The 61,639-nt window shown below is 54.7% G+C and overlaps 1 protein-coding gene across 1 annotated transcript; it reads right to left on the bottom strand.

The window, feature by feature from the left end:
* Window positions 1-10,398: 10,398 nt before the first annotated feature.
* Window positions 10,399-48,142, bottom strand: BEAN1 (brain expressed associated with NEDD4 1; the record flags this gene model as incomplete). Its single annotated transcript, XM_084256540.1, has 8 exons — window positions 10,399-10,732; window positions 12,365-12,515; window positions 14,954-15,196; window positions 32,174-32,358; window positions 39,181-39,356; window positions 39,441-39,445; window positions 40,644-41,063; window positions 48,106-48,142. 8 exons carry the CDS (start codon window positions 48,140-48,142, stop codon window positions 10,399-10,401), a joined length of 1,551 nt encoding a protein of 516 aa, XP_084112666.1.
* Between the last annotated feature and the right edge of the window lie 13,497 nt (window positions 48,143-61,639).

Below are 61,639 nucleotides of genomic sequence, written 5' to 3'. Positions count from 1 at the left end.
TCAGACTTGGCGCCTGGAGCCAGATGGACAGAGGAGCCCCCATGCCCGGAGGGTGACGGGCGTGACCTGACCTGAGCTCCCAAGTGTGGTTTTGTTCTGTCGGCCGGAGGCTGGCTGGGCGGTAAGGGAGGCTCGCGGTGGCCCCGGAAGGGGTGAGGGTGGACACACAGCTGGTCGGCCACACAGCTGGCCTCTCTGAATCTGCCCGTGACAGGCGGCTGGGGGCTGCTGAGGGCCCTGCCCTCCCTCACGCAGCAGCAGCCCCGGGTCACACACGCTGCGGCGCTGGGGTGCACGGCGCTGGGGTGCACGGCGCTGGGGAGCACGGCGCAGGAAGCCCCCGAGGCCACACCAGGGGGCGCTGCGCTCCTCCCCTCACACCGCCGGGCTGCCTGTGCCCGTCTCCGCCACGCTCACTTTGTGGTCCGGGAAATGAGACGCGGAGAGGCGGCGAGAGGGGTCCCAGGCCACAGTCAGTGACTCCCGGTCACTAGGGTGACCCCTGTGTCTGCCCAGCGCGTCTGGCTACTGTCCTCTGCGCCGCGGCCCCAGATCTGCCGCTTCTCCCAGGGCTGCCCTTCCTGGCGGAGAAGCAGGCTGCCTCGTCCGGGGGTCTGCCCCGTGCCGGCCAGGGAGGGCGGCCTCAGCTGCTGCCCAGGTGGCAACCGGAGGCTCCAGCCTCCCCGGGGGGACGTAGAGCGCGCTGGGCGGCTCTCGTAGGTGAGAGGGGGCCTGGGCAGCCTTCCAGAGCCGAGTGACCCTACTCTCCTGGCTGCTGCCCTCCGCAGCGGGCTCCCGCCCCTCGAGCGGCTTCGACTGTCCATTCTTCTCACCCCCACAGCCCGGGAAGCCCCCAGGACGGCCTTCTAGAGCCGGGGGTCTCAGGACGTGGGAGAAGTGCTCGCAGAGCTCCTCCATCTCAGAGGAGGCCCCCCCAGGAGCAGTGTCTGTGGCAGCGGGGGCCAGCTCCAGCTGTCCTTCTGCCTTGGCAGCCGCGGCTGGCCCTGCCCGCTGGGGAGCCGGTGCCAGGCGGAGCTGGCTGGGGCCGGTGACTCCTCTGTTCTCAGGAGCCACATCGGGGGCCAGCGGCTGCTCACTGCCGGGGCCGGGGAGGGTGGCCGCCTCCCCAGAAGATGGGCTGGGGGCCAGGGCCGGGCCCAGGCGTTGCTTTCCCCTCGAGCTGCTCCTGAGAAGGTCCTTGGAGAACAAGGGTGTCCGGTGCAGGAGAAGGTCACTGTAGCGCGTCAGGAACTCCTCACTGTCTGAGCGTGTGCTGGCACGGCGCTGGGGTGCCAGGGGGGCCAGAGGGTCGTGGGGGGCTGTTGGGACCTCAGGCAGGGTCAGGGCTGTAGGCAAAGGGCTCTGAGGGTCAGGGCCCTTGGCGGGGACCCTCTCAAACCCTGTCCCTTCTGAGGGGCCTGGCCCTGCCTGGACCCCCTTGAGGCCGTTGGCCTCCACCTGCCTTCTCTCTGAGTGGTGCCGGCAGCAGGGCCTGGCCAGTTCCTCCCTGCTTGGCCTGACGGGCTGGCTGCCCTCGGTCCTGAGCGCTGCCTCGCACGCGACTCTCGCCAGGAAGAGGTCGAACACCACCTGCTTGACGTCTTCCTCGCCGATGGCCTGGACCAGGGAGAACTCGGCCTCCGAGGTGGCCACGTAGCCCAGCCTGCCCAGAAGGACGTGCAGTGAGCGCTCGGACAGCACGGGCCGCACCCTGTAGACGAAGCTGCCAGTGTACATCTGCAATAAACGGGGTGCTCGTTAGAGGTGACGTGAGGGCAGTTTCCCAGAGGAATCAGACGGCATCGGCGAGGGGGAGACAGAGATTTCATTGTCACACCAGCGGGCTCAGTGGGGTCGCTCCCCAAAGGGCTGAGCACCCAAGAACAAAAATGGCAAGTTTTATAGTTTGCCTGAGGAGACCGCCGGCCCAGCCATCGTAAGCATTCGTTGCTCGGGAAGGGGCTCAAGGAGTCATGGCTCCCCCTGTACCCCTGTGCACAAGCAGCGCCGCCCACCCCATGCTTCCCCGCGCCAGCCAGCAGCTAGACTCCCCCCCGCAGCAGGCCAGGGACACTTCCTGCTCCAGTAGGGCTGGTCTCAGCAGAGCGGCCGAGAGGGTCCAGCAGGACCCAGGGCTGATGCCCAGGAGCCTCCTGGCGGCCGGGGCCTTTGGCCACATGGAACCCCCTGTCCCATTTTACAGACGGGCACACCGAGGCCTGAGACGGGGCCGGACAGAGAATGGCTGAGCAGGGTGAGGCCCAGGCGTCCCTGCTCCCCACCCAGCCGTCCTGGCCTGGAACCAGAAGAGGTGGAAATTTCTGAGTGACTTTCCCAAACCTGATCCCTTCCTGGCTCCTTCTTTGTAGAGAGGCGGGCGGCCTAGTGGCCAGGAGTGGCACTACCTGAGTGTCAAGTCCCGCCCTCGCAGCTTAGGAGCGGTTGCCCAAAAACAAGTTGCATTAACTTCTCAGCCCTTCAAGTTTCTCCAACTGCAGAAGGGACCAGAGTCCCCGGGCACATCGTCTCCCCAGAGGCAGAGCCCGGGGCCCTACCTGAGACCCCCGAGGCGGTGCCTACCTTCAGGGACCTGATTTCCTTCCTCCAGGGAAACAGAAGCAGGTTGGCAGAGATCAGCTCCAGGAACTCTAGCGCCTGCACCAGTTCTTGGCAGACATGCTGGGTGCTGGACGCCCCCTGGGAATGAGCGGCCCCCAGGTCAGGGGCCACATCCTCAGGCAGGTGGAGCTGGGAAGTGTGCCCTGTGCTCAGGAGCCGCTGGGCCCTGTGGGTGAGGGCGGCTTGCCTGCAGACCCCGAGCCGGCCCTCCCCTGCGCCCTCCCGGTAGTAGCTGATGAGGTCGCCCAGGAGGGTGTCGGGAGCAGCCTCCCCCGGGCCTGGGGGTGCAGGCTGGCTCATGGCAGCTCCACAGGGCCAGATGCAGAGGAGAGAGTCCTGTGGCCTCCCCCAGAGGCTGGGCGCTCTGCGGGAATGGACGCACCTGCCTCTGGCCCGCCCCCGGGGCTCAGCCAGGAAGTCGAGGAGGAAGTCGAGCTGGCAGAAGAGAAAGCCGCGCAGCAGCCAGGCCCTGCCGCTGCTGGGGTGCCCGCCCGAGGGCTGCGAGCCGGCGTGGCTGGGCCTGTGGCCAGTGCCCGTCCCACCTCCTGCCCGGCCGGCAGAGCCAGGGCCGGCTCGTCCGTGCCTCGCCCCAGAACAGGCGGGAAAGCCAGGCCCTCGGGCCACCTTACCCTTCAGGGGACTCTGAATGGCACCCCAGGCTCTTCCCTCTCCTGCTCCCCGTTCTCGGTGAGAGCCTGCTCTGTGGGTGCGGGGCGGGCTGGGAGTTCCAGGCAGTTTTCACCCCAGGGGCAGCCACCCCCCTCCCCGCCCCCACAACCCAGAAGGCCTGGCGCATGGAAACCCCGGCTTCCTGCCTGCCAGACAGTTCAGAGGCATCGTCTTCACGGTCTTCGGTGGGGGGGGCTCCCCAGTGGGATTCATCTCCAGTTGCCCCCAGCAATCACCTGCTCGTGAGTGTTCCCTTGGCTGGGGCGTCCTGGGCTCCTGAGCCTGCGTGTCCTGGGGTCCCCTCCCCAAGAAACCGTTGCTGCCCAGGCCCTCCGCTCAGCCCCTGATGGAAGCAGCAGCCCCAGTGCTCCCCCCACCCCTCCCTGCGCCCATTTGCCACCCCTTCCTCCCTTCGTGCTCCCCTCGCTCCCTCCTCCCCTCCCTCCTCCCCCTCCCTCCTCCCCTTCCCCTCTCCCCCCTCCCCCCTCCTCTCCCCTCCCCCCTCCTCCCTCTCCCCCCTCCTCCCCCCTCCACTCTCCCCCCTCTTCCCTGCTCCCCTTCTCCCTCCTTCCTTTGTCCACATCTTAATTAGGGGCTGATTCACTCCTCTCAGCCGGTGACTCACTCCCAGCGGGTCAGGTTCCCGGCGTGAGCCCTCGCAGGAGCCTTGCTCGGGCCTCTTAATTAGTCTAATGGGAATAAAAATTTCCTGGGGCCAAACGGATTTGGGACCCGCTTGGCCCGTTGCCCCAGGACACCCCACAGAGTGGCCCAGCGGGGTGTGCGTTGCTAGGAGGGCCCTGAGTGCACGGCTCCCCGCCTCGTAGGCCCCGGCCCCTTCCCATGCCCCTGGCGGGGTCTGGGCAAGCACAGTCCTCCAGCCGCGGGCCTGGGGCCTTCACAGACAAACCAGAGAAGCTCCTGCCTTCGGGTGCCTCAGGAGCTGGGGCGGGGGGGTTGGTGCCGCCAGAGCACCTGTGACCTTGTGGCGCCTCAGCCCAGCAGGACCCGGGTCCTGACCACCCGTCTGTCCGCGAGTCTCTGGCCTCCTGGGCCTCCAGGGACCGGGAAGGACGCCTGCCGGGGCCTGGCTCGGAGACGCCCCAGGCCGAGGCGTGGACACCCGGCGTCTTTGCTCCCAGCCCCAGCTCCCCTGCACCCCGAAACCTTTCCTGAGCGCCGGCAGGGAGGTGCTGTCCCTCAGGCTGGGAAGTTTCCCCTGGAACGAACAGGGGCTGCTCTGCTCTAGGCCCTTCGGATGAGCCTCTCCAGAGCCAACGCCGGGAATGTTCCCCTCTCGCAGCGAGCTCGTCTGATCCCCGACCTCAGAGAGCGCGGGCCCCCGTCCAGGGTCCCGTCTGGTGGCCCTGGGGCCTCCCCCGGCCTCCCCCACCCGGGTGGGAGACCTAGGTCGGGGCTGGCCGGCCGCGTGGGCCGGCGTGGGGGAGCGCGGGGAGGCGCCCCCAGAGAGCCGGATGGCCTCGGGCCCCGCGAGACCAAACCCTCCCTTCGTCCGCGTGGCCCATGGGGAGCCGGAGGCAGAGAAAGCAGGAGGTGGCCACCCGAGTGCCCGCGTCTCGGCACGCGCCGCGGCCAATGCCCACACGGCGCGCAGAGCCATTCCAGGGCGGGGCGCCCCCGCCAGCCTCACCGCGCGGCCTTTCAGGGGGTCCGTGGCGAGCCCAGGAGAGTCCGGTCCCCCCTGCCAGCTTCGGGGGGCGCCTGCTCTCCCCGCGGCCCTTCCTCAGAGCCAGCAGGGCTGCGCCTGGAAATGTCTCCCCTCGTCTCTCCGCCTCCGCAGGCCGCAGCGCCTCTCGCTTCTGTTCTCTGGCCGCATCAGGCCAGGAAAACGGCCTCGTCTCCAGAGCCTTCATGTATGTACGTATGTATGTATTTTTTTTAAGATTTATTGATTTATTTATATAAGAACCGGGGTGCAGTCCAGAGGCGCTGGAGGGTGAGAGCATTCACCAGAGCCAGAGCGGGGAGCAGAGCAGGCAGAAGGACCGAAGTACACTGCTGAGGGGAGCAGCGGGCGGCAGGAGAGGTCTGCGCGCCATGTGGGACCCTCGCCGGCCGGCTGGGATCGAACCTGCGCTGCGGAGGCTGCGGGCAGCTTCACAGTGCGGCGCTCAACTGCCTGCGCCACCAGGGGAGGCCCCTTCATTTTTTAATTAATTAATTAATTTTTTATTTTATATATTTCACATCATTCTTCCTTTTCGCACCGGGCATGCTTTTTCCCCTCCCAGGGGTCTAGTTCCCGGACAGCTCCCGCCACCCACGCACCCCTGCACACCACCATAGTCCCCTGTGCTCTTCCCGCCCCTGTTTTGACCCCTCTCCCTGCCCCAAGATCCTTGATTTAATCACATCTTCCAAGTCCCTTTGTCATTTAAGGTGACGAGGCCACAGTCCTGGGATTAGGGCGTGGGCATCTCTGGGGGGGAGGGCAGATGTGGGGGTGGGGGATGCAGGGTTCCAGGCCACGGAGTCGTCTTGGCGGGAGCCCACCGTGTCAAGGGCGGGCAGGGGGGCTGAGACTGTGTCTCTCAGCTTGACCCCAGGCGGGTTTGCTCCCTGAGGAGCGCGCTGCGTCCTTTTTCCTACTGACAGTTGCCAGTTGGGCACGCGCGACGCCCCCTCCCCCCGCCCCCGTGTGCTCCCTTTATTGCTTCCGGTTCCTTGTGGATTTAACCACTTCTCCCTTTCTGGACATCCCAGGCCTCGGCTGGTGACCCGTGGCCCACCCCTCTCTCCAGCGCGGGCCAGGGTCGTGCGGGTGACCTACGGACCGGCACCTGGCGTCATGCCCCCTGGCGCTGGGCTCCCTCCTGCTCCTCCAGGCCAGCTCCTCCCGCTGCACCGCCACAGCCTCCTGGGACGTGGCATTTGGTGTTAATTGCATCACTCACACTTTCTGGCCTTCAGCGGGATGACTGACGTAGAACCCGCTTTCTCTGCCTGCCGGCGTGACTAGCTTCAGGGACAATGTGGGGTGCAGGGGGGGGCACGTGGCCCAGGCCCAGCTGATCAGAGACCCCACTTTCCAGCGACTGCCACGCCGCCAGTGTCTGGGATTCGCTCTGCGGGAGGGAGGGGGTCTTTTTTCACTGTGGGTCATGAAGCAGCCAGCAGCGGTGGGCGCCAGCGACCAGGCCAGCGCGTCTGCGGAAGTGTGAGGCGCTTGTGGGCAGCAAAGCCGAGAGGACAGTTCTCCGCGCTCAGCCTCGCTGGGCCTGGCCGTGCCTGTCGCGTGGACGGTGAAATTACGAGGGCCAAGAAATACCCTGGCTGCTTAGGTTGGGCTTCTGCCGCTTGCCTTTGAGTCATGGGGGTGCGTGACGGGCCCAGAGCATCAGCAGGTAGAGGGTCCCCCTTTGAAGAGCTGCCCCCTCCCACCCCAGAGTCAACTTTGGGGAGGGTCCTGGCCCAGGCAGCCCCAGCCCTCGGGAGCCGGCCAGGTGCGGCTAGGTCGCTGAGGCCGGGTCGCTGAGGCCTGGCTGAGGCTGTGATAACAGGGCCTGGGTCCGGGAAGCCCCGGGGAGGTGCTGAGTGGACGCAGCTGGGCAGTAACCCCAGGTGCAAAGGCAGGTCCTGGCTTCCCCGCCCCCAGCTCGTAAGCATCAGGCCCTGCCCAGCAGCCGGCCCTGATCAGAGTTACCTGCGCTGGGAGGGCAGCGTGAGGTCAAGCAGAGCAGGACCCAGGACGCGAGCCCCTGTTGGAGGGAGAAGCCGCCTGTCCTTCTGTCACTCAGACCCAGGGCTGCTTGGCATGAGGTGGGCACCCAGCGGCAGCACCTACATGTGAGTGAGTGGCCTTGGCGCATGTGTGTGAGACCCCTGAACCTGGGAGCTGTGAGGGCGGGCCCTGGATGTGCAAGTGTGTGTGAAAGCACAGGTGGTGCAGCCGAGGGGCTCCAGGACTCGGGGTGAGAGCCCCCGGGTGTGTGTGTGTGGTGGGCATGGCTGGTGGGAGCCGCAGGTGTGTGAGGGGCTGTTCTGGGCAGCTGGGCTTTGTTGCAAGTGCCCCCCCCCATGATTGTTGCTGCCCCCGGGTGTGGGTGCCGCCCGGAGGCCTCAGAGGCACTGCGTCCAGCACGCTGCTCAGGGGCAGCCCACGCCGACTATCTTGGCATCCAGAGACTCTGCCATGTGAAGACTCTGCAGCCAGCAGTGCCCGCTCAGCTTACTCCCTCTCTGGGGCAGGGATGAACTCTGAAGGGCAGCTGCAAACAGCGATGGCTGATAGTCCATGGGCTGGTGACGTCGCCCCTGCCTGTCCAGGCGCACAGGCTGAGGCCCTGCTCAGCTGGGGTGGCAGCGCCTGCCCGAGGGCACCCTGTGTGGGCTTCCTCCCCCCATCTCCCTGCCCTCTCCCTACGGTGGCCCCTGCACCCACATCCTGCCCAGGGGACTAGGCCTGTCCCCCATTCCTGCTTTCTCATGGGTGTGGTGTCACCGCTATCTGGGGGCCTGCTGGCCGGGGTGGGGTGGGGGTTGCAGCTGGTTTGGGTTTGGGTCAGCGCATGGCTGGTCACTATCGCTTTGAAGGCTGCTGCCTTCATTCCTGGAGGGAGGGACCCCAGGACACACAGGTCATAATCGAGCCCCACACAGAAGTGCTCAGAGGGACGGGGGGGGGGGGGGATTATTCTGCGCGCAGAGGTGCAGGTATGACACTGAGACGCTCACGGCAGAGGTGATTCCTGAATGTGGACTAACTGAACGGGTTAAACCGCGTGGAACACCCACATACCAAGGGTGACGACAAACCCAGGACCCAAATGGCAATTCCTGTGTAGGGGCACCCGTGGGGAGTGGGCTGGAGTGGGAGAAACGCCGGGGGTTGGAACTCCAGGGGTCAACGCCTCGCTGTGCGCAGTGGCGGCTGGTGGCCAGCAGGTGGCAGTGTGGGCTTGGCGTGGGGCGCGGGCGCAGGAACCCGCCGGACCTGGCACTGGGCTGGCCCTCTCAGGACGGCGCCCACCGCAGGCTAGGTGCCCCCCGCTGAGGTCTAGGGGGAGAGAGGGGCAGTGAGGAGGGGAGCCAGCTTGTGTCAGCTCAGGGATCAACGTGCAAAGCTGAGCTTTTCTGCAAAGCACTGGAAAGTAGGGGATTTCTCCAGGGGACAAAAGAGCTCGCTTCAGTCTAATGGCACAGCTCCCCGCTTCCCGGGGGGGGGGGGGGGGGGCAGTCATCAGCCCTGCCTGCCGCTGAGGCACGGCGGCAGCCCCAGGTCCCGGAGGTTATGGCCGTCTCGGTGACCTGCCCTGCTCAGATCTCAGAGAAACGATACCTGTTTCACGAGGTTGAAAATATGTAACTCGCGAGCACTGAACACCCCCAAATCCCCGTCGGCTGGAAGACCACGACAGGCTGCGGGGTCTTTCCATCTTCAGAGCAGCACCGACTCCTGCTTTCAGAGCCTGCCCTCTGCTTTTCCTCCATCTTCCAGATGACCCCTCTGGGGCCCACAGACTTGTGACAACGCTGTTTCTTGCAACATATTTATTGATAGGATATATATTTATTTGTAACACAGAAAAGATACATTGTTGCTTATTTAGCGCCTAGTCCAGGAACAAGAAAAGCTGCTTAGCGCCAGTCACTGAGACACTGACAAGGAAGCAGGGATGGTTACCTTCCCCCCACTACTGTCCACAGCTGCAGGTGCGGTTCTGCAAAGGCTCATTCCTGGAATGCATTAAAGGCTATACAGTACAACAGACAGATATTTTTTGCCTAGAAAACAGTACACCACAAAGGTGGACAGAACTGCTTGTAAACACGGTCCCTTCCTCGGTGGGGCCGGGGCGCTAAGACCCCACCAGACCTCTGGACGGAGCCCTTTCAGTTCTGCACCAGAAGAAATTCTATTTCTACAGAAAATAAAATTCACAATTGCCATCTTTGCCGCCCCTCTTATTAAGACAGGGATTGCTGAAATGTCATAGCCCTTCATTGGAGGAATTGAAATGTGGGGGAGAGGATGCACGGGGGGATGCTGTTGTTAGGGGGGCAGGGCGGACGTGAGGACTCCGCTCCCTGCCTCTGGCAGGCGGGTCCTTCGGGAATTGGACCCATCACCTGCACGGTTTCAGATGGAAATTCTGGGGTTCGCAGAGGGCTGAGCCTCCCTACAGCCAGGTAACGCCACAACTCCCCCTCTGTGGCGCGGCCGAGAGGCGTCAGCTGGTCCTCTTGCAGTGGCATGGTGGGGCTCGCACCTCCTTTGTCTCGCAAATACCCCCAGGGCAGGGACAGAACCTCAGGTCCCAGTTCCCAACTCTGTGCTGCCCCCCAGGAGGACAGCACCGGCTTCTGGGTTCTGACTCCAGCCAGCTCAGCTCAGGCCAAGGTGGTCTACTGGGCACACGCTTAACAAGGCCTCAGCTGTGCCCGGGCGCCCTCACTGCCTTGAAGCCCTTCAGTCCCTGGACAGACCTGGGGACACCTGTGACCCACCGCTACCGCCACCACACCGCAGGCCCACCTGTGGCTTGGGGTGGGGGCCTCTGAGATAACTCCGCTAGCACCACCAGACTGAGAGCACTGGGGGGAGAAGGGAGCTGTGAGGCCCAGGCGGCGCCTGAGCCCCCAGACCCGTGTCCCTCTCCGAAAGTGGCAGGGCGGTGATGTTGTAGCTCTTCTGCCCTGCAGGGGGCGCAGCGCAGGGCTGCAGGAGGCCCCCCCTGGGGTGGGGGTGGGGGGGGCGGCTGCCCTGGGATGCTCGAGCAGTTTCTGGAGGCAGAATCAGAGTGTGGTGAGGGCTGAGGGCGGGGACCCACAGGCCGGGAGAAGGAAGAGCCAGCCCAAGTTCCTTCCCCCCTCCTCCCCCGGCGCCGCCCGCAGAGTGTGACCCACAGGCCGGGGGAGCCCGGAGCGCCGCGCTGTGATGGAACCTTGCAGAGGGGTTTGTATGGGGTGGGCCTGGGCGTGCACGCTCGTCCACACGTGTGGGGCATGTCTGGGCGCGTGTGCACACGGGGGAGTGGTGTGTGTCGGGTGTGAGTGTATGCGTATGAGTCGAGTGTGCGTGTGTGTGCACACCCGTGTGCCCGAAGGAGGTGGCCCAGCCCCGAGGGCCGGGCAGGGCCTGGCTGGGGCTCACGCCATCCTCTCCAGGCCAGAGATGGGGGCCCGGGTGGGGACGGGTGAGCCCTGGCCGCTCCTGGGCCCTGGTCCTGGCAGCGGCAGCCGGCCCGCCGGGGGGCCGGCCCCACACACAGCCTCATAAGGGGGAAGGGTGTCCATGGAGATGGTGCGGAGACCACTGTGGCCCTGGATCCTCCGCACCTGCTGGTATCGTCCGGGACTGTAGCCGCCGCCCGCATCTGGGTCGCCATCCAGAGAGGGGTAGGAGCCGGTCAGCGAGTAGGGTGGGGGCGCATCAGTGGGGATGTAGAGCTGCGTGGCCCCGGGCCCCATGCACTCCTCATAGCTACAAGAGAAGAGGCTCCCTCAGGGCGCTGTGGACCTTGGCCTTAGGGGTGCACATGGGGGCATCTCCCCACGGGTGGAGGCCTGTCTGCTGTGACAAGCTGCCCTGGTATGGGCTGGCCCTGGTGAAATCCCTCCTCCCCCCAGGGCCTGGATTCTGGTCCCAAGTCGCCCCACTGTCCACTGTGACCACGAGCGAGCAAGTCGCTGGACTCTGGGTCTCATGTGGCTCAAGATGGCAGCCGTGGCAGTAGACGGGTCCCCCCCAGCCGGGCACCAAGCCCACGCGGTACTGGCAGCAGCGCCCTCAGGTTGCCAGATACCCCTCGGTCCAAAGGAGTCCCCGGAGCCCCTCTAAACACACAGACAATGAGTAGAGGCCTCCTGTGCCCCCGGGGGACAGTGGACTGCACTGGCCCTTCCAGCGCCCGGGGACAAGATGATGGAGAGGACAGGGCTGCTTGCCAGGCCCGAGGGCCTGCTGGTGGAGAAGTGCTGAGTGCTCTGCATGAGGGTAGCTGGCAGGAGAGGACCTGTGGCCGCCCCGGAGAAGAGCTTCCCCACGGGGCAGGGCTTCCTGATGCACCTGAGTGCAACCGGGACGCAATAACTCCTGTGCCAGTGGGTGTGATTTGGCTTTGGGGTGCATATTACTGAGCTGGGACCTGGACCCTCCACCCCAAGAGCAGGACTGAATATCCAGCAGACCCCCTCTCTGACCCTCTCTGTCTGCTGCCACTGTCCCCGGAACCTCAGAAGCAGCCCCTTCATTGAGGACACCGGCCCCATCCCTAAGGCACGTGTACCTTGGTCGCTGCAGTCAAGGCCACCAAGATCCCAGACCGTGGTGCGCGTGCGCGTGCGCGTGCGCGGCAGCCTGCCTTCCCAGCCATGTCCTCCCGGCCCCTGCCCTGCTGCCTGCCCCCACCGTGCCCCGCTGCCTGCCCCACTCTGTCCAGGTCCCAACCCCAGCCAGTTGGCTGGTGCCCAGTTTTGATGGGGGCGCTCAGCCGGGGCACCCCAACACCCCTGTTGTCTGCAGGCACATTCCTTGGGGAGGCGCTGCTCCCTGGGGTGAGTGGGTCGGGTCACCTGAGCTCAGAGCCACGGCCCCAGCTGCTACGGCCAGGCTTTGCTAGTGACCTGCCAACATGGTGGACGGTGCGCTGGCCCAGGGTGATACAAGAAGGCACTTCCAGAGCAGGTGCCCTGGGCCCACAGATCCCGGCGTCGGGGCTCACTGCCCCTTGCCACCCTGCACGTGGGCTCTTCTTCCCTAGGAGGAGGTGGGTCCCCTGGCCCATCTGGTCCAACTCCCCAGGAGGATCAGAAAACCCCACAGACCTCAAGACTGCTCCCCTGGCGCACCCCCAAAGTGCCATCTCCTCAGAGCCCCTGCAACATCAGCCTGAAGGAGCTGAGCCTGCCCTTCCTTTCCCGGGGTCTCGTGGCTGACGTCTGCTGGGCCGTACCCCCCACCCCACCGTGCTGCTCCAGCGGGGTGAGGAAAGGCCGAGCCCACTGAGCGGGTGTCTGCAGGCTCCTCCCTAGGGGAGGTGCTGCTCTTTCCCAGGGGAGGACATGGTGCTCCGACCCTGCCCTCCCGTGCCCGCCTCCCCACGTGGCCTCTTACCCTGGAGGAGAATCTGGGTACAGCTCCTGGAGCACCGTGGCGTCCACATCCCCTTCGGAGCTGAGGTCCGGGGCGGGGGGCCAGTCCTCGGCGGCGCTGCAGGCGTAGCGCATCCTGCGGCTCGAGCGGCTGTAAGTGTGCCCGTCGGACACTGCGGGGGACGGACGCTCAGCCTGGGCCTGGCCAGCGGCCAGGCAGGGTCCTCATGCGGCCACCCATGGGGCACAACTCCTCCACTTTCACAGAGGCTCGTGACTTACAGGAGGCCACACAGCAAGGCATTGCCAGGGCCGGGGGCTCCTCCGCCTGGAATTCCACCCCCAGGCCCCGGTGGGCCTCCCAGCAGCTGGGGGACAGCTGAGACGGCAGATCTCCCCACCACTGAGCTCAGGGCTCCTCCCCAGAGTCGGGGCTCACCGTCAGGGGGGCGCGTCGGGCCAGGGTGGGGTGAGTCTACATCCGGGTTCTACAGCCCTGACCCCTGTGCCTGGTGAAGTGTGCATGGGAGTCCCTGCACGGTGTCTGCAGTGCCAACGCCTGCTCTTCCACCCCCCTAACCGCCTCGTCCCGCTCTTGACACAGCGGGCAGTGGCAACGCCCAAGTACGGGACTGGGGGTTTCGTCCCGGGGTTGCAGCTGCCGACGAGGAGAAAGCTCGCAGAAGATCCCGAACGCCTCACAGCGTCTGGATGCTGGGCCCACGACCCTATTTTCTTCTATATATTTTCTGTATTTGTAAGGTTTTCCACAGGGAACACATATTACTTTTCTCCTAAGAAGAAGGAACCCAGTAACCTGCGGTAGAAGGGAGCTGAGATGAGATTTGTTTTCCCTCAGGGCACCCCTGAAGGTTGGTTTGCAGGACGCGCTGGGAAGAACCGGGAGGATGGAAGCACTGTGATGAGGAAGCCCTGAGGTAAGGGGAGCAGGTGGGGCTGCTGGGGTCGAGCCCCTGCCAGGGTGGCCAGGGGAGGGTTGTACTGCCCTGCAGGAGGCTGAGGCGCCAAACATCGGGAAGCTTCACAAAGGCTGGTTCCAGCACCCGTGGCTGGCTCCGGGGGGCAGGCCTGAGAGCCGACAGGGCGGGACCACGCTGCTGCCCCGTCTCTTGGGGTTGCTTTTCTTGCTTCTCCCAGCAGCCGAGCACTTAGGGAAACCGGGGCTGCCCTTGGGGCTCACTCATGTAGCTCAGACCCTCATCTGGACAAGTCCAAGGTCAGTCCCAGCCGTCCGGCTGGGCTGAGCTCCCGAGGAGCAGCGGGCTCGAAGCCCCTGTTTCTGCAGTTGGGCTAACTCCGTCCTGACCCCCTCTCCTTGCTGCTTCCCTGTGGGCGCAGGCCTGCAGCGCCGCCCTCGGGAGGCCTCCTCCCGCCTTCACGGAGGGTGCACGCTCTCGAGCTCCTTTGCCCAAATTAAGAAATACCTTAGCTCAGTTTTTAGCCCAAATCCAAGGTTAATGTCCCTTGACTGGCACCTACTTGCTCCACCCTCATCATCTGATTCACCCTCATAACTGGCGACGGAATCTGTGGGGCCCCTGGCCTCGCACGAAGCCCCTGAGAGCTGAAATCCCCCCAGCAAGTGAGAGGAGACCAGATCTGTCTTCTAAAGCGCAGGATCTTTTCATCCTGCGGGAACAGGATCCCATCCATGCCCTCGGCTGCCCACTCGCTCACTCCCTCTCTCTCTCTCACTCTGGGCCTGGCTAGATGGCAGAGGGTCCTGTGGGCAGGCCCCGGAGAGTCCACTCTGTCCTGAGGGCAGTGGGGAGCACCGAGGGATGCTGAGCAAGGGGGGAAGTGCTCACAGTGCGGTCGCTTTGGCTCCCACACGGAGATGCCTCGGGAGGGACAGGCGGCGGCGGCTGGCAGGGAGGGCAGCTGGCATTTGTGGGGTGGCCCAGGAGCAGGGTTTATTGGGGGAGCGCGGTGGAGACGGTCACGAAAATAGTTGATTTTATTGAGCATTTACTCTTTAGCTAGGTACTGTGCAAATCTAGTCCTCACTCTAACTTCTGGGGGGGCCCTATGTACCCCATTGTGTCGATGACTCCCTTGAGGTATGAAGAGGGTAAGCAACTCCCCTGAGCTCCTACAAGAAGAAGTGGAAGGCTCAGGCTACTCTGGACACCCTGGGCCTGAGGTGCTTGTGGACCCGGCGGGCAGCTGTCTAGGGGCCATCTGGACGCAGAGGGGAGGGGAGGGGAGGGCTGGAAGGGGCTGCTGGCTGGTGTGCGACGCTTCCAGCGAAGAGGTGGAGCAGGAGTGGGTGTAGAGAGAGGACCCAGGACCCAGGGTGGGGCTCTGAGAGAGGACATTCCGCCCCTCTGAGAGCAGCAACAGACACGCAGGCCATGCCCTTCCTCTGACCTTCCGCCACACTGCACAAAGGCAACTGGGCCTCTCATGCCACCGAGAACATTCTGGTGTGCACCTGTGAGCTCTGCCTGATCACCCAGGCTCTCTAGGAGGCCTTCCCCGGACCTCCTGCACCCCCACCCCCGCCCCCGGCAGGCTGCCGCCTCCCTGCCACCTTCCCGGTGGAGCTGCAGTCGGGGGAGGTCCCCCCGCGGGGCGGGCAGCCGCTCACCGTAGTCATGCTCGTACTCCTCGGGGTGGCGCTGGTGATGGTGGTGCCGGCGGCGGTGGCGGTGGCGCTGGAGCCGGGCCTGCCGGTCCCGGCGGATGCTGCCCACGATGATGGTGATGCAGGAGAGGATGATGACCACGCCGACGGCGGCGCTAGCCACCAGCACTGGAGACACGAGCAAATGGCTGTGCTCTTGGCTCTCCGAGAACGTCGGGTAGAAGTAGGTTGTACGGTTGTATCGAGCTATGGTGGACAGAGAGGACACTCAGCGGGGCTCCGACCCTGCGTGCACCTTCGCCCTCTATCCCTGCTGGCCCGTCTGGCGGCTTAGCCCAGGGCAGCGCGGGACAGGCCTGTGGACACTCCCCCCGCCAGCACCTTGCCCCACGGCCCGCGGAAGCTTCTAGCAACGGGAGTGGACCTTCCCGCCTGTCCCCTGGGGCCTCTCGCCTGCGAGGTCAGCTAACTCAGGGAAAAGGGGGGAAGCTCAGAGAGGGCAATGGACTTGCCCAAGGCCACACGGCAAATTACTGGCGGAGCCGGGGCTTGAACCTAAGATGCAGTGCCGGATGGGGACTCTCCCCCCGAACGTGAGGGTAAAAGGTCAGTGTGACTTCGCCAAGGTCTTGGGAATGGGCAGGGGATGCACCGGAGGTCACAGTCTGAAGACCAACTCTGCTGGCCTCCAACAACGAACTCCTGCCTTGGGGGGTGAAACCCACTCAAAGGACTCCAGTGCAGAGAAATCAGGCAGGCCTGGGCTCTGGGCAGCATCTGACCCAGACAGACGTTCTAGGGAAGGGAGGCTGCATCACATCAGGGAAGGCTTTCCAGGAGAGGGGCAGCTAGGAGGCATTCTGGGCAAGGGAAGAGCAAGGACAAAGGTGCACAGGACTTGGAGGGGACCTCTCAGAAGGGCGTGGGGTGGCTGCAACATAGGGAGGATGGAAGAAACTCCTGTAGACTGACAGCTGGGTCCTGAGTCTCAGATTTGGCAAGTGACTGGCTACAGCTGCCCAGTTACTCTGTGGCCAAGCCAAGTTTCACAGTCCAGTGCCCACCCCGCAGTGTCCCCACCCTGGGCGTGAGCCTTCTGAGGCAGCTAGCTCCATCTCTGCACAGCCGCGGGAAACCAGTCTCAGATGCTCGCTGAGCCACAGGGTCAGGAGCAAGCACTCCTGGGCCCTGTTCTGAAAGGGGCCTCTGCCCTCCCAGAGCCCGTGTTCACGCCTGTTTTGCATCGGTTGCTTATGATCACACATGGTTTCCAGATATGAACGCCCCTTCTGTCCTCAAGTTCAGGACTGGACTGGGTACACCAAAGGTGCCCAAGGCATATACTCTGTGGCACCCAACTCGAGACCAGCTAAGTGGCAGGGAGGCCCTGCGTTGCCTCAGGGGAGTGCGGTCTCTGTGTTAGATGGGAATCACACTGAACACAGGTGTGGCTCACTTAAAGCAAAAAGAATTTGGATGGCCACCTGCCTGGGTACCTGTAGCAGGGTTTTTCCCACAGGGGAGGGCCTGGATTTCTGCAAGTCAGTGGCTTGACACTCCATCCCTTTCCAGTACTGCCTCCAGAAACCTGACCCACCCTCAGCTCAGGGCCAGGACAGGTGATGAGCACGAACTTAGGGCCTCAGTCTGAGCTATGACCTGGTCTACCAGTTCTGGCCCATGCTGCCAGCACTTACACCCTCATGAGCTTGATGGGGCTGGCCTGGAGGGCTAGGATGTCAGCCTAGCCTGAAGCTCCTTCAGTCTGCTGAAGCTCCTTGTAAGCTGCCTCCCTCAGGGGCACCCACGGGAGTGGGGGGGGGGAGCTCCTCGTGACCAGGATGGGTGTGTGCTTCCTGCCTCTAATGTGAGAATGCAGAGTAAATGGATTTTTGGGACGCTTTGGGGGCCAAACACAGGTCACTGTTTTCAGTCCCCCTCCTGTGAGTAGGCTCTGTGCTAGGGGTTCACTTCATCCTCGAGTCTATGCTTATAATTCTCCTCATTTTATAGGTGAGAACACTGAGGCTCAAAGATATTAAATGACTCATCTGCAATTACACAGCCGGTATATGACTAAGTCGACCCTCTCTGGTCTTGGTCTTTCCACTAAAGCAGGGAGAGCTGGAAAATAAGCTCTCAAAGGTCTAACAGTAACAGCACAAAAATGGGAAAGAGGGAGTAGTTATAAGCAATTTAGTTTTCACTGGAATGAATGTATGTAAATATGAAGGGGATTGTGATATGTTAGATGTATATAAAAAAGGCCTAGAACAATCTCTAAGGAAATAACTCAGTGAAAAAATCATTAAAGGAATTAAAATACTATAGAGAAAACAGTCACTATAATGTAGTCAGTATATTCACCATATTCACTATAATATAGTATAGAAGACAAAAAGTAAAATAGCAGACACAAATCCACATACGTCAAGGATAACACCAGAGGCACACTGATAAGGCAATCCAGTCAAAAGGCAGAGATTGTCCAACTGGATAAAATATCAGATCCAACTATGTATTGTGTATAGGAGCCTCAATGGGAACCGAAGACACAATAGGTTAAATGTAAAAGGATACAAAGAAGATATAGCTGCAAACAGCAACCAGAAGAAAGATGGAGTGACTATATTCGTATTACAATTCTAAGAATAGACTTTAAAACAAAAAATATACTAGAGGTAAGAGGGGTATCTTATGATGATGAAAGGGTCAGTCCATCAGGAGGTGCTAACAGTTATAAACATACATGCAACTAAGAACAGCGTCCCAAAATATGGTCCCAAAGGGTGACCAATTGAAGGGTGGCATAGACAATACAGTAACAGATGGGGACTTCAGTACTCCATTTTCAATAAGGCATAGAATTTGGTCTCGTCTGCTTTATGACTGATTTATAAGTGCTTCTGATGAAGTGCCAGCTTCTCCTTTTGATTACTTTGGCTGTCAGCTGCCCTAAGCTGAGCTTTCCATTTTTCTTCAAGACCCACAGATGAAAGTGAGGCTCCCCTCCATCTCTTTCTCCCCAGAACAAGGCATCAATTTAAATTACCTTGTCTATCTGCAACTTGGGATAAATCTGGCGAATATCTAGTATGCCTGCCACCATTTCCCTAGGTCTATGCTGGTGGTTAACATACTGACAAAGGCTCTCCATCCTGAGTGGCCCAGAGAAAGCCTCAGTCTCCTTTTCAACACAGCACTCCACATGGTGATTCCACCTGGTTGTGAAGTAAAGCTTTTGACTGCAGCTCATCTAGTGTGGCCACCACCCACATGCTGCCACTCCTGAGCCAATGCTCAGGGCTTTGGTTTAGACTAGAGCTGAGCTGGTGGTCACTCTGCCACCAGAGCCTCTGAAATAAAGTAAAGGCTAGTCAGATTTAGTTTTGCCAGGGGCCTCCCTGGTGTCACAGGGAGCGCTGGGTTGCGAAGCTGCCCGCAGCCTCTGCAGTGCTGGTTTGATCCCCGGCTGCCAGGTGAGGGTCCTGCATGGCGCGCAGACCTCTCCTGCCGCCCGCTGCTCCCCTCAGCAGTGTACTTCGTCACTCTGCCTGTTCTACTCTCTGCTCTGGCGAGTTCTCTCACCCTCCCGCACCTCTGATTGTACCCAGTGCTTGTATAAATAAATAAATAAATCTTTAAAAAAGAGAAAGATTTAGTTTTGCCAGATTTATCCTAAGTTGAAGATAGGACAATTTAAATTGTTGTCTTTTTCTGGGGAGAAAGAGCTGGAGGGGAGTCTCACTTTTATCTATGGGTCTTGAGAAATGGATACCCAGGTGGCCTCCCGCCTTTGAAGGCAAGGGCAGGACGTGGGAGTGTCAAAGACATCAGCCCTCTTGGGGGCCATACTGCTGTGTAGGGGGTTGCAACTGCTGCCAGGGTCTGTTCAGTATGTACCAGCTGCCACCATGGTTTGGGACACGCTGGTCACCCGACAATTCAAGGCACATGCGCCAAAGGCCAGGCTGCAGGTGTCAGGATGAAACCTTGGCTGAGTGTGTGACGCCCGCCCCCACTCAGCCCAGGTACCAGGCCTGTGGGGTCGCCTTGAAGACGCTCCTCTCTCCACCCGCCTCACCTTCCTGCCAGCGCCAGGCTCATTACCAGCTCGGCGGCACCCGTGCCTGCAAATGGAGCCAGTTGGCGCAGGCGGAAGCCTGCACGGCTGCCGGGAAATTAATCTTCTAGTCACCGCGACCGGCAAAGGCAGGCGCCGCTTTAAATTACGAGGGAAACGCTTCCAATTTCCAAAGGCAGGGCCTGTTTTATCAATAAGATAAATGGGACTGCAGAGAAGTAACATGCCGGCCGCCCCCTTGGCCCCCCCAGCGCCCTGTCCCCTGCACCACTGCGACAAGGACAGAGGAGCCCAAGCAGCTTCTGCAAAGGATCAAACAAATGTGACTCTGCCCTCAGAAGTCGCCCTCCGTCCACACACCAGCGTCACAGCTGCGACCCTCTCCTGAAGCCCCGTGCGGCGCGCACTGGGCTTGGCACTTTCCGCGTACCCGATGATCTCATTTAATTCTGAGGATGGCTGTGAGGGGATCCACAAGTAACAGGTGGGGAAACTATGCCTCAGCGAGATTAAGGTGCTCCCCACGGTCACGGAGCCCACAGAGTGGGACCCAGGTCCCCGGGCAGCTGAACCCCGTGCTTTCCTGGCAAGATGGCCTTCTGTGGGAACCAGGCAGCGTTCCCGGGGCTCATGTTTCTTGGATCTTGCTGAAGTTCAGCTCTCTTGCCCCTGAAACAATGTCGTGCTCCTCTGGGTTCCCGTCTATGCAGGGCACGCAGGCCCTGGCCCGGGCTTGTTCAGGGTGGAGAGGCATCAGCGGGGCCCCCGTTCTGCGTCGCTGCTGTCATCTGTTCTAGGGATGTTGTTGGGGGTGTGGGCAGGGAAGGGGCGCTGGGGCGGCTTCTCTGAAGAACAGTGATAACAGGAAGGCGGCGCTCTGAGCATCTGCCTGCATCAGGCTCTACCCCCTCCACATGCACCGTGACCTCACCCGCAGCCTGAGGGGTGTGTATTGTCCTGTCCCCATTTTACAGATGGGGAGGTTGAGGCACGGAGCTAGTTGGAGCTGTGGAGCCAGAACTTAGATCTAGTTCTATGCACTTCCCGAGCCTGCACTGCCCACTCTGCGTCCATGTGGCCTGAGGGCCCCTGGAGCACAGGACCTGCGTCCCTTCATCACTGGGTCTTCCCAAGACCCGCAGAGTCATGCGACCGGTACAGAAGAAATCGGGGATTGGCTGTGTGCCAGAGAACACCACACGCTGTTTCTCCCCCTCACCCACTGGCCCTTCCTGCCCCCCATCACTCACCCAAGCCCCAGCCCAACCCCAGGCCTTGCGGGTGGCTCTAAGCATTGGCCACTGAGGAAAAAGGCGCTTCTCTTCAGGAGAGAAAATTAGATCCTAATTGCGGTGTGTGGGTTTGGGGTGAGCTCAATGAAGAGTCAGTGTGGCCAATCCCACCAGTGAAGAACCCCAGTGAAGCGAGGGTGCATTTGAGGAACCATGAGTGGTGGTGGTCCCCTCCTGGGTGGGGGCTGAATTTGGAGGGGCTGGCAGGGGCCAGACCAGGAGGGGTCCTGAAGGTCAAACCCAGAGACTGTCCTTTATCCTAAGGACAAAGAGGTGACAGGGACAAAAACCTCTGACATGGGTGTGATCAGAGGCTTTAGGGGAACCCTCTGGGGTGCAGGGTGGGCGGCAGATGCTTGCTACCACTTCCTGGCTGAATGTGGCCTGCAGGCTGCTCTTCCGGGTCCATGTCTGGTACAGAGACGTGCTCTTCACAGCCCGAAGCTACTGGGAAGCACAACAGGGCCCTGGAGGTGCTGAGCCAACATCTTTTGTATTGATTGGTTGATGGTTGATTGACTGAGCCAACATCCCGAGAGCTGCAGCCCCGCCTGCCCCCGTCAGAGATGCTGGCTAGAGGGAGGGAGGGCATGGACGCACATCTGACTGATGACGACTGTCACAAGTAATCCCAAAGGCATTTGTCATGGGCCCACTTCCTGGCAAGTCAGGGCTCAGCGCTGCTCTTCTTCCTCCGCTGCTAAAAACCACCAGGGCCAGGCCCGGGCCCCTCGGAGGAGGGCAAGGAACAGGGTGTGGGCACCGTTTTCGCCTGGCCTCCCACTAAGGATGTGGGTGGGTCTGGGGCAGGGGACACGCAGGACAGATTCACTGGGGTTGGCACTGCTGAGTGTCTTCCCCTGCTTTTTTGGGCAACCCCGCAGCCCACTTACTGAGAGCCAGCCCTGGTCACCCGGAGACTGAGCTGAAGAGCTCTCTTTCGGCAGGGGAGGAACCGCCACACAGGGGGGACTGGGTCTTGAGGGGTGAACCAGCAGAACAAGCTCAGCGGAGGAAGGAAGGAGTATGGGGGGAGCCCTGAGGGGTATAGTCCCAGCAGAGCTCAGGAAAGGGCACAGTGCTCCTGGGGTGTCACCCTGAGGTGACCTGAGTGAGATCACCTTGATGGCCGCTGAACACTCTATTTGTAAGGAAAAGGCTACCTGGTGTTCAGGATTCTTCCTAAAGTGGGGGTGCATTTCTATAAGTAGTGCTGACTATTTGTAGCATGAGGGGGGCCGATCATGGCAGAAAAGGGGATTGAAACATGAAATCTACTTTTTTGTTAATCCTCCACAAATTCACTCAACCAAGCCAGTCACCTACCCTCCCAGACATGTATCTAGGCATGTGCTCATAAACCACCTGGCCATTCATTCATCCATCTGTCCACCCACCCATCCACAGACATCCATCTATCCATCTGCCATCCATCCATCATTCATTTGCCCATCATCCATCCATCCACCCATCCATCTATCTGTCCATCCATCATCTGTCCATCCATCATCCATCCATCATCCATTCATCCATCCATCCACCTATCCATCCATGCATCCATCTCCTCCACTTGTCCATCCATCATCTGTCCACCCACCCATCCATAGACATCCATCTATTCATCTGCCATCCATCCATCATTCATTTGCCCATCATCCATCCATCCATCTCCTCCATTTGTCCATCCATCATCTGTCCATCCATCATCCATCCATCCACCTATCCATCATCCATCCATGCATCCATCTCCTCCACTTGTTCATCCATCATCTGTCCACCCACCCACCCATATACATCCATTATCCATTTGTCATCCATCCATCCATCCATCCATCCATCCATCCATCCATCCATCCATCCATCTCCTCCATTTGTCCATCCATCATCTATCTGTCCATCCACCATCCATCCATCTGTCCATCTATCCATCCATCATCTGTCTAGACACCCACCCACCCACTTGCCAGTACTCCCCAGTGCTTATTCTATGCCTGGACACATACTTGACCCTGGGGCTAAAATAGACTAAAACTGGACTAAATAAAACTCCGATTGGAAAGCAGGGGGTCCCACACAACCCCCATTGTTGAGAGGGGGAGTCTCAGTATGTCATGGAGCTCCCTGACCTCACTTTATGCAGGTAGCTCTGCCTCCACCTGCCTCACATGTCAGACTTATTAGGAGAGCAATTCACTGCCAAGTAGATTTTCAACCACTGCATTAAAATATAACTGGAAAAATATAAGTGACCACCCACAAGCCATTCATGTGTCTATAAATATCAAATGAAAGTTGATTTATTTAGTCCACTTTTAAGATACATTCTTCCACCTAAATAAATTCACTAAAATTAGCTCACATGCTCCTCTCCCTATCCAGATTCCATAACTTTTGCCACCTTTTCATCATTCTCTGAGGCTTTATCTCTGGCTTGATGAACAATTTATGTATTGGCTGGAAAACTTACAGGAACAGTCCCTACTATTTGTGATTTCTGCCGAGGAAATAGCAAACTGGCTGACACCACAGAACCGAGCGTGGCTGAAGGAGACTTTCCCCCTGAATCCACACAAACGTTTCCTCTTGTTGGAATCATCACTGGCCCCAAACTCCTCATTTTTCCTTTTCTTTCATCACTTCCTAGTGTGGACTCTTGGGCTGTTTTCTAGAGAACACAGGTTTTTACAGCACCAGCAGTCTTTGGGCCTGCTCCCCGAGTAGACTGGAGGTACCCTGAGAAGCAGGTGCAGGGAGGCTGGCTTGGCCCACCCATGAGCGAGGGGACTAGACCCCACCCTGGCTTGCGTCATGACTCAAAATCATGGCACGAAAAAAAATGTCCATCTAGTACAACATAGAAATTGCAGGAAGCTCCTGAATAATTGATGTCCAAAATGTTAACTTTACGAGCGCAGCAAATGACCATCAGCCACTGCATCACATGCCTGACCCGCCTGGAGCTGTGTGCTGAGCCTCCTTCCTACATACTGTCTGCTTTGAGCTTTGCTTTGGCCTCAGCCTCCCAGTCCACACTAAGTGGCTTCAGAGCAGCTTGATCACGGGTGTGTGGCTGCAGGTGCTGGCCACACGCTCTCCCAGTGTCCCCTGGGGGAGGCTCCAGAAATTTCCCCCAGCTCTACACGTGGTGAACATGTTGCTTTCCTCGGGGATTTCCTTTCTTCTCATAGACCATGAAAATCATGGAACTAGCTGTTAGGGATTGCGTATTTGTGTCTCCCCAGCTTCATGTTACACCCTAGCCCCCGATAGGCTGCTGTTAATAAATGGGCTGGAGGGACGTAATGAAGTGTAGGAGAGGCTATGAGGCTGGACCCACCATGGCTAAAAGAAGAGTTTGCTTCCTCTGTGCTCTCTGCCATGTAAGGTAATGGCAAGAAGGTGGCCTCCCACAGCCACCCATGAAGGGGTCCCTTGCACCGGTTCCCCTGTGGGAGCAGAACATTCCAGCCCTGGTTCATCTGCCTTCATGGCGAGGTGGGTCAGGAGGGGGGTGACCATTAATCATGTACCCAGGCCTGTAGCCAGAGACCTACAAACGGCAGAGCTCTGGGGGTTCCAATTCTGGAATGTGTCACAGGGGCTGGGAATTTGTCCCCTGCGCCCAGAATCAACAAGGGCATCCGGAAAGCCAGCACCCAGCAGTGTATTGCAAACAATACGGCACAAGGAGAGAGGGCTGGTTTCAGGAATGTGAGAATGAATGACCTTAGCAGGTTACTCTACGAGGTGGGACAAGACAGACTTGTAGATGAGACAAAGCTAGATCTTCCTTGGCCACAACTGCCCATCAGCATCACATCGAACCACTGTGCTTTGTGGTTCCCAGCACATGGATTCCTGAAAATGCTATGGGGTATTTGGGGACAGGCCCTTTATCCTGCCCCAAGATGACTCTGTAGCCCTGAGCTGTCCTGGGCACCAAACTCGCCCCAGTTGCAGGCCTTTTATCCCCAACATTCCTTATCCCGAGGAGGAACACGGCCCGGGGTCCTCTGGAAGACAGCCACTCCCCAGCCACCTTCCTGGAGGGAGCTCAGGGCTCCTGAGCCAAGCAGGGGTGACCTGTATCTTGTCCCAGGCTCTGGCTAAGTAGGACATGGACAGTCCTGGACTCAAATCCCCGCTCTGCCTCTGGCAGGCACTGTCCTCTGAGCGGTTCCTCTCCCAAGGTGCCATCATTTCATCTGTGCACTGGGAACAGCAAACTCTACCAGCTAATCAAAGTGCGCTGCCTAGCAAGGCACCTGGCACACAGTAGGTGCTCAACATACAACAATCAAACCTCAACCTCTTACAGCTCCCCCCTAGACAGAGTTCTGAATGTGAGAGGCAGACATCCTGCGACCTTAGGTTTCCTAAACGGACCCAAAGGGACTAACCATACAAAGAAAAAAAGAATAAGTTGGACTCTGTTTACAACAAGGTCTCCAGCAGGACCTTCTTAGAGGAGGGCAGGGGACCATGGAACTGGATAGGGATTAAGATGTGAACAGGGTCAAGGTCATGGCTGGAGCAAGCAGAGAGTTTAGAAAGAAGTTTTCTTGCTAGAGTTGTTTGCAGCCTGCTCCATGTCAGGGAGGCACCCACACAGGTGTCTGCACACGTGCCTGGCAGTAGGTCACAGATCCCAAGACACCCAAGGGCCCTCCTTCACACCTTGATGGTATCATCTGTTTTTTCATGATTAGGCTGTTTCCCTCTAATGGGACTGTCCTTTGTGGGTTACCCACAAGAGTGGCCACGCCATCGATTACAGCAGTTCAATGTCAAACAGTATTAACAGAGTATAGTAGGTCTTAGGATAATAAAGGAAAAAGGATTTTGAAACCCAGCAGGCCTCATGTTTAGGGAGGGGACCTGTCACGGCCTTTCTCAAATATGTGATAAGCCCCACAGGATTCCTGTTCAATTCAACAAATGCAAGTCTTAGCAGCGGCGGAGGGAAGCGTGCACTGTTTAGCCAGGCTGTGGTTCGGGGATGATTCCACGAAGCAGTGCCTTCGCTGCTTCTGACTACCTGTGTCTCAGTGTGAGTCTCACTTTCCTATTTCCAGTCCTGCACGTGGGTTTCAGGGTATGGCACTTGGCTATTGAGTTAAACCTAGAAATAGCACCTGATTCAGTTTTTGTAATGTATTTGTGCAGTCTATTCTAAACCAAAGCCACTGAGAAAGGGAAAATACAGGCACTTTTCTCCTGCATCTCACTTCTCAGCTTGCCCACCTAAGGCTCCTGTAAGAAAACAGTGGTGGAAAGAGCTGGCCCTTTCACAATCTTGCACATAAAAATAGTCGTTCTGCAGGACAAACACTGGCTTCATGAAGGTGGAGCAGAAACTGAGATTGAAATGATAAGTAAACATTGGTGAAAGCAGATACTGAATTTCAGCCACAGTTGTGGTTGTACTACTTAATTCAATGTTTTAATGTAATGTGCAACAGAATATACTAGAAGAATTTAAAGAACACGTCACCCATTTCAGAATATACAAATTCAGTTATAACCCACATGCTGTCTGGGAACTGACAGTCATGTTGTTTTAGCTAACTGGATTTTACCCTGGGCAGATGTGGCCGCGTGCTGGTACTACACAGGTATAATTGGTCATCTTGCTCCTTCCCCAGCATGCCAGTTCTCACTATTTGCAGAGTGTTGCTGCCACCTGTTCATGTACGAGAGTCACATGTACTATGATGATCCAGTGGGAGCACTGCTGATATTTGAAGTGTTGGAGGGATCTCTTTATCTTGAAAACACTATGAGATTTTAAAGAATTTAAATTACTTCATGGGCAACCCCTTAAATTTCATTTCACTTAAAACCGGAAATGTTCAATTAATTGACAACTTTTGAACAAGACTGCCATCCAATTTAAAAGGTGCCCACCTTGCTTTTCACGCTTACAAAACTTGTGTCTTTGACGTGCAGCAGTAAGGCCCTCTGTTCTTAGGACGTACATGTATGCGTCATTCGCTCTAGATTTTAAATATGCATAAGGCAAATAATTACATAAAATCAACAGTTCATGTATAAAAAATTGAGAATATCTGATAATCCAAAGTACCACTCCGAGTGTCAAAAGGCAATCCACAAAGAGGAAGATTTTTGTAATAATAAAACAACAGAAGACTGGTGTTCACAATATACGAACTCCTACAAATCAACGATAAAAAGACCCAAAGAAAAGTGATTAAAAGCCTCGTGGGGGGCCTCCCCAGTGGTGCAGCGGTTGAGCGCTGGGTTGCGAAGCTGCCTGCAGCCTCTGCAGCCGGTTCGATCCCCGGCTGCTTCCCGGCCACCAGAGGAGGGTCCCACATGGCGCGCAGACCTCTCCTGCCGCCCGCTGCTCCCCTCAGCAGTGTACTTCGGTCCTTCTGCCTGCTCTGCTCCCCGCTCTGGCTCTGGTGAATTCTCTCACCCTCCCGCGCTTCTGACTGTACCCAGTGCATGTATAAACCAAACAAACAAATAAATAAATAAGACATGCCTCTAGAAAATTAAAAAAAAAAAAAGCCTCGTGGCACAAAGATGCTCTTCCAGGGGCTAACTATATGTAGTCATCAGAGAGATTCAAACAAAAATCACAAGGAGGGGCCTCCTGGTGGCGCAAGGGGTTAAGCACAGCACTGTGAAGCTGCCCGCAGCCAAAGAGAGGGGACAAACCTGAACACCTGTGAGCTCACCCAGCTCTCACCATCCCACTGGACGCGGGTGTCATCCCAGTTTATAGATGAATAAACACAGGCTCAGTGGTTTCTGAACCTGAGTCTTTCAGCTCTTACTGCTTTGGCTGTGTGGGCTGGATTCGCCATAATCATTGCCTTTACTCTTTCCTGGGAGAGACATGTATCATCCAGGGCCAAGGGCCTGGTTTACGGGCAGAGAAAAGCTTCCTGGAGGTCACCCACAATGACTCCAGGTGGGGTCCAGAAGGGGCAGCCCTTAGAAGTGGGGTAGTCATGGGTGTCATGGTGCTTTAAATACAGAGAAGCAAATAGAGGGACTTCTGGGAGGTGAAAATGTACTCAAGCTCCCACAGGGACCAGGAGGCCAGTGGCTTGTACCCAGGAGCCCTGTTTTTGAATCCTGTCTCCTCTGCTGGGTCACTTGGCAGGTGACATCTCTTGGGGCCTCCCTCCCTGTGCGGGAAGCACGCAGGCCTGCACTCTTCTGCAGTGGCGTCACAGAGGACAACCATTCTGGGCATGGGTCCAGGCCCAGGTGGGGCTGAGTGTCGGGGCAGCCAGTCTAGTGTAGCCCTTGGCAGAGAAATGGCCATGTCCTTACAGTTCACGTTTGTAGGTCAGTCCCCCTGACCGTGCACTTGACTTTGGGATGCTCTGGGTGACAGCTGTGGGGTCATGTTTTCCTTGGCAAGATTTCTAGAAACAGAAATCATTTTGTTCTCCACCAACCCACGGCTCAGCCTCTTCCCTTCCCCTTGCCACACTTACTCCCTGGCTGGAGGTGGAGGGGGGCGATGAGGAGCCCCTTAGACAGCTATGGCAGTGGTTGATGATGGTGCCTTGCTCCAGGGGGTGGCGGTAGAGGTGGCAAGGTGGGGTCTGATTTGAAGATAAAACTATGACTTGCAAATTAACTGGAACTGGGGTGGACGGGGAGGGGAGTGACAAGTAACAGGTTTTGGAATCCAGGCATGTTGGAAGGACCAGGCTGCCACTTTCTGAGACAGGAAAATGACGGGCAGGTTGGGTGGGACACTGGGCGTCGAGATTGAAGATTCTGACACGTCACATCTGAGATACTCTGTAGACATCCAAGCAGTGATATGGGGCTGACAGTTGGATATATGAGTCTGGAGTTCAGGGGAGAGTCTGGAACTGGCAATGTAAATTTGAGGGGCTGTCAGTGTATGGGAGCTGCTCAGTGCTACGAGGATAGATGAGCTCACCCCAGGGGCTCACTGCCAGGGGACAGCTAGACGCAGAAACGTGGCCAACTGGGAGTCCTCTACAAAAACGGGGGTACAGTCACTATTATTACTACATTAAGTGCTCAAACCAAAGTTGATTGACCTCTTGCCAGGGACTCTGATATGAAATGATTGTGCGTTTATTTATTTAACCATTAAAAATTTTGCATAGAACTGGGGTGTAGGCCAGAGGTGCAGGGGGTGAGAGGATTCACCAGAGACAGAGTGGGGAGCAGAACAGGTGGGTCCACTGAAATAGACTGCTGAGGGGAGCAGCGGGCCAGTCAGGAGAGGTCTGCTGCGCCATATGTGGGAAGCTCCCTGGCTGGGGATCGAACTCAGGCCATAGTGGTGAGAGCGCCGAGACTTAACCCCTAGACCACCAGGGAGGTCCCTGATTGTGTATTTAAAATGAAGATGAGGGCCTCCCCGGTGGCGCAGCGGTTGAGCGCTGGGTTGCGAAGCTGCCCGCAGCCTCTGCAGCGCCGGTTCGATCCCCGGCTGCTCCCCGGCCACCAGAGGAGGGGCCCACATGGCGTGCAGACCTCTCCTGCCGCCCGCTGCTCCCCTCAGCAGTGTACTTCGTCACTCTGCCTGCTCTGCTCCCCGCTCCGGCTCTGGTGAATTCTCTCACCCTCCCGCGCTTCTGACTGTACCCAGTGCTTGTATAAATAAACAAATAAATCTTAAAAAAAAATTAAAAATTAAAAAAAATAAAATGAAGATGAGCTCTCAGATGCCAAGCATTCACTACTGTAAGACCAGAGAACTCTAAGAGGCAGCCAGTGTGTCCAGGGGGCCGTGAAATCCTGTGCAGAGTCGGGGTAAAGGTGTGGACCTGACTCTACTCGTCCTTTTGTCCAACTGTGGTTTAGCTAAAATGGCGCCAGGGAGGGCTCCCCTGGAGTATATCCCCGACTCCACACTTCCTGTCACCTTGACTGGTTTCCTCATGTCCTTGAACCTCAGTTTCCTCAAAATGAAATGGACACTGACCTGTCCCTTGTAGGGAAGCTTCATGAGAGCAAGGAGGTCACATAAAGGAACAGTCACAGCGGCTCTGCTGCCCTTTACCTGTGACATCTCCTTTGCTCTCACATCAGCCCTCGGGGGCAGGTCGGATCCATTTCCACCTCACAGATGAGGAAGCAGAGGCTTCGCTCGAAGTGACTAGCTAAAGCAACCCCTTCTCCTTTGTCTACTCCAGCAAGGGACAGACTTGAAAAAGTTTTATTTTAAAGGGCAACAGTCATCTGCTTGTGTTCAGAGATGGTGAACAGACCCGGGTAAGGTCGTATCCGGGCTCAGTGGGGCAGAATGCGGCGGTTAATTAGTGATGTCTGCTTGGGGCACCGAAGTGGCTACCGGTGGCAGGTTCCATCACTCACCCTCTTTGCCCTCAGGTTCTTCAAGTCTCTGCTACAGTGAGCAGAGCAGAACCCAGCAGTCTTGGGGACAGACCCTAAAGGGCTCTCTGAAGTCCCTCTCCTTCTTCATTTCCCTGGCTCGATCCCCAAAGGCTTGGGTAATACTGAACTATGGAGAGAGAAGGTGGTGAAAAGGACACAATTTCCCAGTTTCTTGAGCATCTCCTCAGTGCCCAGCACAAGCTACGGTCTTCTGGTGGCATCTGAAATCTGAGCAGCAAAGCAAACATTTGGTATGACCACCCCTATGTTAGCGGTGAGCAGACTGCGGTTTCTAGGTGCTAAGTAGCTGGGTCCGGACAATATGGCTGATTAAGTGTCAGTGTCAGGCCATACTTGACCCAAGCACTGTCTCCCGCGTCACACCAACTCTGAGGGACTCTTCCAGGCTGTGATTCCTGCCAATGGGTGGGTAGCCTGTGAGCTTGGCAGACCAGCTCCGTGGATCAGCTGACGCTGCTCTCTGCCTGCCTTCCTTTGCCACAGACTCAGTCTCCCCTGGGGCCTCGAAGCCCTCCTCCCATTTGCCCCTGGGCCCGGAGAGCTGCATCCTCCAGTGGCAAAGGAGAGATTCTGAAACATCTGTTCTTGGAGCCTGGGTCCTGGGGGAGGCCTGGGCCTCCCTGCCAGCTGGGGCCAGATGGAGAAGGCTCCCACGCCTCCACCTTCCTCAAGTCAGGCTGGGTCTCCTCACTCAGTGCTTAAGGCTGGAAAATGGCTCACAGGCCTGGCACTTGCAGGCAGAAGACCTGACGTGCCTCCTCTCACAGCCGCGTGGCCAGACCCTTCTGGGCTTCCCCGGCTGAAGTTCTTCCCTTTCCTTCCTCCTCTCTGCTCTAGACTTGGGGGAGGGGATGAAGTCCTGGGACTGTCTTTACGAGGGGCCTAGATGTGCTGACATGCCAGGCATTGGCGCTGTGTATGGGGTGGGGGTGTGGGGGTGTGATGTGCAGGGGCTGTTTCTGCATCCTGGGGTCCCCAGGAGGTGGTGACCCAGAGGGCTGGCGGCATAGCCACCTGCAGTCTTGGCCTCTGTTCGTGCAGATGGGCAGGGCTCTGATGGGTCTGATTTGACCCCAGAAGGTTCTGGAAAGCCCTCCACATTCAGCAGTCAGCCCCACACTTGCCCTTTCCCAGCTGCTCATGGGGCAAGGATGTGACCACCCCAGCCCTGAGGGGCAGTGGTCGCTGGGCACCTTCTCACCCTAGGAGGGATGTGGGCCTTGATGTCCTGATTAGGTCACAGCAGCAGCAGTAGTGACGTAGGGAGCAGTGAGGTGCTGAGCTGGGTCTACTGTCATCAGAACTGGTCTTAGCCCTTCACCTATACCCCACCTCGTTACCCATGGTAGCCAGAGGCCACCGCCCGCACCCCCAACCCCCACATACACACAAATAGCACTTTTTGAACAATGAACGCCAGTGCCATCTATTCCCCAGGCATGCCTGGTGGTGAGACCCCAGACATCCCCCCCCACACACACCGCCTCAGCCCCTGGATGGTCAAAGATTTAACCGCTGGAGTTTTGACTATTTGGAGGAGTTGCCCGGTACCCCGAGATGTATGACATTTAACCAACTGCACAAAATGTATTGACATTACTGAGTGGGGTGAGGCATTATCCAGAGTGATCATGGGAGAGGGGAGACGACAGGTAGATAAGGGGGCACTAGGCGGGGTCCCTCATTTCACACAGACTCCCAGTCCTCACTGAACAAGAAGGGATAGTGTGGTTACCATGTCCCCTAAATTTCAGCAAGTGACAGTGGTTTTGGGGCTCTCGGAGACCTCACAGGCAAGCAGGTGGCTGCCCTGCGAAGACTGAAGGGCCATGGGGTAAGCCGGTGAAGAGAGAGCTAAGGGAGGTTGCAGCTTTGAGCCCCAGGGGTGCACCTGAGTCTACTGCCGGGACTTGTGGGATTCCAGGGCCCAGGAAGAACAGCATGAACAAGCTCATCGAATGGCCTCAGTAAATGAAGGCCTTCGCGGTGTTCGGGATGGGCTTCCTGAGGGCCGTGGCCTCCAAGGAGCACCCACTGTGGCGCGCCATTCCACGGGGGAGCAGGGTGGGCCTCCTCTTCCCTGTGGGAGCCTCCCAGCACAACCCCGTGAAAGGTTGAGAAATCCTGACCCTAACGTGTCTGCCCCAGCATTTCCCATGCTCACTTGGCCGTGGACTCTTTCAAAAAAAAAAAAACCAAGTCATCCCACTAGTACCCTCTGAGCAACCCACCCCCTCGGGAAGCGCTGCTAGAGCGGGGTTGGCAGAAGTAGAGACAGCATCTCCTCACAGATGCCCGGGCTCTGCCTGCTGCCGCCCCTCGCTCCCCGCACGTCACGTCACGGCAGCCCCTGGTCAGCCCCCTGAGCAATCTGGCCAGAGACTTAGAGCCGTTCTCCGCATGCCCACTCTGAGCTCGGCCCTCACCTGGCCCTGAGCCACGGAAGGAAGCGGGGAGACTTACAAGGGCAGGGGCGTTTGAAAGACATGTAATCCTTGTCGCAGAAGAGGGGAGCCAGCCTGCCACGTGCACAGTTCTGACTTCTCAGAGGGTCGGACCCTCCACTCACCTGCAGAGACACAAACAGGCCGGTGATGGGGGTGCCCACCTGGTGCCCACCGACTCTGCAGGTTGGGCACTCACATCCCCTGGGCTGTCAACCTCTGGGGAGAGGACAGGGGCTTTGAGAGTGTGTGAGCACTCTGGCCTGGGGAGCACTGGGCTGCAGAGCATGGAGGTGCTGGAGCAGATGCTGGCTTGGGGTCCCCATAGTGGGTGGAGGGGGGGCTATCTCCCTGGATGGACTCTTGAGTGGACAACCACAGGGAACCGCTGTGTCTTATCACTGGCTGGCTGGAAGGTCCCTTAAAGATGAGCCAAATATCCTCATTTCACAGAAGGGAAAACTGAGCTGGAGGCTGAGGAGCAGGTCAGATCTCACCGCCGGCCCTGGAAGCAGCTGCCTTGCTCAAACCAGATTATTATTACCCCCCAAACTTTAAGGGGAAGATGCTCTTTTCATTCTTGGTTTATAGAAATAAGGAAGTTGAGGCTAAGAGCGGTCAGGTAGCTCGTGTCATGTCACACAGCTTCTCCTAGGCTGGGAGCAGAACCCAGGTCTGTCTGACTCCAAAGCTTAGTGTTAGCCAGCGCTTGATTTGGAATATCCTCTCAGTGTCCAGCCCTGGTTAAATCAGAAGACACCTGATATATTAAATTTCTGATTCAGGATAAAGGCCTAGAGAATGAAGGAGTCTCTGCCCAATAATCCTGGCACCCCGTGAGCTTCCTTGGTGTGACACCTGGATGGTCGTGCAGCCAGGGAGCACTCCTGTCTGCAGTGGAGGAAACAGCTTCAAATAAAAATGAGTATTCTCCACAATGTTTTGGAAACATATATAAAAAAAAAAAAGTAACCCTGCTACAGAGCAGAACTGGTCCTTCCTCAACTGGTGTGTCCCCAAGTGGCATGACGTCATGGGTGCATCAGGGAGATACGTGTCTTCCTTTCAAGGGAGTGTGGCCACTAGACTTGATGAAATCAAACTGCACCTTTGGGGGTTGCTGGGCAGTGCCCAGGAATGCAGAACCCAGCCGGCTCTTGCCAGGGAAAGCCCTTCCAGGCCCCAGGAGGCAGTGGCTTCTCTGGTCGTGAGGTGGACATCAGGTGGACTGAACTACTCTGTAAGAGGCAGGTCCAGCGCATCCCACCCTCATCTCCTCCAGAGAGCCCTCTTCTTATGTGTGCATTTTTCAACAAAGAGATCCCACTTTCTGATGGGGTCCTGGGGGTAAACTATACTGAATTGGTTAATGAATGAATCAAAGACCTACCTTTGGTGAACTTGAGCCCAGAAGTCTAATCCCTGAGTGCTGCTATCACCACCCCCACTTTCTGGCTGTGTGCCTTGGGGCAAAGCGCTTCACCTCTCTGAGCTGTAGCGCATCAGAGGAAAGGCTGTGAGCGCCCCTTACCTGCTGTGAGCAGAGCGAATGTACAGCAAGGGCCTCGTGCAGAAAACATGGCCACATACAGGTTCACTCAGCTGTGTGAGGTGGAAAGGAGGGAGTGGTGCAGCCTCGACCCTGGAATCTTCACTCAGGTGCCTCCCCCACCCCAGCTCAGTGTGAGCACAGCGCTGGCCTGACACCCACTCTCAGTCCCCCCAGAAAACAACTTGAGAGTTCAGTGGGGGGAGGTGAGGGCAGGGATCACGGGCAGACACGCCTCTGGTGTGCCAGGCTGCTTGGGGAACTGTGATCTCACTCCAGAAAATTCCCGAAGAACCTCGGTGCCTGGGATCGATGCTTTCTAAAAATACACGTGTTTACCTGCGTGTGCGCTGGGGTCTGCGTGAGCATGTATGTGCCTGCGGTGGCTGCACCTCTGGGCTGCGGGACCAGAGCCCCACCCTAATTTGCTTTCCATGAGCCCCCCCGGAGGGCATGAAGGGCCGGGGTGGCTCCTGGCATCGCCATCGCGCGCAGGGCTGGACCCTGAGCGGATATTCCAAATTACGTGGAACCACCAGGCCCCGAAGCTGACGCACGACTTGGGTGTAGCGCCTGCCTTTCAGCCGAGCCCGGCTTCCTGGGGAGGATGATGCCCATGTAAGGAGCGCAGCGATCGAGCTACGTGGTCTCCGGCGGCCGAGGGAGCCAAGTACCCACCCCGATCTCACACATGACCAGCGCCGCAGTGACGATCCCCTGCGGTATGGATCAGTGATTTGCTCGAGAGGGACTGCAGTGGGGGAGGGTCCTGTGCCGCGAGGTCACGTCACCTGCCCACGTCCGAGGAGCGCTCCTGCCGGTGACTCACCGTCCACTAGACTGTCTGGGTGGGCGGATGGCGCGCGCCGGCTCTGCGGCGGCCAAGCGTGGCGCAGCAGCCTGCACCGGGGTTACCTGGACTCCGGGGCCCCGCGACGCCCAGACCCGCGCCGGAGCGTGTGACTCCGGCGGGGCGAGCCCGGCGCAGCCTCACGCCAGCCAGCCTGGCAGGAGCGCAGCGCTCATGCGCGTTGCCAAGCGCCCGGAGCGTCCCGCCGCGGTGGCCAGCAGAGGAGGGGCCGCCGGAGCGGGGGGCGGCGCGGGCGGCCACGTGATGCCGTGTTGTTTACGGCGTCCGCTGGACCGCAGTCACGTGACGTCAGCCCGCTGAATTTCATAACAAACCCCCATTTTACAGATGACAACATCGAGGTACGAGGGGGGGGTCCGGGGGCGCTTGCCCCTGCGCCCCCCCAAGCGTACCCTTTGGAGTGTTTAAGCAGGACGGCACCGTGGGCCGCTCTAGCCTCTTGCAAAGGGTTCCCTGGACTCGATGCACAGGGTGGGCCAGATGTGGGGGTCCGCAGGTGGCAGGTGGCGGGGTGTCAAGGAAGGTGATGGGACCAGCTTTCAGTGGTTCCATGAGTTATGTCCTCAAAGGCCCCGTGTGCCGGGTTTTGGGGGGGGGATAGCGGGGTGAAGCAAACATTGGCGGTGTCCGTCTCCGTGGAGATTACCTGCCCGACGTGAGGCACAAGGGTAGTAGCGGGATTTGTGGGGTAGCAGCAAGGGATGGCGCAGAGGGGGCAGGTGGGTGGAGATTGTACACGTAGATACAGAGGCTGCAGTGAGGAGGCCATGAATGCTCAGGAGGGGGGCTAGCTGGGTGTGTGGCTGCGAAGAGAGGGTTCCAAGGCAAAGATTCTGGGGAGGCCCGTCGTGGGGGGGTTGGAGGCACGCAGTGGGCTGTGTAGGGAACATTTAAGAAGTGGGACAGATGGATCAGATCAGATGTGGAGGGCGAGGGGGCGTGGAGGATGATTCCCTGTGTTTGCTTGGGTGACTTGGGAATAGTAGGGAGCTGGGGCCCCTCCCCACGGTGGGGGAGGTGTAGACAGCTCAGATAACCCGATGCGCCTCTCACAGTCAATGCCCACTGACTATGTCCTGCTGATGAGGTCACCTCTCAGGGTTCCATGTGGGTGTGTATGTGTCTGCCCAGGGCCAGAAGGAGGTGGGAAATTTTGGACTTTGGCTGGATGCTCTCATCTTGAAAAGGTTGTATCTGCCTTACAAGGCAGTGACTAATTCCTGGGGCTGCTGGTAGGGGCCCCCAGAAAATCTTTCTCCTGCACAGGAAGGTCTTTATGTCAGGTTGGGACACTGTTGACTTCCCCAACTGGAGAAGAACATTCCCTGGCAAGTGTTGATATGTCACTTAATCTTCATCATCTGATGGAATGAATGATTGAATGAATGAACTCAGGAGAGAATGAAAAGTCTGAGTAAAGTGGCACTGAGGTTTGCAAACAGGTAACCTGGACCTGATAATAGAAAAGGGATTCAGGTGTATGGCCGCCTCTGCGGCTCTGTGTGACTCCACCGGGTTTGCCAGAATGTGGCTGGAGGTCACTGGGTCTCCATGTTCATTTACCCGGAGTAGCCCCTATAACAGCATCAACGGCCACCTCCTTGCTGACTCCTGCCATGGCTCAACCTCTCCAGCTTGATTTCCTGTCTAGCTGCATAAGCTGGTCCATCTACACAATGGCCAAGTGACCAAGTGTGTAAGAGAAGCCCAACTCAAGACTCAGAATGTTCCAAAGAGGACACAGATGAGCATCATTCATGGCAATGAAACCCCAATGCCCAGTAAGAGAGGACAGATGGAGCGAACTAAGGTGTACACTTACAGTAGAATACTGTACAGCCACGAAATCCGGATTTTAAAGACATTTTCATAACATGGATTTAAGAGCTAAACTCTCTCTATATATATGGATATATATTCAATATGTAATTCTACACCCAGTTATGATCTTTAATTTATTAAAAAAAAACCCTATGCAAATATTCATACATAGAAAAAGATTAGAGAGGAAGTAGACTAAAATATTCATCCATTCTGCTCTCTGGGCAGTGGTGGGATTAATGAGTATTTTTATGTTACTTATATTTTTTATGATTTCCCAAATTTTCCACAATGAGCATGGATTAGTTTTACAATCTAAAAAATCATGAAAATGAAGATTGAAAAAATCCTTTGTGCTAACTAAATGGAAAAGTAATTGACTAAATAAGTCAGTGAGAGCTAACTCACTGAATGTTTTTAAGGCTAATTTAATTGCCTTTGAACCTGTCATTTGTTATTGCAATTTAAAAAAAAAATTAACTTGTCTTTGAACTTACTGATAAGGAGCTTTATTAAAATGTTAGGGAAATAATCTCCATTGTTTCTAACCTTCATCCCATTTGAGGGAATGGTTTCTCTCACGACCCTTAATGTTTTAGTTATGAGTAGCTTACCCTGGTTTAGGCTACTGGGGGGCTGCCTATAGGAAGCTGGTGCCAATAGACTATTCCACAGCCGGATCTCGTGCTAGGCTACTTCTCATAGCCTGGGTGGACAGCCTGTCTCAGCCTGTACCATCTCGGTTGTGTAATTACACCCTGTGATGTTCACACAACAGCATCGCCTAAAGACGCGTTCTCAGAACCTTTCCCTGTTGTTAAGCAGCACATATTTCCAGGTAAGATATCTACTTGGCAAAAGTCCTAACAATAGCCCTTATGTCTATAAAACATTTTGTTATTTGCAAAGCATGTTAAGTGCTGGGTACTCTTAAGTGCTGGGTACTGTTCTAGGTGTTGGGGATATCGTAGTGAGCAAAATGGTGAAAAGTACCTGCCTTTCTAGAGTTTGTTTCATTGATGAGGGCAAACATGGAAGGAATGGATAAGGTATATCCACTTCTGGGGTGTTGAGTGCTATGGAAAAAAATGGAAAGGAGAGGGATGGGGGATCGGTGGGGGTGGGAATTGGTCTTTTACATTAGTTTGATTATTATTTGGCTAGAAAAGCATACAGGTATCTGTCTGTATAGAATTTAAAAAATTCTCTAGCTGGTGGTCAGTGAACATATAGACGTAAGATGACTGACGATATCCGTGGAGGAATCACTGCAGTAACTAGTTACACACCCTCTAAGATACACGGTGCTGTCAATTTTACAAGCTGATAAAATTATGATGAGTCATGGTGAGGTTTTAGGTACTTTAGGTCAAGCAAAGTGAGCCCTTCACCTTTCTAAGCCTCAGTGTTCACATCTATAAAATGGGGACAATTGCGGCATCTAAACCGAAGGGCTGCTGTTAGAATTCAAAGGGGAAAGGCTTACGCTCAGAAAACTCTTCACGCGTGTTCACAATACAGACACTCAGCGCGGTCGCCGGAGCCCCATGGGATGGCTGTGGTTCCTGCGTGGCTGGACTGGGAGGTGTGTAATACCTGCTTCTCTTTGCAAAAGGCAATCGGAGTTCTGAAAGGTGAATCTGCCCAGATTCACATGCACAGAGGCGGGTCGTCTGCCCCCGAAGCTGTGCTCGCAGGCACAAGTCTATTTTGTGCTCGCTCGCTAAGGGGGTCCTGTCACCCCAGGGTCTCCCTTTCTCCCAGAGGAGGCTGGGAGCAAATTTCCACCTTCTGGCCCCTTTCTTTGTGCCCTGGCACTTCTGGGGCCAAGGCTTTGGGTCCTGGGTGGCTCAGTGTGACTAATCGATTATTCCCGACATTCCCTGTCGGCTGCGTTCCAGAGGCTGTGTGAATCAGTAGTCACAAACCTCTAAATTTATTCCTGATTAACGACTTTGGGAAGAAGGGTAGTGAGGACTGTGGAAGACACAGGGATGTGACACCCTAGTGGGTGAATGGGGGAGGGGCGCGGGTAGGCTACCAAGGAAGAGGAGAGGGTCTCTGTGTAAAGGAGCCCCGAGGGGGTCAACCTATTCTGTCTGTCTCGCTAGGTAACAGGAAGACAGACTCACCCCTCCCTGGCCCCCTGTTTCAGGCAGCTGGGCCACAGGTGGCCAGGACTAGCACGAGTGTCCACAAGCTGAATTTTGTTTCCTGGGCACTGGTACCCTCTGTGCCCCCCCCAAGGATCCCAGCACCCTACCCGCCCCCCCTGCCCCCCAGGCCCAGGGTCTCACCTGCTCTGCTCTGGGTCTGAGCCCCCAGTTGCCCAGACTGGGGCGCTCTCTTCCTGGTAACCTTCCTGCTCAGAAGCTCTAACCTGTCACTCAGTCACTGGCTCCATTTTCCTCCCCTAGGGTCCTCACTTCTGCTGCGTCAGGGCCCAGTCACCTGGACAAACACCCCACAGTCAGCACAGAATGAAGGCCGGGACCCCACAGACCTCCCAGGCCTAGTAGCTGCTGTCTCCACTGCCTGTGTCGACAGCCAGCAGCAGAACATCGAAGCCACCAGACAACCAGATGCTCTTAAGGAAAAACAATCCTCAGGTCCCAAACCTTGGAGTAGAGAGAGGAATGCAGAGGATGAGCAAGCTGGGGGGAGGGGGCCGCCTGCTTTGGGGCCGCAGCGTCAGCCAAGGGCAGAGGGAAAACCAGTCAGATGGTGTTTTCCAACCTAGAGGAAGATGCCTGGCAGGGAGGGGAGAGCTGGGTAGGGGGCTCACCTGAGAAAGGGCAGGCCCCAGAGACTGGCATTGCAATCTGACGTCAGCAAGACCTTGGGGGTTTCCAAGGCCTCTTTGGTAAGGACAGGGCTGGGGGGAGGCGTCGCGTCCCCACCACCTACGGACAGCGCTCTCCCTCCGCAGCTGCTGGCCCCGCACACTTCACGAAATGACACCTGTAACCAACCTGAGTGAGTGTTGTGAGCCAAGCAGCACACTAAGCCACCTACAAGCAGCCACTCACAGTCCTCTTAACTCACCTTCCCTGGGTTTCAGGTGGGAAAAATGAGGCTCCGGAGAGGGGAAGTGTCTTACCTAAGTTCACACGGCTGGGGAGTCAGCCAAGGCACCCTCTGCTCCCAGAGCCATTAGACATTCAGCTCACAACAGAATCCTGCCTGTTTACCCACCCAGGAAATCGAGGCACCGGGCGAAGCCCTTCTTTGGGGAGAGGACGTTTTAGGACAGTGGGGCCGGGGCATCCTGGAGGCAGGTGCCCCCGGGCCTGGGTGCGCATCAAGACCAAGGTGCGCGCTCCCAGCCTCGGCCGCCAACACCTTCCACCTGTGCCCTCCGGGTCTCCGCCCGGGCCCGGCCACCCCCGCGGCCACTGTGCGGGGCCGAGGAGGGCAGTCGGTGCCAGCCTCCAGACAGCGGGGCCCGTGGCGGGGGAGAAAGGGCGGCGAGAGGCAGCCGGGGGTGGGGTGGGCACTACCCCGCGCCCGAGGTCGCCTGGGGAGAGGCGGCAGAGCCGCTCCGCCGCGCTGCGCAGCCAGCCGAGTGGCCGCCTCGGACTCAGCCTCGAACTCAGTTACCGCGCAAGCGAAAGTCGGCCCCGGAGGGGGAGCAGGTGCGGCGCGGACGCCCCCTCTCGCCCCCGCCGCCGAGAACCGCCCGCGCGGGGGGCGCCGGAGCGGGGGCACGGCCCGGGCGACCCCCCCGGGGGAGGGTCAAACTTCCAGGCTCCCGGGTGGGGGGTGGGGTCGAGCCCAAACTCCGCAAAGCCTGGAGCCTCGTTCCTCCCGCGCCCCCGCCGAGAGCGCGCCCTGGTTTCCCCCTGGGTGGGTGCTTCGGGGGTCCCCGAAGTCGAAGGCAGGGAGCTGGGGAGACCGTCTCGCTGCCCCCGCCCCCAACTCCCTCCCCACGGAGTGGATGCTCGTCTGGGACTCGAGTCCGGCCAGAGCCCAGGAGACCCCCCCCACCCCTTCCCCGCGGCCCGAGGCCGTGCTCTGGGGCGGCCCCGGCCCCCTCGGGCAGCCGCGAGGCGCCCCGGGGCGCGGGGCGGGGGTCGCCCGGGTCGGGGCAGCGGGCTCCGAGCGCGCTGCGGCTCCGCTCCGGACCGCGCGTCCTTCCTCCCGGCGCGCAGGGGCTCGGCGCCCCGAGCCCCGGGGTGAGCGCGCCCGGGAAGGGGGCTGGGACCCCCGCGCCCCTCCCCCGCGCCGCCCCCGGCCCAAGCCCCTTACTCGGCTTGGCTGCCTCGCTCCACTCCGCGCGCCGCACCGCGGGCTCCAGCTTCGCCGCCAGCTCGGTTTCCCGCTCTGGCTCCGGCTCCGGCTGCGATTCCCGCTCGGATGCCTCTGCGCTCCGGCTGGGCTCGGCGTCGCGGGGGGCGCGCCCCTCCGCCTCGGCCGGCTCGGCGCGCAGGGGCGGGGCGCGGCGGGGCGGGGCCAGGCTGGGCCGACCCGGAGCCCGCGCCCCGGGGCCGAGGCGGCGCTGCCCGCGCCCGCGCGACCCTGCCCTGCCGCAGCCGCGCCCGGCCGCCGCCCACGCCGCTCCCCGGGCTCGGCCGCGCCGGCGGGGGCTCGGGGGCTCGGGGGCTCGGGGGCTCGGCGGCGCCGCGCGGCTCCCGGCTCCGGCAGCTCTGGGCCCCGCCGGGGTCACTCCTGCGACGGGGGGGCGCGGGCTGGGGGGGCGGGGAGGGCCGAGCCGCGCCCCTCTGCGCACAGCCAGCCCGACACCCACACGGCGGCAGGCGGGGCACGCGCCGCGAGGAGGCCGAGGGATGCGGCGAGGCCAGGGTGCCGGCAGACGCGAGGAGGGCGGACGGACGGACGGACGGACGGACAGACGTGTAGGCAATGACACGCAGGCAGGAGGGAGCGGAGGGGTAGGCGCCAGGCACGTGCAGAGAGGGGCAGGCGAGCCAGATGTGCCCGGCGGGCCGCCAGACAGCTTGGGCAGGGGCAAGGCTGCCGTTTGGACAGGGGAGCCCGTGGCGGCCCCTGGAAGGGCAGGTGGGGCTGGCAGGGCCTCCTGCTCCCACTGGCCCGCAGGTGAGTTCTGGGGCTAGTGGGTTGCAGGTCGGCCCAGCTGAAGCCTTTCTCTACTGAGCAACCCGCTCGCCTATATCCTTCACCCCTTGTTCTGCAACAGGGTGGTCCCCAGGAAAGGGGGGGTTCCAGGATTCCTACCCCCTGGGGTGCCCCTCTCCCTGCCCTGTAACAGTTCCGTGCTGCGTCCTGTGGATGCCCTTCTTCCTAAACCTCCGAGGTAGAGCTTGGCCCTGGCAGATGCCCGAAGGCCCCAGTGGGATGACCGGCTCAGAGTTCTCCTGACTTCCAGGACCTGTTCTATCCTCACCTTATTTTGGGCCCTTCGACAGCCTGGCCCAGGTGGTTGGTTGTGATGGTTGTGCCCTCCAGTTCTTTGTGAAATCATTTGTTGAATCTCCCCTGACTAGTGGTTGGGAACCCCAAGGATAACCTTGGGGGGTCTGCACAAAGCATGCGCCCTAAAATTTGATGCAACACTTGATAATTCTCTCCTCACTCCAACTTGGTTGGTGACGGATGGAAAGCGGTGGTCAAAATAAAACTGGACCTCAAAGAGCCGCATGTGTTGATGATGATAAACCTGCGGAAGCAGAGCCAGGGGGACATTGTGGAAGAGAAGGGAGGTAGCCACGGGGATGGCCAGGAGGGTGCAGAGCAGGCTCTCGTGGAGAAAACCTTACTCCACCCCAGGTCTACCATTCGGCACATCTTGGCCTTCCCTGGGTGGAGGCAGAGGGTGCCGCATAGTGGTTCTCAGTGGGTGAAGATAGCTCCCAACCTCCTTTGTGGGCTGTTCATTCTGACTCTGCCTCCTGTTCTGCCTCACTCATAGTCCCCAGACTATGGGAAGGGCTGCAACCCAGGCTGGCAGATTCTAGCTCCATCTGGGTTTATGACCAAGGGGGAGGGGACCAGAATAAGGGGACATATCTCTCAGAGTCCTGAGAAAGGGTACCTCACCTTTATCATGTCCATCCCCATATCTTGATTTTATGGATGAATTAATAAAGGACTAGAGAAAGGAGGGGACAGACCAGGATGAGGGCATCACAGGCCAGGGCTATACCCACTGTACAACTCTGCTAAAGGTGACCTTGACCTCCCTTAGCAGATATTGCTGATTCTTGCAGGATGGATATTCTAGTCGTTGAGTGGTCAACTGTCTCTTTCAGCAAGTGTTGTGTATGTGTTTTGTGGTGGAGATGCTATGTGAGATGGCTGACTTTGAGTCCTTGTGGAAGGCTGCAGCCCTAAAGAGTTCATTCCCCTCCACCCTTCATTGGAGCATCACTGGTCTGGCAAATCTGCCTTGTTTCTCCAATTGGAACCCCAAACTGGTTTCCATTTCTGTCAGGGGGTGATATGCATCCGGTCTAGTTTCAGGGAGTTGGATTACGACTGCCTTTCTTTCTCTGCATCCACAAATACGTGTTGATGCAGGGCACTTTTGGGAAACACCAAGAGAAAGGACGAAGGTAAAAACGGGTCATTGTTAAAAACTGGTCATGGTTAATATCGAGGCTTTTTCTTTCTCTTTAACTGCACAACTTTTTAAGAGTCCTTTGATGGCGTGAACCTGCACTCTCTCATCTCCCCGCCACGTTACACTTTTGTGGCTGCTTCGCCGGGCCCCAGCCGCCTGTACTATGTGCTATCTTGCCAGTTCTCTGTTCCTGGGTGTGTAGTTGGTTTCTGATCTTTCCCAGTTCTAGACAACACTGCAGTGAACATCCTCATGGGTACGTTTGTGCATGTCCTTGATTATTCTTTTATTTTGGTAGCTATGTTCACACATTTTTGAATCTTTCTTCTGTAGTCTTTTTTTTCCCTTTGGGACGAGCCTTTCCTGGGCATCTGCTTGGCCCAGAGCAGTGGAGGGAGGCGCCTGCTGCCTAGAGGGGCCATCTCCCAGGCTCTGGAGTGGCGGGTCACACCCTGCCACTCAGAAGGTGACCCACTTTTCAATTCTATCGTGGGGGAGATCTTTTGATGCTAAGAGTGGTGGGGGAGTGGGGGTAAATCCATCAGGATGGTCTGTTCTCTGGGTAGACTGGCCATCTAAAAACCCTCACAGATCTTTCGGGAAGGTGACCTCTTGCTAGTATGTCCCTTATGGAGGAGGATTTCAGAAGCCTTGACTTACACTACGAGTGTGAGGGTCTCTAGAGTGCACGGGCAGAGAGCATTCCACTCCGAAAAGACAAGGAGGTAGAGGGAGGGGGAACCTATCCTACCAATTTTCATAGATTTCCTATTTCCTCTGATTTTTGCTAAAGAGGCCCTTATGCATCTCTGTGGTGTTGGGGGGTAAAGGGAATGCAGGAGGTCTTGGCTTCTACCCTACCCGGGGGGAGGGCGGGTAGTGGGGCAGGGAACAGAACCCTCCTAAGGGTCCAGCTGTTACTACAGCCTCAAGCAGCGGCTCTGTTAATGTTAAATGCAAAGGAGGCTGAAGTGGGAGGAGGAAGCTCCAGGGCGGGGAAGTAGCTGTCCAAACAGAAGCAGCTCTTTCTGGAGCACTTCTGCTGAGAACCTGGGGTGTCTTTTTTTTTTTTTTTTTTTTTTGCGCTTTCAACCCACCTTACAGATGAAGAGACTAAGGCCCCCTGTATTTAAGCGACTTTCTAGAAATGAACACCTGGCTAAGGAATCCCAGGTAAGATGATGAAACACTTTAAAAGAGGCAGAAAAGATCACCGGGAGTAAGTGAATTAAAATTAAAGTAGGTGTTACCTGGCACAAGGTCACCGGTTTCTAGGGGGAGGGGGGTTGTGCCTCTCCTATTTTATAATTTTCTAAGTTGTAGAAAACTGACTGTAATGCAAATGATTCTCGGCTTTGAGATGCGAATGAATTCCATCAGCTGAGGTCAGTTGTAGTTTCCTGGGGGGTGGGGCTGAAGGCTGTCCCTGTGGCTGCCCAGGTAGGTAACTTCTAATTTCCCTCAGTAATGAATGAGTTAAACTCTTTGACATGTATTCATTTTGTATTTGGGTACTAGTCAAGGCTGTATTTAAAAAAAAAAATCCTTTAGCAGTAGTAAGCTTGGGATGGTATCCCGATGGTTCTGTCTTACACCAGAGTTTCCTCTTTAACTGGAGGTATTAGATAGACCCTTGGGCCTGGGGAGAGATGTGTAAGGGCGGATCAGGCCTAGAAGACTTTCTGGAAGGGAAGGGCCTTGTGGAGATTTAGAATATATGCAACTATAGAAGGTTTTCCAGGACTGCGGGCAGGGCCTGGGGTCAGGAGGAGTTTGGATTAATGAAGAGGCCTGTCTGAATGAAGGATGTGGGAGCTGGGGGATGTGGACATGCGATTCCAGGTGGAGGAGGCTGCACCTGGCGGTGAAGGTAGCTGGGCGCTGCCATAAGCTTGCGAGAGGAAAGAGCTTAGTGAAATGGATGTGTTAAGAAAACTGGTCTCTGGGTTTCTAGACTTTTCCAGGGATTTAATAAACCCTGACAATCTTTTCTCTCGTGATTGCGGGGGCCAGGCCTCTCTCCTTAGCCCTTAGTAGGAAGTGCCCTTCCAGGACACCTGGGAGAGGTGTCAAGGGGCTACAGTGTAAAAGGCAGCCCTTCTGGGAGTACTTATTTCTTAAATAAAGATTAAAGATTTGGATTCAGGGCAAGCTGGCTGAGGATGAGCAGGGACTCACATGACCTTTCTGCTGGCTGCTTCACCCAGTCACCACAGGCCCTCAACCGACCTCGCCACCAACATTGCTTAATTCCACTCTCCCCCGAGGGGGACAAGATTTCCTCTCTTTTCTGCTAGTGGGCTGGCTGAGAGACCCCCCCCCCCCCCAGGACCTGCCTGCTCTAAATGGGTCCTGCCGTCCCCTCATAAAGACAAACATACTCTTAAGCGCCTAAGATCTTCAATAGAAAAGAAGTTTAATAGAATTAGCATGCAATAGAGAAAAGAAAAAGAATACAGTTAAAATAGTTGCCAATTAAACACTCAAAGTTACCCATCCCCTCATGGGTACATGCTCAGCCAAACAGCGTTGGCCCAAAGTGGGGCCACCAAGGCCAGAAAGCTTGTTACAAGTCTAAGGGGCCTTCTGGTGGGGACCATAGGAAAGGGGTGGAAGGGGCCAGGCAAGCCTGGAAGGAAAGGAGCAAAATCAAAGTACAAGTCAAGATAAAGGCAGCCATTGTCATCCTCCCCAAGGGTCTCTCACCCACGTCTTCTCCAAGTGTCTCCTTCCATGTCCCTCAAGGCCCCGGTGCAAGCCCAAGGCCGAGAAGCAGGCGCAGCTTCTTCTTCACGTCTCTGCTCCATGTGGAGCCTCCAAATCCTCTTGTCGTTTCCTAAGTCCCCTTCAGTGGAGCTTCTCCCTGCTTCGCCCCACCCTTCTTTGGGCGGGACAGGGAACCTGGAACCTCCCCTTTCTATGGGGATTACCCTGTTTACATAACAAGGCGGCTTAGGAGATCCAGTCACCAGCCAAAGGTCACCTGGCTAATTAGGAGCTGGACCCAGCTTTGCACCAAGCTGCCTCTCCTCCCCCCAAAAAGCCAAAACAGACTTGCTCTTTCCTTGGTGGGATTTACAAGCTGGGAGGAGGGGGCTGGTGTGTGTGTGATAGATGCTAACCCAGGAGTGACAGAGGTGAAGGTAAAAGTTGCCCAGATGAGACATGCCACCATCCTGGGAGGCAAGCTTGGGAGAGATTCAGGAATTCTGATCTTGTTTGGGTGTGGAGTGAGGCAAGAGGAGTGGGCTGGGGTCAGGCCAGCTTTTGATCCCGACAGCTATGAGAGACATTTAGAATCTTTTGGAGGGTTAGAATATTGGATGGTGGCGGAGGCATAATCAGACCTGCATGAAAAAAAATTTTTAATCATTTTATTGAGGTACTATTGATTTACAACACCTATTTGTTTTTAAAGATTTATTTATGTATGCATACAAGAGCTGCGGTACAGGCCAGAGGTGTGGGAGGGGGGGTGGGGGTGTGTATGTGTGAGAGGATTCACCAGAGACAGAGCGGGTAACAGAACAGGCAGATTGACTGAAATCCACTGCTGAGGGGAGCAGCGGGGAGACAGGAGAGGTCTGCTGCGCCATGTGGGTTGCTCCCTGGCTGGCCCGGGGGAATCAAACTCGTGCTGCAGAGGCTGTGGACAGCTTCATAGGTTGCATCTTAAGCCCTTGCACCACCAGGGACACCTTCTGGTCTTTTTTGATGTGGGCCATTCTCACAGATTTCTTTTTTTTCTTTTTCGCTGTGCAGAAGCTTTTTAGTTTGCTGTCATCCCATTTGTTTATTTTTGCTTTTGTTTCCCTTACTGTTGTAATCAAGTCCCCAAAGACACTCCTGAAGCCATCGATGCAGAGTTTTCATCTACGTGTTTTATGGTTTCACAGATCTGCATTTTGATAGGCAGAAGGACCGCTATACTGACGAGGAATTGCACACATCTGCATTTTGAAAAGGCAGCTGTACTGGTAGCAGGGAGAGGGTTGGGGGCAAGAATGGAGGCAGGGAGGCTGGAGAAGTGCAGCTCACATGAGCCCAGGAGAGAAATGGCGGTGGCCCAGGCGTGGGAAGAGGTGGACCAGGTGTGGGGAGGTGCAGTGAGCAGGACTGAATGGTGTCTTGGGGGTGGGGGTTGAGGGAATGGGTAGAGTCAAGGGGGAAGCCTAGATTCCTTTTATCTTCTCAAATTTTATTGATTTGCCAATCGGTTACATAACTATATAATTTGGGGGTGCACCTTCATGCCGCCACAGGAACGCTGGCGTCACCCCCCCACCAGAGTGCCAGTGCTGAGGCCCTCTCTCCTCCCCTCCCCACCCCCCAGCTGTCCCCCCGGTAACCACTGTGGTTTTCATTGAGTCTGAGAGTCATTTTTTGTTGTGTTCTGTCAGATTATTTTCTTTTGGTATTCATAGTCCACCGATGAATGATTTGTGGTAATTGTCTTTCACTTTCTGGCTCATTTTACCTTAGCATAATCACCTCGAGATCCATGCCTTTTGTCCCAACAGGCGCTATTTCATCTTTTTGAATCACTGAGTAATTTTCTGTGGAGCATATATGCCGCCATTTCTTTATCCAGTCGTCTGCAACAGGGCATTGAGGTTGGGTCTATGTCTTGGCTGTGGTGAATAACACCGAGGCCTGGGTTTCTGGTCGGTGTAGTGAGTAGATGGTGTTGCCATTCATGAGGAGCAGAACACTGGAAGAGAATCAAGTTTGGGGAAGATGAATATGAGTTTTGATTTTACACATGTTGAATTTCAGGAGCCATTGGCAGGTGGCAGAATCATGAGAGTAGTTGGTGAGCACAGCTGGGCGTGAGCCCTAGGCTTCCAGGCTTCAGAATGGCTTGACCATCTGTCTGTCCACCTACCTACCTACCTCTCTCTTCTCTCATTCATTGAATAGCCTTGCTCCCATCCCCAATCACCTTGGTGTTTTTCTACTCATTCATCCATCTTTCCCAGTCTACCTATCCCTTCTACTATCTCCCTTTGATCCATACATCCATCCATCTGTCCGTCTACCCATTCACCCATCCATTTGTTTGAGCTTCCTTTCATCTTTCACCTCCTTATCTTGCCATCCATCCACTTGTCCTTCCTCCTACCTCCTCTCCACTAATCCATCATCTATCCACCTAGACCCCCCACTTACCTATACTCTGCCCACCCATCTTCTCCTCTGCATCCATCGACCCATGCATCCCACGCACACTTACTGATGTTCATACAGGCCCAGCACTCTGCTGTGTGCTGGTGAAAACACTGTAGAAAATCAGGTCCCTGCTTTTAAGGAGCCCATGATATGTTTTTTTTTTTTTAAAGATTTATTTATTTATTTATACAAGCACTGGGTACAGTCAGAAGCGCAGGAGGGTGAGAGAATTCACCAGAGCCAGAGCGGGGAGCAGAGCAGGCAGACTGACGAAGTACACTGCTGAGGGGAGCAGCGGGCGGCAGGAGAGGTCTGCGCGCCATGTGGGACCCTCGCTGGCAGCTGGGGACCGAACCGGCGCTGCATAGGCTGCGGGCAGCTTTGCAGCCCAGCGCTCAACCGCTGCGCCACCAGTGGAGGCCCAAGCCCATGATATGTTAAGAGAGCAGATGTGCAGGCGAATGGTCCAGAGCAATCTGCCTTTTGCACCATATGTGCACAAGGAAAGGACACCTAACACTATCTGAGGAGGTTAGGAGAAGTTGCTTTGAGGCATGTTTCATGAGTTGAGCTTAAAATTCAATGATGACCTCAGCAGGTGGATAGGATGGGGTGATGTCCCAGGAGAGAGAACAGCTGTGTATACACGGTGGCGTAGCTGTCAAGAGACAAAGGTGTTTCCAGGGACACAGGTTACTTGGAATATTGGGAACAAAGTTGAGTGTAGTGGCTGCTGTGTTATAAGAAAAGACAGGAATGGAGGCGTGTCTTTCTGGAGTGTTTACCACACCAACAACCAATTCTCCGAACACCAATTGTGTGCCCAACAATTCGATTCACTTCTGATACTTGATTTGTAGGAGGAAAAAATAATATTTACCTACCTTAATTTAGATTTTTTTTTTTTTTTTTTTTTTTTTTGGTAATAGTTAATGGGAATCACTGAACCATTTAAAAAAAAAAAAAGCATTTACTGGAGCCCAAGTCTGGGCTTTTGCATGTCCTGGAATGGGAAACGTAGAAGCAGATGGGAGCCCAGACTCAATTCAGCTCTTGTCTCTGCACCTCCCTGCTCAATCTCCCGATTCCTCCCGCACACCACCTCCCTGCCCCACATGCTCTTTCTCCACTATTTCATACAAAAGCCCGCACTGCAGGTTTGGGAGCGAGTTCACAGCCTCTCAATTCTACCCTCAGCAGACCTAGCTGGCTAGCTTCAGTCCAAATTCCTGAGACAGGATCTGATTGGCTGAGCTGCTTTAGGTGTCTGCTGCCTGTCCTATCAGCTGTGACCACGGGGGCGGGGCTTTGTAGCACAAACAGGGAACTGGGCATCTCTGCGCCAGCAGGGCGTGGTTTTCAGAGAAAGTGGGGACTTGGGAGCTGGGCAGCACCCACAAAGATATTATCATCTCAGGTTTGTTGAGACGATTAAGCAGGATAATGAATGTAAACATTTCACAGGGGGTCTGGTATATAATATGGACTCTGAATGAATGGTGGCTACTTTTATTCATTCATTGCATTAACATGTGCTTACTGACTGGTTTGTGCTAGATCCTACATCCATGTGCTGAGAAGCATAAAATTATGTTGCCAGGATCGAAGGATATAATATATTTGAAGAGTTTGCTATCGTTTCTGATGCACGATCAAGTCTCAATAAATGTTGCCTACAGATGTTAAATGTCTACTTACAATTGTACAAAAATTCAGTGGCTTTTCTATTTGGATTTTGTTCCTCTGGCCACAGGACTGAGACATCTTTGGTTACAAAAATAGATTTTGGTGATCAAAATAATGTCAACTGCGAGACTGACAGTTTTCAGCAGCATTTGAATTTCATTTCAAAGTTTAGAAAAATATCTTTGGCATCATGCACTTAAATGAATTATTAACAGTGTTAACTCAAAAGTGCCCACGTGCAACCTATGGTCATCTTTATTTTCCTGACTAAATGTGATGGATCATTTAAAGGAGAATAAATTGTGGTGTGGCCACATGAAGGAATACCACAGTGAGACTAAGCTACAGTTACCAGCAATATCATGGATGAGTCACAGACACAGGGCTGAGTGAACGAAGGTAGACAGTGAACGAATCCATTTATAAAAAGTCCCAGAGCAGGTAAAGCATGTCTATGGCATTAGAAGTTCCGGCTCTATTTTCCCTTGGTGGGAAGTATTGGTTGGGAGAGGGTTTCAAGTGTGCTGGAAATGCTGTTCCTTTTTAAATTTTTCTTTTCTTTTAAAAAAACTGAGGTATAATTGACATTTATCTTCTTCATCCATTCATCCTTTGATGGAAAGGGGGTTTTCGCGTCCTGGCCACTGTAAATAGCACTGCAGTGAACAATGGGGTGTGAGTATCTTCTTGAGTTTGAGTTTGCATTTTCTTTTTTTTTTTAAGACTTATTTTATTTATATATATATACAAGAGCTTGAATGTAGGCCAGAGGTATGGCAGAGGCAGGGGGAGAGGATTCACCAGAGAGAGAGTGGGGAGCAGAACAGGCAGACTGGCTGAAATACACTGCTGAGGGGAGCAGCGGGTGAGATAGGAGAGGTCTGCTGCACCATGTGGGTAGCTCCCTGGCTGGGGATCGAACTCAGGCTGCAGTGGCTGCAGACAGCCTCATAGTTCTGAGACTTAACCCCTTGTGCCACCAGGGAGGCCCCATGTTTGTGTTTACTTCACATATATCCCCAGAAGTAGAATCGCTGGATCACGTGGTAATTCTGTTATTAATTTTTGAGGAACCATGTACTGTTGCCATAGTGGCTGCACATGTCACATTCCCATCAACAGCATGCAAGGGTTCGCTTTTCTCCACATCCTTACCAGCACTTGTTATTTCTTATCTTTTTGGTACTAGCCATCCTAACAGGTGTGAGGTGATATCGCAGAGTGGTTTTGACTTGCATTTCTCTGATGATTAGTGATGTTGATCATCTATTCATGTACCTGTTGGTCATCTGTATATCTTCTTTGGAAAAATGTGTATTCAGATCTTCTGTCCATTTTTTAATAGGACTGCTGACTTTTTTATTGCTATTGAGTTGGATAAGTTCTTTATATATATTATATATATTTTATATATTATATATACTGTCTAAGCATAGGGTTCAGTAATTGGTTGTCTTATCAGATATGTGATTTACAATTTTTAAAAAATATTTATTTATTTATGCATACAAGAACTAGGGTACAGGCCAGAGGTGTGGTGGGTTTGAGGATTCATCAGAGACAGAGTGGGGAACAGAACAGGCGGATCTACTAAAATAAACTGCTGAGGGGAGCAGCGGGTGAGACAGGAGAGGTCTGCTGCACCATGTGGGTAGCTCCCTGGCTGGGGATCGAACTCGTGTTGCAGTGGCTATGTATAGCTTCATAGTGCTGCACCTTAACCCCTTGTGTCACCAGGGAGGCCTGATTTACAAATATTTTCTCCCATTTGGCAGGTTGCCTTTTCGCTTTGTAGCTGCTTCCTTGGCCCAGCAGAAGCCTTTTGGATCTATTCCCACTTGTTTATTTCCTTTTCACTGCTTTCAATCATGCTGTTTCCTGATCTGGGTGCTGGATACACAGGTGTATTTCTTTTGTGAAAATTCCCCAAACTGTACACCGATGTGCGTTTTAATGTAAAGACGTGTGTGCTAAATTGCTACGCTTTAGTGAAAAGAAAAAGCAAATTGTGTTTTGCTGGACCTGCCTGGCCAGGTGGGAGAGCCAGGCTTCCAGCCTGAAGGTGGAGGAGCTGGGGTTCCACACAGAAGGGGCAAAGGGAAAGGAATAAATATTTATGTTCTTTTATGTCTATCGGAGGATTTTTTCCTAGACTCAACGATAAAAATAGTTTTAGTTCGTAGAACAATAATTTTCCTGGTTTATTCTAAATAGCGCTTGAATATTGTGAATCCTACAGCAGCGGCTCCTTCTTTTTTCAGAGGCTGCTACTTACAGTCTGTTTTGGGGCCCACCTCTGGTATGTGCAGCACCTGCGTCTTTCAGTGTTACCCTGAGTTCTTTCTTTCATTTCTGATCCTTATTTTTTCTTTGTCTAAATCTACTTACTTATTAAACAAGATGTTGTCGTATCTTATGTTTCTTTCACTCTACTCATTTGTTAGAGGAAACGATTGTGTGTGTGTTTAAGTGGCTCTTAATCTTTTTGGAAAAAGGAGGGCATACAAAGAAATAAGACAGTTCAGAAAACATTTCTAGAAAACCTATGCAAAATGGTGCAGAAAATATTTTTAGAAAACCCACAGGTGGGTCAGTCATTTCCACAGTTCACTTCGGGGAAAGTTTAGTGGGATAGGGTTCAGGAGTGGCTATTTTGCTGTTTGTTTTGAGGCGATCAGGATGGACTTGAAACGGTGCTGGGAGAACTGGCCTCTGGGAAGTATCCTGAGTGTGTCACCCCGCGCAGCACAGTGGGTGAGTAACTTCCCCCGAGGCAGGCAGGCCAGCCTGGTGGGCACTGACTCTTATAATTCCAAGATGCATCTCTGCATCTCTGGACTATGTCCTCATTCATTTTCAAGGGAATGATGCTATTTCTCAGCATCTCTGGACTATGCCCTTGTACATTTCCACCATCACACAATGTGCTGTGGACATACCCCCTAAAGCCAGGAACAGACTGACCTCAGCATAACCTCCTGGGCTCAGCTTTGAGGAAACGATGCCCTTCCATCCTGCAGCCTTGGAGCTGCCTTGAATCAGACCACGTCCTGATGAAGCCCTTCCCCATGAGCTTAAGCAGGGTCAAGTTCATGCTGGAAAGGACAGTCAGGTCTTTTCTGATCTAGTCCCTGCCCATCTCTCTGCCCAGTTCTAACTGCACCCCCTCAACCCCAGGCCCGAGCCACCTGTGACATTCAATCCCTCTCCCCTTCTTGGGTGGCTCCTCAAGAGCCTGGTCTCCCCTCAAGTTGAATGAGTAGCTCCTTTACCTGGGTCCCACCACACACTTTACCTTTCAGGATGATAAAAATCGCACAAAGACTTTCTTGTGTGTGTGCATAATTGCCTCCCCGTGTGTGAGCCGGTGGACCGTGGCTATTGGATCTTACTTGGTTCTGTGTCCCCAGCTTGGGGTCCATGAGCACTGATGGCACAGATGGGGTTGGGTCATGAAGACACTGGAGATTGTTCGAGAGCTTCAGGTACAGGGCCCACCTGCCCTTGCAGAAACGCTCTAGACTGCCTGGTTCTAGTTCTTTGTCTCCCTGCCAGTTCTCAGCGTGTCGCTGCTAGCTGTCCTGCTCCTTCCATCTGATACTTACAATCTTCACCGAAGAACTGCAGGTTTCTTGAGAGAACAATATCCATGATTGCTAAATAAATAAACTATATTCACAGGCAATTCAGCAAAACCAGGTTTGATGAGAATAAATGGCATTCTTACCAGGATGTGGCTGGCTGCCTAGAAATCCTTTAAAAGACGAAACAAAACATGCTTTTATTTTAAGATACTTTGAGACTTATGGATGGAGTCCCGCTTGTTTATTTTCCTTTTGCCTAAGACTTAGAGAAAAATTGCAAAAGTAGAGTTCATGTAGATCCTTCACCCAGCTTCCCCTAGTGCTGATAGAACCATCATCTAAGGCTCCAACCAGGGAAATGAACATTGGTACCGGTTTTTGTACCTGATGTGAGTTTCACTGGCTTTGACCTGACGACTCTTCCTGTGTCAGCGTCTGCTTCAGGAGCAAGTCACAGAGTTCTCAGCAACCCCAGCCCGGAACCTGGCTTTATTCTTTCTTTGCTTTCATGACCTGGCATCTCTGAGGATGCTTTTTATTCGCTTTGGGTTCCTGGTTGGTTTCCACATGATCAAAGTGCCTGGAGGTTCACCTTTGGGATGGGTTCTGGATAAGTGCCTCTTTCTCTCTCACCCTCTCATCCACCTTGCTCCCCTTGGGACTCTCCAGATGAAGCCTCCGTCAGGGAGGAAGCTGTTACGTGGAGGTGATGAGTGTTTCTGGACCTTGGGTATGCCTGTGGTGTTCGGCGTTCCTGATCACACCTGCAGTCCGTTATGCAGGTAGCTGTGCACAGCGACCTTGAGATGGATGCCCGGTCCTTCTCAGCCCTCCTGCTCTTCTGCGTGTCTTACTCCACTCTCCTCCCAGTTCCCTGTAGGTGACACATGAGCTGATGCTACTGGCCGGCAGGCCTGGTACACACACTTCCCTGGAGTCACACCCTCTGGACACCTCTGCCAGGTCCACTGGGGAAGTGGGTGGTGGACTTGGGAATTGGGACCATGAGCTGAGCCTCGTAGTCACTGTCCACTCACTGGCAGTGCTGTGTGGCTGGGAGGCTAGGGACGGGGGCGCAGGCCTGGCGAGGAGCAGCTGGGAACAGTGTCCGTCAGTTGTAGCCCGGCAACATTCACGTGGCCCTCCCGTGATGAACCCTGGGCTTTCTGAGGGCCGATGGAAGAACATGCTGGAACTCATTCACATTCATTCATTCTTTCACTCAAATATTCCCTCATCCATTTATTTCACCAGAGTAAGCCCTGGTGGGTTGTTAATTGCTATGGTTTTATTAAGTCCTAGGTATGGGGACATAGGGCTGAGTCACGCTTAGGTCTCTGCCATAGAGTACTGGGGTGTATGTGTGTGTGTGTGTGTGTGTGTGTGTGTGTGTGTGTGTGTGTGTGTGTGTGAGGCCTCCACACACAGAGAAAGAAAGAAGGACACCCCAAGTGGCAAAGGCTCTGTTGGTGTATTTAACTTTGTGGGAACAGGGAGAAGAAATGCCTTCATTGTGACCGGATTGTGCCGTGGATGGGTCAAATGATATTATTCTTTTTTTTTTAAGATTTATTTTTATTTATACAAGAGCTGGGGTACAGGCTAGATGCGCGGGAGGGTGAGAGGATTCACCAGGGACAGCGGGGAACAGAACAAGCAGACTGACAAAATACACTGCTGAGGGGAGTGGCGGGTGAGACAGGAGAGGTCTGCTGCACCATGTGGGAATCTCCCTGGCCGGGGATCGAACTCGTGCTGCAGAGGCTGTGGATAGCTTCATAGGTTGCACCTTAACCCCTTGAGCCACCAGGGAGGCCCCGGGTCAAATGATATTAAGGGATTTTTTTTTTTATTTGCTGTGTTATTTGTTATCGAGGTAACACTTGTTTACAACACTGCGTATAATTTTGGGGTATGGATTCACACTTTCACTATTTTTTAAAATTTATTTATTTATGCATATGAGAACTTGTGTGTAGGCCAGAGGATTCACCAGAGAGAGAGTGGGGAGCAGAACAGGCAGACTGACGAAATACACTGCTGAGGGGAGCAGTGGGCAAGTCAGGAGAGGTCTGCTACACCACGTGGGTAGCTCCCTGGCTGGGGATGGAACTCAGGCTGCAGTGGCTGGTGATAGCTTGATAGCATGGTCTTTAACCCCTGCGCCACCAGGGAGGCCCAAGATTCACACTTTTTCAAATGTATGTGCCACACTACACCCACTGCCAAAGCCTGTCATCCTCCACCACAGTCCCCTGGCCCTCTCCACCCTGGATTTCTAGGGTTTTGGTTTGCTTTTGCCTATTCCTTTGTTTCTTTAACTTCACATGAGGGAAACCATTGGGTTATCTTTCTTGATGCTAAAGGATTTAGAAGAGATAGACCAGAAAGCAGGAAAAGGACTGATGTTCCTGGTGGGCTGGGAGCACGTGCAGAGGCCCAGAGGAGACAAAACCTGAGGGTACCCTTCTTCCTTCACTCTTATCCACCCATTTTCTCTGAACTAGGCGCTGTGCTGGGCACAGGCCCACCAAGGTGAGGCCCATCTGGCCCTGCCTGTGGATCTCATTGTCAGGCCAGGGAGACAGTTATTAGGAGAATAGAAATGCACGCAGATGCCTTAGGAAGAAGAGAGGGGTGGCAAGGAAGGCTTCTTGGTGGAGGAGATCTTTGAGGTTTGAGTGGAGGGAACTTTGAGCAAGTGAAGAAGCAGCAATGGTCATTCTACAGAGAGAACAGCATGTGCAAAGGCCCATAGGTTATGTGTTCACTCATTCTCTCATTATACTCATTCATTTAACATATATTTGTTAATTATCTAATATATATATTTTTTCTATCAATTATGTATATTTTTAACATAAACGTATAAATACAGACAGCCTGGTGTTTGTACTATGCGGAGCTTACAAAGTGAGCTTCGGTGGTGCTTACAATCTAAGGGAGTGTGTCAGTCATCTGAGTCACGCGCTGGTGACAGACAGCCCCTGTGTCTCAGTGGCTTAGCAACAAGAAAGGTTTAATTTTCGCTCACATTATGTGTTCACCTCTGCTGGTGGCAGAGAGAAGAGAGATGGTGGAGTATGAGCTGGCTCTTCAAGTGCTTGTTCTGAAGTGGCAAGTGTCTCTGATGCTTACATTTGATTTGGCCAAGAAAGTCACCTGGCCCCACTTGACATCAGCGGGTTAGGACATGTGATCCTCCCACAGAGAAGGGCAGTGCCTGTTCTAACCAACAAGACAATCCACCTCATGTCCGGGGAGAAGCAAATAGCTTAATATGATGGCGGGTATGGCTTGAGGACAGATGAACAATTAGGAAATTAAGGAGGAGGGCCTCCCTGGTAGAAGACGCAGCACTGTGAAGCTGTCCGCAGCTACAGAAGCACGAGTTCGATCCCCAGCCAGGGAGCTGACCCAGATGGTGCAGCAGACATTTCCTGTCTCGCCCACTGTTCCTCTCAGCAGTGTATTTCGTCAGTCTGCCTGTTCTGCTCCCCACTCTGTCTCTGGTGAATCCTCTCACCCCCCACACCTCTGACCTGTACCCCAGCTCTTGTATGCATAAATAAATAAATCTTTAAAAAAAAAAAAAGGAAATTCAGGAGGAACCAGATCATGCAAGGTCTTGGGGACCAGCCTGAAGAGTTTGGGTTCCATCATTTGGTAGCAGACACTCATAGAAGGTCTGAAAAAAATCTGTTGGGGAGTTTAAAGCAAAGCATCACAAGGTCTTATTTGCTCTTTGGAAACATCATTTCACTGGCACAGGAGAATGGCTGCCAGTGTTGACTGAGGCTGTGGGTTGGAAGAAACTTGGGAGGTTTTGGGAACACCACAGTGGAGAAAACAGAGGGCCCCAGCCAAGATTGAAACAGGAGAGAAGGAGAGGAGAGGGCTGCAGGGGGTGTCAGGACTGGACTCAAGGGCATCTAGTACATGGGTCAACAGATACTGTAGAAATAATGAAGGAACCAGCGAGCTTAGGCACCCAGGACGGCACCAGTACAGGGGTCACTTATAAAGTGAGACAGGCCCCGAGCTCATCCTTCATCCCTGATCTCCACTTAAAACATTTTTCATATATATATATATGTATTTAACCTGTTAGGACTCAGTTGAAGCTATTGATCAAATTGGAGAGAACTGACACTAATAATTTTTGAGTTTTCCAAATCACAAACATAGTATGTTTTTTCCAGTTTTTTTAGGTCTTTGATTTCTTTCATCAGTGTTTTGTAGTTTTCAGCTCCAGTGTCCAGCATGTGTGAATCAAAGATAAAATAAGAGACTGTTACACTACGGTCTTGTTTGTTTATTTTGGGAAAATACCAGCCCTTGAATGACATCTTCTTTAAGAGTTAGAAAATGGTTGCAATAAAAGTCTTTCTTAAATAAAATATGATTTTTTTTCACTATTTTTGATTCTATTTTTAAGATAAAGCCCCAGTCAATACTCACCTTCTAGTAGTAATTGTAAAATCAGGTCACCATTTTAAGTAGATTCACTTATGTGATCTTATATTTCTTCCTCCTCCAGAGAGTATAGAAACCCTGGGTTTATTAGCTCATTCAAATGCATATCCAGAAATATGCCAAGCCTCCAGCTTCAGAAACATCCAAATGCAGGGTTGAAGATCTGATTATTTGGGGATCCCTGTGTGATGGGCAAATTTTTTTTTTTTTAAGATTTATTATGCATACAAGAGCTGGGATACAGGCCAGAGGTGGGGGGTGGGGGTGGGGGAGGTGAGAAGATTCACCAGAGACAGAGTGGGGAGCAGAACAGGCAGATCAACTGAAATACACTGCTGAGGGGAGCAGTGGGTGAGTCAGGAGAGGTCTGCTGCGCCATGTGGGTTACTCCCTGGCCAGGGATTGAACTGGTGCTGCAGTGGCTGCGGATTGCTTCATAGGTTGCATCTTAACCCTTGCACCACCAGGGGGGCCTGATGGGCAAACTTTAAATGACTCCCATTATCTCCATCTGGCACTCTGGCCCATATGTAATCCCTTCTATTTGAGTGTGGCCAGGATTGGCAACTTCTTTCAACCAATAGAGTAGAAAAGGTGACTACCACCAATACTGCACGTTCTATTCTAGTACACACTTCTCTCTAAGGCTCTGTCCTTCCTTTTCTCAACCTCCTTCTTCCCTTTACCCCTTCCTCTTTCCCTCTTTCCTTTCTTCCCGTGTGCCTTCAGAGATGACATTAGGTAAGAACGTGCTGCCTCTCTCTGGCTGTCCTTCATGGAGCAAGTGTCCATCTTGAGGAGGCCCTCAGGTCTCATAGGCTGCAAGAACCTGAGATCTTTTACCTATGTGACCTTAGAAGTGATACAGTCATTTCCAGTCAACTTGAGATGAGACTATAGCCCTGGCTGACACCTTGACTGAAACTTTTATAGGGGGGATCCTAAAACAAGGAACCCAGAAAAGTTATACCCAAATTCTCAGCCTATAGAAACTGTGAGCTAATACATATGTAGTTTCAAGCTGTTAAGTTAGCAGTGATGGGCCTCCTCTGGTGGCGCAGCCGTTGAGCGCTGGGCTGCGAAGCTGCCTGTAGCCTCTACAGCGCCAGTTCGATCCCCGGCCACCGGCGAGGGTCCCACATGGCGCGCAGACCTCTCCTGCCTCACCCACTGCTCCCCTCAGCAGTGTCTTTGGTCTGTCTGCCTGCTCTGCTCCCCACTCTGACTCTGGTGAATTCTCTCACCCTCCCACGCTTCTGACTGTACCCAGTGCTTGTATAAATAAATAAATAAATCTTAAAAAAAAAAAGTTAGCAGTGATTTGCTACATAGCAATAGACAAGGAACACACCTAATACATTTAGCCATTCTGATATAGACCTACCGCCAACACTGCACATTCTGTTCTGGCGCACACTTCTCTCTAAGGCTCTGTCCTTCCTTTTCCCAACCCCCTTCTTCCCTGCGCCCCTTCTTCCTTCCCTCGTGCCTTTCTTCCTGGCAAGATTGTAGAGGACTTCCATGTGGACAAAAACTATTTATTACTGGTGTTCTAGCTGGCGCACTCTTCTGGGCTATCTCTGTTCTTCATTGCCTTTGAGATATAATTCTGTAAGTTGCAGAAAACTTGTAAATGCCAAGTCTGTTGTCCACGGGAGAACAAATGATGGTATCCACGGAAATACATTTGACATTTTCCCTGTGAATAGACCTGTTTTCTATCTACTTGGAAGTTCTTTTCCGCATTCCTTACTGCATGCTTGTATGATTCTTTGCAAACTCCTTTGGATAAGTTGCAACATCTGACTGGTTAACTAAGAGTTAAGTAAAATCCTTGACCTATATTCATTTTATATTTCTCTGAGAGTCATGATTTTACTTGATAAAACTTTACAATCGCTCCCTTGCTGTTTCCTTTCTCTCCTTCCTTTCCTCCCTCCTGCCTGCACTGAGTGATTACGAGGTCCCAAGACCATGTTTGAGGCTGTTCTCTTTTCCAGATTGATTTCCTTTAAATTTTACAAAACCCCTGAGGCTGGGCATTCTAATATTACTCTACTTTATTTAAAGACATGAACCTGTGGCCCAGAAAAGGTAAACATGCTTCTGCTTGTAAGTGGCAATCCCATCCAGGCTGCTGAGCTCCAGAGTCCCGGTTCGCAAGCCTGAGACTACCTGGTTTGGTTTTTTGAGCTCCAAGATAGAGTTTTGTTTGTTTCCTTTGATGGGAAGACCCACTTTCTGCTCAGAGTCCCACCTGAAAACAAAACCCCCCCGGACAGCTTCCTGTGCCACATCATTAAACATCCCAGCAGCAACTGTGGCTCAATTTACTATGCTTTCTTCAAACTAGGTTACGAAAGCACTTTGCAAAGTCCTGTGAAGTCCCCGAATGTTGGTGCACACACGTCCTGACATGTCCAGGTGGCCTCCGATGGGCGTGAAAAATTGGTCCTGGCGAAATCCCTTATATCTTTGAGGAAGAGAAACAGAGTATCTCTAGTCATTCAGAATCTCATGGGGGGTCATGTGGCTGGAAAAACGGGGTTCTCTCATCCCATGGACTGCAGTTATTCTGATCCACAAAGTTGGTAGGAAGTTAGAGCTGAAGAGATCCAAAGACAGAGCCCACATGACATAGTTCAGACAAATGCTTTCAGAAGTAAGAAAATCAAAAGCAGTAAAATGAACAAATTCTTCAACAGTTTTGCTGGATCCAAAAGTAATGATTTACAAAAGAAATTTGTGAATCAAAAAATCTATGGCACTAATAGATATATATTCAAGACAGTTTTTTAAACAAAAACTCTTGATATTAAAAAAATGATATTTGGGGACAAACCTTGCTTATCAAATTTACTGTTTTTCAGTTGGAAGAAAGTGGTTACAATAAACATTAAAATAATGTTTTTTCCCAATTATAAACATAATGAATACTGATTTCAGATAATTTGGAAAACACAGAATTAAGAGGAAAAGTAATTTCAAAACCTGAGGTAATACCTACTAGTAAAAATACTGGGATCCAACTGTAAATAATACACTTGGTTCTGTTATTTTCTTGATCTTGAATTCAACTCCAGATCACCCTGTGACAACATGACTTTTAACGACTATTCAATAGTTTTAAGGATATGCCACAGTTTACCAACCCATCTGCTATGGTTGGGTATTCTGTTGTTTCTAATAGAAATTTTTTTTTTGCTTTATACATAACCTGAAATGAGCACCCTATGTGCTGGGGGTCTGGAGTGTGGCTTATGAAGGAGACTCAACCCATGACTTCAAGGATAGTGATATTTACTGTAAGGATTCTTGACCTTGGAGGTCCCTGCAACAAGGGAACTTGGGGATGGCCCTGTTTCTGCCCCACGGCCAAGCCTCCAGGACTGGTTTGGTGGTAGTAGGATGGGGCAGGGCAGGAGGGCTGAGTGTGAGCACTAGGCACGGGTTCCTGCTGCAGGGAGGGGTTACAGGGCTCACTATGACCATCGCTGTTCTGAGGATTTTATGGCCAGGGCCAGCCTTTCCCTGTGAGTTGAGATTCTCTGTGGCCACACGGGAGGCCAGAGGTGCGCCATTCCCTAGGGAAGATGGGAAATCAGATTCCTGATCCCTTTTCCCCAGCAGAGCCTGGTGCCCGGGGAGGCGGGGGCGTGGAGTGGGGACTTGGGAGGTTCGTGGTGCTGGGCTCTGCAGTCATGTCTCTGACGCAGGTTCTCTGTCAAGGGCCAGGACCACGCAGACTGTCAGGAGGCCCCGGCCTGCCACGCCAGGGATGCTCTGAG

This window comes from Talpa europaea (genome assembly GCF_964194135.1).
Source record: "Talpa europaea genome assembly, chromosome: 16".
NCBI lineage: Eukaryota > Metazoa > Chordata > Mammalia > Eulipotyphla > Talpidae > Talpa > Talpa europaea.
The sequence above is the reverse complement of the archived record's forward strand: the minus strand, read 5'-3'. Positions and strand labels throughout refer to the sequence as shown.